Consider the following 71,177-nt stretch of genomic DNA (forward strand, 5'->3'; position numbering starts at 1 on the left):
GGAAAAAGGTTCCCAAGAGCAGGCAAAAGAGTCATAGATACCCCTACTCCCATCTCACCATGGCACTTTGTGAACAGATGGATGTCATTACTGTAGGAGTGAGTCCTCTAATGAGGAGTATTCAGTCTTGTTTTTAGCTCACCCACTCTTAGGCAAACTTGCTTGCTCCTCCACCATGTTATAATGCAAAGGCCTCACCAGGTACTGGTGTTGTGTTCTTGGAAATAACTGCTCTCAGAATCATAAATTCAAAATGTCTTCTAATCATAATTACCTAGTCTCCAGGATTGTGCTTCAGTAGAAAACAGACTAAGACAGTCTCTGCATCCTGCAGCACAGAGTCTACAGGAGGAAGAGAGACATTGTCAGAGAGGGATAGCAAAACCGAAGAACAGAGAGATTCATGTGCTGTGAGACAGCCCAGAAGTGATGACCAGTCACAGTGATCAGAGGCTCCAGCTGCTCCTCTACCAGGCTGAAGCTTCTCTCTCCACCCAACTGCTGAGCCTCACTACCCATGTATCTCTTTCCCCTCTCACTCCTTCCTTTTCTTTCCCCCATCTGTGGCAGTCACAGGCTAGAGAGTGAAATTGGGACTGTGGAGAAATCACATCTGCCCTGGGGTTGGGGTATGTACAAACACACAGAGACTCACACAGTAACACACAACTCCACTCCTGTCACACAGGACACTAAGAACATACAGAGTAACTCCACAATGCAAGAATGTAATTGTGAGCCTTGCACACACCTTGAAAATCAACATTCAGGAAGCAGAAGCAGGAGGTTCTCTACGTTTTAGGCCAGACTATCCTATAGAAGGAGAAACAGAACAGCCACAGATACACAGAGACACTCTGTCTTAAAAAACCACCCAACACACAGACACGTGTCTACATGCAGATATATCCAAATGAAGCACATACATGCACATTCACATAAGAAGTGTCCTTCACATATGCAGCACACACACAGGTTTATCTGTTTATTCACAACAGACAAAACTGAACCGACATGTGCGCACCCGCCTCCAGAAATCAGAATGTGATACTCCCGACGCCCTCTGGTCCTGTGTATCTGTTTCATGGTGTCCTTGTCAACCCTTAGGGTACAGGTGAGAGAATAGGGAGTAAGAAGGTCACTCGCAGCCCAAGCAGGAAGTCTGGGTGCTCACACTCCTGAACAATGATTAAGTAGAGGTGGGAACAGGTGAAGTTGCATAACTGGGTGGAGACACGAGTTCATCATAAAAGATCCAGCTGGAGTGTGCAGTGCAGTCAACAGTGGTTAGAACAGGACAATGGAGCCCAGTGTCCTGCTTCTTTTCACTCTCTTTGTGGGCTTCTTGCTACTCTTAGTCAGGGGTCACCCAAAGACTCACGGCCACCTCCCACCAGGGCCTCGTCCCCTCCCCATCTTGGGGAACCTCTTACAGATGGACAGAGGCGGCCTCCTCTACTCCTTCATGCAGGTGAGACATGCACCAGGCCTGTGGGCTTAGCCCCGTGTTTGCTCGTGGAGTCACTGAGCAGGAAGAGCAAGGGACTCCTCCCAGGCTGTGGGTTCAGGTGGGAAGGTTGCTGAGTGGTGGTGAGATGCTGATGGCTGCTGCTCAGATGGCAGATGAGTCTTGTTCTGCTGGGATCCTGTGGAGTGCTGTGCTTGGAGCCTGAAAGGTGTAGAGGTGCTGAGCTGTAAGCGTGTAGAGTTTCACTCCTTGAAGCTTTTTTCCAGAAGAGAAAAAAATAGAAAGAAAAATGTCAGAGGTATCAACAATAGGTTTTGCTCCTGCCAACCAAAGAGATTAACCTGATGCATTCCAGGACAAGGGGGAGGAGACATCAGTCAGGAGGTGAGGTAGATAGATAAGAAGTACTTGTTACAAACACCATGCAGCATCCAAGCCAAGGACAGTGGCACTGTCTTTACCAGTCTCTGCATTGTTGCCGCACGGGTGGCATTCCATGTTGAATTACCAATTGTTTATTATGGCCTCCACTTCCCATTTAGAGAGCTGATACAGTGGCAACAATCTCAACTTCCTGCTACATTTTTGTTTTTAACAGATTACCTTCGTATATTCAGTGGTATATTCATTTATTTTATTTAGCTTTTGAGACAAGGTTGCCGTACTTTTCCCAGGCTAATCTTAAACTCATGATTCTCCTTCAAGTTTTATATACTATCATTTATCTAATCTTGGATCTTGTTTCATGGTTGCATAAGGTTTGATGGTGTGACCCCACCTAAAAACATAAATATGTCAACATCAAACATGTATAGAAAAAAATAAAATAAAAACCAAAAACATGAGCTTTTTCTTAGCATGATCCCCTGGGCACAGCATTGGGCACTGACCATATTCGTGGCCTTGAATTCCTATTAGATGTATTGAATCTAGACTCTGCAAAAAGTTGGGATGGGTTATTTGCAAACATTCAAGGGCTTTCAGCACTGGAGGGTTTTGATATCTCTGGGACAAATTCCCTCTAGATACCCAGAGACGGTTGTGCTGCGAGGTAGTTTTCCAATAGTTGGTACTGTAGTCATGATCACATCCAAGGACCAGCATCAGGGTCACTCTCCACCAACCCCAAGTAACCCCAGTGGGTGTGTCAAGTCCATTCTCTCTGAATGTGGTAGGAAGCAATGAACAGGTTGAAGCTGGGTCCCAGGAAGGATGGTTCTTGGATGAGATGACAAGAACAGATGCCAAGACTGCATGGTATGTACAAAGTTCTATATTTATATCTGTATCTAGATCTATACATAGATCTCTATTTAGATCTGTATCTATTTATTTTGTTTTCTGATAGGCCTTAGGTAGCCCAGACTAGCCTCCAATTGGATATATACTCCCCGAAGCTAGAATTATAATTATGTGTTTAGAGCCCTACCTCAACTCCACCATTGCTGTACTGATAAGAACTTCTAACCAACCAGTCCAGACCTGTTGGGTGGTAAACTAACCCTTCAACTCTTAGGACCTCAGAAGGGGAAGGGGGACCAGAGAAGAAGCTGCCTGTTTATTGCTCTGTATCTAAGTGTTTTAAAGTTTACCAACGAAGTTTGAGCTGACTAGCCACAACTCTGTGCTCTTATGGTTGGCAGCTTCGAGAAAAATATGGAGATGTGTTCACAGTGTACCTGGGACCAAGACCTGTGGTCATGTTGTGTGGGACAGAGGCCATTAGGGAAGCTCTGGTGGACCAAGCTGAGGCTTTCTCTGGCCGGGGGACAATCGCTGTGGTTGAGCCAATTGTACAGGGAAATGGTGAGACATGGTACAGGGTGGAGTGGTGCATGTGGTCCAGGAAGCTAAGTCTGAGGGGTGGAGACTGAGATGTGGGGAAGGATATAGGATTCTTTGAACTTCCAATGTAACCCATCAATACTTCCCCTACCTTCTTAGGTCTGATCTTTGCCAATGGGGAACGTTGGAAGACCCTTCGGCGATTCTCTCTAGCCACCATGAGGGACTTTGGGATGGGGAGGAGGAGTGTGGAGGAGCGGATAAAGGAGGAGGCCCAGTGTCTGGTGGAGGAACTGAGGAAAGCTCATGGTGAGTTTGGAGGATGGAAATAAAGGAAAACATGAGCATGCAGCCAAAAAAGGAGAAAGAGACACACAAGGGTAGGGAAAGAGAAAAGAGACAGAAGAGAGATTGGAGGTTCATGGGTAGGCATGAACAAAGATAGAGATACAGAAATACAGAAACAGAAAAAGAAAAGGGGATTATAATGTCCACAAATAACTCAGAGACATGGATTGCCCTTGGGGATAACTTGGGTACAGGAAAATCAATCTCAGAATTAATTTTATTTGTCAGTTGGGTATGTGGTGCACACTTGTCATCTCAGAACTCAGAAGGTGAGGCAAAATGGTATGAATTCAAGGTCAGTCCTGTCCACATTGTGAGTAGGTGAGTTATAGCGTGCTTCCATATAGAGTGGGCTTGAGGGTGTGTGGTTGTAATCTCAGCATCCAGAGGTGAAGGTGGGAGGCTGAGATTTTCAAGGTCACCTACTGCATATAGAGTTCAAGATCACTTAGATTAACCTTTCTCATGCCCTCTACACCCCACAATGGTCTTAGTCTAGTGATTCTCTCCACCCCACAATGGTCTTAGTCTAGTAATTCTCGACCTTCCTAATGCAAGGACCATTTATTGCAGTCTGTCATGTAGTAATGACGCTCAATCATAAAATTATTTTTGTTGCTACTTCATAACTGTGATTTTGTTCCTGTTATGAATTTTAATGTAAACATTTGTGTTTTGTTATGTTCTTAGGCAACTCCTGTGTTGTTTGTTATTTGGGGATGTTGCAACACAGAGGTTGAGAACCTCTGGTCTTAATCAAAGGCAAATGCAGAGCATAGGTAAATTAAGCAAAGGAAGCAGGAAGAACTGCAGGCTTGTTCTAAGCAGGGACTGTGGTTTCTCCCTTGCGCTTGCACTGGTGAGCAGCAGTGAGCACAGAGGTGGATGGGGAGTTTCACATTGGGAGAACTCAGAGGCACTTCTGGGTGCTTCAATATTCTTTATAACAAGGACATCTTGGTGACATGGATCTATGTTTACATCTCCATTTATTTACACAGGGTGTTTGCCATATCTTATTGACTCAGGAGATCTGAGATGTCAATGCAGAGGCAGGAGAGGAGGAAAGGTATAAAGACCAAGAAGAATGACAGGAAAATGGCATTATAGAGATGGAGGGGCCAGTGGAAGAGAAGCTTTAAGGCTAAGAGAAACTGACTAGCCTCAGGGAAGGATTTACAAAGCAATCGGAGTCTATAGACAAGCCAACCCGAGGAAGAGGTACAACAAGAGCCCAATACTCTTGGACTGATGCCAACCTTCCAACCACCAGGACTGAACCTGGCATACAAGGGTAGCAGGTGCTGATGGCTTCTGAGACACCACAGATCCAGAGAAGGGATAGAAGAAGAGTGGAAGATGGGAGTGGAGTGTGCAGGGCTTGTAAAGTCACACAGGCAAACCCTGAGCCCTTCTATGCTCCGTTCTTGCCAGTGGGAGGTAACTGTCAGCTCAGAGTCAGAATGGTGACCACAGGAGGGGAGGCTTCAAGTGTGCACACTGCCTTACACATGCTCTTTCTCAGCTCCCTAGGTCTGAATTCTGGCCCCAGTCATGAGTAGCCGTGATACCTTGGTGTAGTTAGCTATCATTTTTGTATGCTAACAGCACTGCATCTTATGTCCAATGTCGTGGAGAAATTAAATAAAAGGATGCATGGAGTGCTTAGAGGAGGGCTTGGTGCTACTGTGGTTAGCTGCTATTTCTGTTCTTTCAGCAGTGAGTGGTGGAAGCAGCCTCAAAAGATGGCAAAGAATTCAAATAATACACTGGATTCATATCTCCTATCTCCTGTCCTGCCTCCTTATCCTCCAGGAGCACCCTTGGATCCCACGTTTCTCTTCCAGTGCATCACAGCCAACATCATCTGCTCCATTGTCTTTGGAGAGCGCTTTGACTACAAAGACCGCCAGTTCCTGCGCCTGCTGGACCTGCTGTATCAGACCATTTCATTCATGAGCTCATTCTCCAGCCAGGTCACTGGGTGGGAAGACAGAAGAATCCAGGGCAGAGGAAACAAGCAGCTGCTTTGTGGGTGAAGAAGGCAGTACTTTACTGCTGGAAGAAAGGCCAAGACAACAGGGAGAGACAAGGGGGCTGAGACCTGGAGACAGGAGAGAGCATGGTTAACAGAGCAGAGAGACCTGAATGTAGAACTGCAAAACCATGCAGACAGGAAGAAAGTGATGACATGGGTGGTGCAGCTGTCGCTCAGAGGACAGATGACTTTGGTTTTGTGCATGAGGCCCTCAGATCCTCCCTAGCACTGTCTGTCCCCAGTGTGGCGGTATACAACACATGAAATTCCAGCACTTTCGTGGTAGAGGCTGGGTGATTAGAAATTCATAAGTAGGCACTACATTCGGCCACATACTGAGTTTGAGGTTAGTTTTGCATAAATGACACTCTGTGTCCAAAAAACCCCCCACAAATTAAAACAAACAATGACAAAACAGCAATAGGGGATTCGGAGAAAGAGCAGATGAAAAGAAAAAGGAGATACAAAGAATATAAGACAAAGGTTAGAGACAGATTTACAGACAGAGTTCCAAAATATTCATGTGTATAGTGTACATATATGAAGAGTCTCTCTCTCTCTCTCTCTCTCTCTCTCTCTCTCTCTCTCTGTGTGTGTGTGTGTGTGTGTGTGTGCGTGTTCAGGAAATCTGAATACCTAAGAGCAGTGCCCACTTCTGAGACCTGATAGCTCTAGTGACCCCCTGGGGTTTTCTTTCCTGCAGGTGTTTGAGCTCTTCTCTGGCTTCCTGAAGTACTTTCCTGGTGTCCACAGACAAATATCAAAAAACCTGCAGGAAATTGTCAGCTACATGGGCCACAGTGTGGAGAAACACAGGGCAACCTTGGATCCCAGTGCTCCACGAGACTTCATCGATACCTACCTTCTACGCATGGAGAAGGTAAGCCCTGAATGGCTGAAAGAAAGGATGGGGGAGAGTGAAGGATGGGAGTGTGATCAGAGGAAAGGAGGGAGGGGGAGACAAAGGATGGTGAGGAAAGACAGGAAAATGGAGTGAAGGAGATGCAGAAGCAAATGGAAGAAAAGAGAAAGGGAGGATAAATTGAAATAACAAAAGAGTGAAGGGTCATGGCTGGGGAATAAACACAGTTTCAGAAAAAGATAAAAAAACAGACAAGACCACAAAATCTGGTCTGCAGAGATGGCTCACAGTTTACAAACACTGTGTCTGCTATGGCAGAGACCTTAGTTACTGTCCCCAAACCTATGTTGGTCAGCTCATAACTACATGTAAATCCAGTTCCAGGGGCTCCTACATGGTCTCCTGGCTTTTCTGGCCAACACACACACACATATACCAGGCAGACACCCACACTCACATACTCATAAATAAATATAAATCTTTTTTTAAAGACCTGGGAATGACAAGAAACAAGAAGTGGGAAAGATTCTAAAGAGTCAGATGAAGATACAATAAAAAGAGCCTAAGAGGCAAAGAGGTAAATGGTGTGAAGTTTTGAGAAGAGAAATTCCAAGTGGTCAATATAGTGAGACAGAAAGACAGTGACCAGAAATGCATGTGCATCTCCCTGCAAGGACCCAGCCACTCCTGACCCTCCCTTCTCTCTCCATCTGGAACCAGGAGAAGTCCAACCAACACACAGAGTTCCACCTCCAGAACCTCGTCATCTCCCTGCTCTCTCTCTTCTTTGCTGGCACCGAGACCAGCAGCACCACACTCCGCTATGGCTTCCTGCTCATGCTCAAGTTCCCCCATGTAGCAGGTGAGCCACAGGTGGACAGTGGGGGATGGTCTATATCCCCTTTTGCTGCAGAGGTTTGTGTGGATGAGAGAGACATGGGCCTCTTAAATCTGAAACTTGGAAGGCTTTGATCTACTTCTAAACTAAGGTACTGCTGTGGTTGGCATGTGAATGAATACTGAGCCATTTTCTGTTGTTTCTCCTATCACTTAATGGTTGGTCCATCAACCTTTCACCAATCCATCCATCTATTCATTCATCTGTCCATCCATCTATCCATCCTTCCTTCTTTCCTTCTGTCTTTACATCTATCCATTCACTCATCTTTCTATCCATCCACTGGTTCATCCATTTACCCATTTTATTCATTTATCCACTCATCAATTATCCATCTGTTGTTTTGAAGAATAAAAATTCCAACTGTTTGATTTTTCCAATGAAGACTCAGGAGTTAGATGTTGGGGTGAAGACCTGCTATTACAGAGAGACAGAGAAATCACCTAGCTGACCTTCCTACTCAGCTCAAGTCCTGAAAAGAAGAAGCCAAAAAGCCAAAAGCCTAAAGCTTGCTAGCTTGCTCAGCTGATGGCCAGGAGGAAAAAGCCAAAGAGCTAAAGAGCTCTTTCTTCTCCACACTGTCCTAAATACTCATTAACTCAAACTCCCTCCTTCTTACTTAATCCCTGTCAGCTGGTTTCCTGCTCTGTCTCTTGACCTATGGTTAAATTTGTTAAATCCTGTGTACAGAAACTTCTTGTATTAGAGGTGTGCTAAGGCTGAGCCACACCATAATCATCTATTTACAATAAACAGGAACAGGAAGGTCTTGGAATAAAGGTGTTTGTTAGGGCTGAACCACACCAAACAAAAAATGGGTTCACAACCTCAGGATTCACAATGGGATCAAATATCCTGTTACATACATACATACATACATACATACATACATACATACATACATTTCTCCATTTTCTTCCACCCATCCATCAATATACCCACTCACCCACTCATATAGTCATCTGCACATCTTCTCTTTATCCATAGATTATTAATCCTTGATTCTTTTATCTCTGATTCATCCAAGGATATCTATTTTACTCATTCATTTGAAGTAATCAATTCATGAGTTTTACACCTTGATCAGGGATTGATGAGTAAGCTATTTGTCACTGATTCATGGCTTCACTCATATACAGATCTTTTCATTTCTTAATCCTTCCTATTGGCATTTGTCTTCATTCTTCATGTGTCCATCCATTCCTCCACATATCCAATTAATAAATGACTCATTTACCTGTGATTATTTATTACTCAATACAGTTATCTGTTAATTCCTATATTTACCCTTTTATTATTCACATATTCCTTCATTAAATTTAACATTCACTTGATTATAAATTAGTTGTGTTAATTGATTTGTGTAGGAACCATTTAGTGATATACTGATTGATGATTGTAACAAGTGATAAGTGTAATATATTCATCAAATTTTTGTTAGATCATTTCTATCACTCATTAATTCTTCCTTTCATTAACTAATTCATCCCTTTCATGGTTGACATATATACTCACATTTCAAAAACTTAAAAATGAGTTGATGTCATTGTGATGCCACAGTTCATGTGTAGAAATGAGAGGACAACTCTGTGCATTTGTTCTTTTCTTCCACCTGTGCATGGGTTCCGGGTTTCAGGAGGACAGGCTTGCAGGTCAAGTGCATTTAATGGTTGAGGCATTTCATCAGCCAATATATTCATATGCTCTATGAAGTTATATGTAGATTAATTTATTTCCCTTTTATTCTTAAAAGCATAGTCTCAGATTCATAGCCTGGATTTAAACTTTTTGTTTTAATTTAATGTGCATTGGTGTTTTGCTTGCATATATGACTGTGTGAGGGTGTCAGATCTACTGGCCTGGAGTTACAGTGTCATCTGCCATGTGGGTGCTAGGAAATGAATGTGGGTCCTCTGGAAGACAAGCCAGTGCTCTTAACCATTGAGCCATCTCTCCAGCCTCCTGGATTTTTAAATATAAATTCGATGCAAAATGTGTGTGTGTATGTGTGTGTAGACCTGTGCACGCAGGAATACAACTTATTACATTCTTGCCTTTTCTCTTTCCAGTCCTTGCTCCAGATTGACAAGTTGAATGGCCTTTGCTGTAAAACATACAGCAAACGTACTTGCTCTGTTTATAAGCAAGGTGGGAGCATGTTGAGAGAGACTCTATAGTGCTCTGAGTGCGGCTGGAGAGACGGGGCTGGAGAGGAGCACAGGTGTGCACAGCAGCTCGCACTGGTCTTTCTCGCAGTCTCCTTGCTCTACACTCATCCTGGGTCATTGCCTCCCAGAAAGCAGGCCCATTGTGCATTGCCCCAGGGAAAGGGACATTGTCCATTGTCTCCCTTTTCTGTGCAGAGAAAGTCCAAAAGGAGATCGATCAGGTGATCGGCTCACACCGCCTACCAACCCTTGATGACCGCATCAAAATGCCATACACCGAGGCAGTCATCCATGAGATTCAGAGATTTTCAGACATTATTCCACTTGGTCTGCCACACAAAGTCACCAAAGACACAGAGTTTCGAGGGTACCTGCTCCCCAAGGTGAGAGCAGCTGTGATTCCTCATCTCTACTTCATGAGTGTCCTCATTCCCTTCAATCCTAGAAACAGACTGTTTGTGGCTTCCCAGATTTCCCTCTGTCTTATTGATTGATTGACTGTTTGCATATGGGGGTCTGGGTATGTTATCTCTGAATTTTGTAACTCCCTCCTAGAACACTGAAGTGTACCCCATCCTGAGTTCAGCTCTCCGTGACCCACAGTACTTTGAACAGCCAGACACCTTCAATCCTGACCACTTCCTGGATGCCAATGGAGCACTGAAGAAAAATGAAGCTTTTCTGCCCTTCTCCACAGGTGAGACAGACGAGTGATTTCTTTCCCAGACACCAGAGGGTAGGCCCAGCCTCCGGGACACAAACAGAAATAGGTCTGTGTTTACTGAGTCTATTCCAGCTGCTTTCCGTGAACCATCCCATTTACCCTGCCAAAGCCCCATGAGGGGGCTCTGGAACTAAAGAATCATCCTGGTCAGGAGGACTTTAGGGCAGAATGTAAAAGCCTCTCAACTTGAGCAAAGTCATTTTCTTAAGAAACAACAGCTAACATCACCTATGAACACTGGGTAGGGTCTTGATGGCTGGGAAGGAATTAATCTGTGAGCACTGAGGAGATGGCACATGTCTTGACATGCTTGTTTATTTGCATTAAATACTCTTTGGATTGTTAAATTGCAAGTGAAATCAAGATTACTAGCATTATTTGAGCAAAGAAACCATTGATGCTGGATAATATCCTGAACCAGAGAAAATTCAGAGTTACAGCACACACTGGTGTTGGCAGGTGGTGTCTATAGACAAAAGAGGATATACACAGAGCTTAGTTGATGCCAGCTCCACCCTTGCCGTACTTGGCCTTGCTGGAGTAGTTGGCAACCTGAGATTGGTGCCCTGCTATGCTACTTGCCAGCACAAGAGTTACTTGTTGGTGCAATACAACCTCAACTCAGTTTTCAGTTCACTACTAACAAAGTGTGGTATGTTGTTGTTGTTGTTGTTGTATATATGGGCAGCTTCATGCCAAATTGAATTCATTTAACAAGGTCTAGCCATTTATTTATCTAGATAGATTTCTCGTCTTTGGGGAAAACGAAAAGTCCAAGAAAGAACTTCTTAGATCTTCTCATTCTAATGATTGAACTTTGCAAATGTTAGGCAGGGGCTGTACCACTGAGCCACACCCCAGCCCCTCACTGGGGATTCCAGGCAGGGGCTGTACTACTGAGCCACACCCCAGCCCCTCACTGGGGGATTCTAGGCAGGGGCTCCACCACTGAACACACCCAGCCCCTCACTGGGGGACTCTAGGCAGGAGCTCTACTGACGGAGCCCACTGGCAAAGTGGAACAGAACCTGAGTGGGGAATGAGTATTGAAAGAAACAAAGGAAGACACAAGGGATCAGCTCAAGAGGACCATCAGTGAATACTGCAGCCCTGAGTTTATTCAACAGCTTGTTTTTATAGGAAAAGCAAAACAAGGCACATCAATACAAGAAAAGAGTTCATGGAGCAGCCAAACTTGTTTCCTTAGACCACCTCTCTGTATAGCAGAAATGGTCCAAGGTCACACAAACAAGTTAAAGGAACTTAGCAAAACATCCTGCTTATCTCTGTTTCAAGGTAAAGGCCAGGCAAAAGCATGTTTTTTTGCTGAAAACTCAGTAACAAAGTGTCTTGCCAAGAAAGTAACTGTCCATACTCTACCATTGAGCTGTGTCCCCAGCCCCTCACTGGGGCATTTCAGGCAGAGGTTCTACCGCTGAGCTAGCTTCCAGCTCCTCTCTGGGGAATTCTAGTGAAAGGGTTAGGCTAACTTTGTAACCTATATGTCTTCTAAAGCCTATAGTTTTGAGTTTTAGGTCCAGGTTAAGCTAAAGCCTCTTAGTACCTTTCCAGAGAGTAAAGAAATGTGACCCTATCTGTGAGGACAAATATAAAAAAAGGGCAAGCAAGCAATGACCTTCACTCAGCAAAAGAAGGACCAGACCCTTGTCCTTGAGATAGCGTTTCTTAGCAACAAACCTAGACTTCTTCTGAGTAGCTTTTGACCTCCAGCCAAGAGTCCGCAGCCCCTAATCTTCAAGGATGAGCTAACCACCCCCACCTTAAGTTGCAGCTGCATCCACACTTGGCAGGACTGGCCAAGCTTGAGCATCTAAGCCTAACCAATTATCTTACTTTATAGCTTCCTCATCCAATCTTAAATTGCCAAAACTACAACTTCAAATCTCCCGCAATTTTTCTTTTAAAAACCTAAAGGCCTTTGTCTCCCGGTGCCACTCTTTGCTGACCAGCGGGGGTGACCCCATTGTACAATGGTAAATAAACCTCTTGCTTTTGCAACGAGTCTTGGTCTGGGGGAGTTTCTGGGAAGGGCGCGATTGAACTCCTGAGCTGTGAGACCCCAGGTCTTACACTAGCAGATGATCTACCAAGCCATATAGCTAGGAAAAACTGTCTAGAGTTGACTGTCACTAGTGACTCCAGTGATGCAGGATCAGCAACCTCTGACATAGCCTATATATTGTCTTTCTTCCTTCCTTAATCCTTATCCAGTGTGGGAACATGTAAAGAAATGGGATAAATGTGAATTTCTATATTCCATAGCTGTAGATGTGTAGGTGATAGAGAGGTAATGAAATTGAAACAGATCTCAACAGAAGTGCACAGTGAGACCAGGACAAGGTGTACTGTTCAGTGTTGAGTGTCAACATGACAATCTAGAATCATCTGAGAAGAGAGTTTCATTTGAGGAATTGCCTACATTAGCATAGTCTGTGGGCGTTTTTATTGATTGTTAATTGATATAGGAAGGCGCAGCCCTTTGTGGGTGGCATTATTCCTTGTCTGAGGCCTGACCTGTGTAAGAGATACAAGGTCTAAACTGAGCTCCAAGGAAGAGGCATGCTCTTGAGTGTGAATTTGTGACCAGCTGTCTGCAGCTCTTGTTTCTTTAACTTCTCTGGAATGACAGTCAGTAATCTTGAATCATAAGTCAGAGGGAAGCCCTTTCCGCCTTGCCTATGTTAATTTTGTCAGGATATTTGTCACAAAAACAGAACTGAAATCAGGACACAAGAAGTCCATGACAGGAAGAGGCATTTTAAAAGTGATACACAGTGAAAGAAGACACTAGAAGAAGGGGGAGGGAGAGGTGTAATAAGAAGGTGACAGTATAAGCACAGAAGAGAGGGGGGTACTGGAAAATGAAGAGGGGAGGAGAAGAATAAAAATAGATCAAAGGGACATAAAGAGGAAGATACTGAATGAACAAGTAACAAGGAAAGGATGGAGAGAGAGAGAAATAGAAAGTTCAGACAGAAATAGACAGGAAAGAAAATAATGTCTGGTGGGTAAAAAGATATAGGTAGGTTGACTGCCCTGGTCCACAAGAAAAAAAAAATGGCCCACAAGAAAAAAAATGGAGCCAAAAAGTGTTAGAGCCAAAGAGACATGGAAGGTGTCCAAATCACCAGCCCCAGGCATGGGGATGTAGTGTTGGAAGTGAGATAAGTCATTAAGCTGTTCTGGAAAAATCTGGGTCACAGAACCAGTTCTAGGAGAACTGTCTCAGAGAGCTGCTCCACAAATATCCAAGCTCATGTCACCTAAATTCTGGAAAGGAGAGGCCCAAAGGGATGGGGTGCTTTTCCTAATGACTCCCACACCAGCACCATTTCTCAACAACCTGGAGCACAGGTTTCAGGGACATCCCTCCTGCACCTGAGGCCCCAGGCAATCGGTTGCAGATAAAGAGTCACTTAGGTACTGGAGCAGGCAAGGGTGCCTCTGCCTGCACTTTCAGGCTCCCATTGCTTTGCAGTGCTCCATACCTGGGGTTATAAACCAGCAAGGGCTCCCCATACCTCTGAGAACCCAGTGGGTGCCATGGACACTTTGTCATATGCACCTGCCCATTCTCAATTGTATGAACCATTGTGATTGGGAACTTGTTCAAGTTCATTGGTCTAGGACTGAGATCAGAAAAGAGGGTAGTGAGAGGAGATCCAGGGGCCTCTTCTACACACCCACATAAGCAGACAACACATATAGGTGCCTTTCCTTCTTTCTATCTTTCTTTCTTTCTTTCTTTCTTTCTTTCTTTCTTTCTTTCTTTCTTTCTTTCTTTCTTTCTCTTTCTTCCCTCCCTCCCTCCCTCCCTCCCTCCCTCCCTCCCTTCTTTCTTTCTTTCTTTCTTTCTTTCTTTCTTTCTTTCTTTTTCTTCCTTCTTCCCCTCCTCTCTCACCCTGCCTTCTCTCCTCCTCCTCCTCCTCCTCCTCCTCCTCCTCCTCCCCTTCCTTTTCCTCCTGTTTTTGTTTTTAAAGATGGGGTCTTGCTATACAGCCCAGGGAGTTTTGAACTCATGGTTCATCTGCATCAACTTTTCCCCTCATGCTGGGATTACAGGCATGCGCCATCATGTCCGGCCCATATATAATTACTGATACCAGCTAGGTGTCAGCTTAAGATTCCTTACAAACATCTTTGTGCTCACAGTAGCCTTGTGAACTTTTGAGAGAAATTAAGACTACTAAAGATGTCATATTATAAATGTTCACACCCACTTACCCACCTGTCTACACTAAATTTCAAGTTGGTCCTTACTCCCTCTGGGGCAATGGATGCTTTGGAAATTCAACTCTGTCACAAGTAAATGCTGCCCATCCACCAAATATTTTACAAGTTTTTTTTTTTTTTTGAGGTTTTGGGGGGTTTCTTTATATGCTCTTAAAACTGTAGGTGAAGGGGCAAACTCACACTTACTCATTGCAATAGCCACAGCTGTCTGGTTTATACAGATACAGTATACAGGTTGTATATGGCCCTCAGACTCACATGACTTGTTCTCTGTGCCCACAGGAAAGCGCATGTGTCTTGGTGAAGGAATTGCCCGCAATGAATTGTTCCTTTTCTTTACCTCCATCCTCCAGAACTTCTCTGTGGCCAGCCCCGTGGATCCTAAGGACATTGTCCTCACTCCCATGGATGGTGGTGTAAGCAAAATACCCCCAACATACCAGATTCACTTCTTGTCCCGCTGAACTGGCTGAGAGAAGTCAGGGGGAGGGGTGGAATTTCAGTCCTCAAGAGTCCCTGTTTCTGTCTATCAAGGGAATTGTGCTCTGCGCTGTGAATGGAACTGGAAAAACCAGTCAAGCGTCTTTCTTGGTGTCTGGGCAGAGCTGGGGGCCACAGCTTGTCAGAGTCATAGTCCCTACTTAGGGGCAGTCTGTGCTCCCATGATCTGTGCTAATGGACTGGATATGGTCGCTCTTAAGTCTTCTCCATCATGGTCCCATGTATTGGGTCTTAGGAACATGACCCCCTTTACAGATGAGTAACAGGCCACGCCATGACATCACACTGCTAGTGAGTGGGGGAGCAGGATCACACTGTGAGTCTAGAGCGACCTCTTTGCTACAGACCTTCTCCTCCCTACTTGTGTTTAAATTGAGATGAAATTCATATAACAAAGCTGACTAATTATTTTGGGGGGGTTGTATTTTGAGATAGAGTCTTACATAGCTCAGGCCAGGCTCATGCTAGGATCTTTGGATCCTCTATGCATCCAAAGATGACTTGAACTCTGGATCTGTTTCCCGGTGCTGGCATTATAGGCACATGAACCTACATCCAGATGTTAAATTAGGATTTAGCCTTTATATTAAAATGTCTTTTAATTTATTCACAAGACTTGTACAACTACAGTATTTAATTCCAGGTGTTCTGCCACAGTTAACCACCACCCACAAGCCCCAATCTGTTAAGAAATCACTCCCTAGTCCCCTCTCTCATAGCCCCTGTGCACAGCCTGATTTCTGCATCAATCAACTTGCTTGACTGATGTGTATTATCTCGAGGCCGACAATGTGCCATCTTCTGTGCCAAGCGTCCTTCGTGTCACCTCACGTTTCAGGTTCCTGTGCTGTGCAGGCCACACTCACAGCTTCGCAGGCCTCCCCAGTCTCTTTCTCAGTGTCCCCTCTCTGCTTTTTTTTTCTAGACAAGGACCTCCTCAGTCCTCGGCCCCTGAGCTATGTGACCTACTTAGATTCTCTTACACTGTGCTTTAAGCCTTCCAAGGATCTTATAAATACACAAAGCCTTCTTCCCTATCAGAAGAGGCTCCCGGCTAGGTTTCTGTTTGGGTGTGGAGGTTGCTTGTTTGTTGAGACAGGATCTCACTATGCAGCTCTGGCTGGTCTTGAACTCACAAAAATCTATCTGCCTCAGCCTCCTGAGTACTGGGATTAAAAATTTGTGCCACCACACCCTGCTTAAACACTGCTGGTTTTTTGTTTTTCTGTATTTGTTTGTTTGTTTGTTTGGTGTGTGTATGTGTGTGTGTCGGTGTTTTGTCGGCATGGATGTGAGTGTCTGGTGCCCATGGAGGACAGAAGAGGACATCTGATTCCTTGGGATAGAGTTACTAATGGTTGTGAACCACCATGTGGGTGCTTGGCATTGAACCTGGGTCTTCTAGAAGAGCAGCCAGTGCTCTTAATCACTGAGCCATCTTTTCAGCCCTATTTTTGTATATATTACCAGATATTACCAGACACCTATGGGTTTTCTCAGAAGGTCTTTTGCTGAGAGCTTTTCCATCAAATTCATGCCAGGTTTGGGAATGTCCAGCCTATTGTCTTGTTCACTGCTGTATTGTGAGCACATGGACCAGCCGGTGGCTGATGCCAGATGTTCAAGGAAGGAAACAGTGTATGCAAAACCAACCACCCGACTCTCCCATTGTGTGGCCAGACCCATCACTACTCTATCTCACCTTCTTACAATGCCCACAATTAATCCCTGTCCCCAAAGGGTCTGGATTTGCCCCAGTTCGGCAATCCATCTGATCCTGATCCTTCTTGCTGTTTTGCCACTTCCTAAGGTAAGTGGTCCGGAGCCACAGTTTCATTGGCACCACCTGAAACTCGGCCTCCATACACCACACTGTTGGGACCCACACGCTCCCTCAAAGGAAGTGTTATTTATTTAATATCCACATATACGATGAGATTTCCAACCAGCCATTGGCCAATGGGGAGCTGGCTTTCAGCCTCGAATCTGAGATTCTACATTTCTGCCAGGGCACCCTGAAGCCCTTGGAAAGTAGCCAGGAGCTTTGCCAAGACAGATTCCTGGCACACCCGCCTGCACCAACCATAAAAATATAACAACAGAGAAGCCTGCCCTTCAAGAAAAACAGGGGAATGTAAGAGGAAGAGCAATAAAGCTCTGGCTTCTTTTAAAAACTGCTTCCTTTAATCTTTTGAGAATATGGTGTATTTACATAATTTCCCTTCCCTGTCCTCCATCCAAATGCTCCTATAGACTTCTGCCTATTCAGCTCTTCATAAATTGCTGTTATTTGCATTGATGTTCATGCAAACACATGTATATTTCTAAGTGCACATACACAAGCTGCTTGGTCTGTATAAGGTTACTTGTGTGTATGTGTCCAGGGGTAACCATTTGGCTTTGGATAACTTTGTGTGCTCTTTCCCCAAAACACTGTCTGTCTTGCTTTCAGCATTCCTAGGTTGCCTGTAGTTTTTTTCTCAGGTGAGATCCATTGCCTCTGACTCTTCCTATCTTTCAGATCTTTCTGGAGTGATGACCTCTGAGCCTCAGGGGTGTAACTCAGATGTCCCAGTTAGAGCTGAACATCCCACGGTTGCTTATCCTCAGCACCTTGGCCAGCTGTGGGTCCTGTCAATCATGGCCTACTGCAAAGACTAAGCATCTCTGTTTCCATAAGTTTATTTTTATTGTTGCTTTGTTGAGACAAGGTCTTCCTACATAGCCCTGGCTGCTCTGGAACTCACTGTATAGGCCAGGCTGGCCTCACAGAGATCTGCCTACCTCTGCCTCCTAAGTGCTGGGATTGAAGGCATGCACCACCACACGTGGCTAAGAATCTTCTCTGATGGTTGGTGTGAGACGCACTGATCCATGACAACACAAATAAATCTGCAGAAGTGGATTTAATACTATGTCCAGTTAGCAGGAACATAGTAAGTTGTCCCCTGGGACCTGTGATCTATGTGGCCATTTGTCCTTGGCCTCTTTACTGGTGCTACACATGACATTTATCTTACGAAGTAGACCCTAAAATCCAATCAGGAAGTGTTCCAAACCAGGCTGGCACTCCCATGTTAGTTATTCTATTGTGCAGTTGGCGTGTCTTTCCAGGCTAGTGTTTTCTGTCACTCACAGGGTTCACAGCTGGGTAAGGCCAATGGCTGAATTTCTGCCCCAGTAAAGCTCATAGCACCTTTTAGCACTGTGAACACTAGCCAATGGGGGTGAAGCCTCCTGGCCAGTCAGTACCAGTTTGATGTCTCTGTGTTCTATGAGTCAGGCATGTAATGTCTTCAGCAATAGGGTCTTACTGTCCATCAAATTCTGGAGGGTAGCCAAGAACCACGGCAACCACCTGTGCTGTCTGGAGATCTGTGGGACCCTCATGGCCGACGATGCTCAAGAGAGGCAGCCCAGTCTTATCACTTGGTGATGTGGTCAGTGCTCTGTCGCAGGGAAGAAACTCCATGACTGTGGAAACTCATAAAAGAAGGCATTTCATTGGACTTGCGTGCTGTCTCCGGGGCTTGGTCCGTTATCCTCATGGCATGGAGCATGTGGCACACGGCCACAGCTGGCAGAAGAGAGTTCTGCATCCAGATCTGAAGGCAGCAAGAAAAAAATCGACACTGGGCCTGGCATGGGCCTTTGAAACCTCAAAGCTCACCCCCAGTGGCAGGTCCTTCCAACTAGGCCACACCTACTCCCACAAGGCCACACACCTTCTAGTCTCTTCAAATAGAGACAAAGCATCCAAATGCATGAGCCCATGGCGACCATTCCTGTTCAAACCACCCCACTTGGCTTTTTATTTGATAGCCCGCGGTGTCTAATAAGGGCATTGCCTCCATTTAAGGTCATTGCCTCCATTTAAAGGCCTTAAACTGTGTACAGACTTCAGAAAGCTTCCCCTACAGTAGTCGGTTTACACATGGCTTTCCCAGAGGTCTTCCATATTATCTTCCCTCTTCCACCCTGTTACCCTCACATTCCTCACATCACTTCCTCCTCCTTGCTCCATCACCCACCCCCCCTCAATGCTGGCCACATGTGCTACCTATATGGTCATTTCTGGGCCAGCAGATGGCAGTGCTCCTTTATAAAATGCACAGTGAGGTCAGGTAGTAAGGCCTTGGGTCAGCTGGTGGTCTGAGATGACCCCATGAGGGGTGCTGCTCTTGGAGGCCCTTGGGAGGCCGGGGCTGGGGGTTGTGAGTGAACAGGGAAGAGAAACAGTGGAAGGTTTAGAGCTCTGCCCCAGACCTATTTTTAAAGAAGTGAGAGGAGAGGGATCTGCGGAGCCCTCCTAAAGTTGCATAAAGTCCCTTCACCATCCAGCCGATGGTAGCCCCCAGATTCCACCAGGCAGATGGCATGGTTGACCTAGCAGGAATCTTTAAGATCTCTGGGTTGAGAAATCCTTTAATAGACTTAGTGTTGGCTCCACCGTTAGCAGTTAGGGGTTAGAGAGGCAGCTTGGCAGAGAAGAGCCCAGGCTGCCCACGCAGGGGACTGGAATTTAGTTCCCTGTCCCAATAGGAGGCAGCTCCCAACTGCCAGTAACTACAGCTTGTAGGTGGTCCAGGGCCTCAACAAAGCAAAACAGAAAGAGAAGGGAAAAGAAGAGGGGAGGAGAAAAGAGTGCTGAGGAGGCTGGGCGAAGGTGGTGCTGGGTGTTAGCTACAGGCAGCCTTCCTCTGGGTTGCCTAGTGACCTGTGATGTCATCACGTGTGGTCCTCCAGGTGTGTGGCAGACGGTTCACCTGCACGCCAGCTATAAATGCACCTCTGCCACCTACTTCTCTCTCTTGCTCTCTCTCCTCTCTCTGTCAGGGAACCCTCTTCCCCCATCTCAGTCTCTCTGTCTCTCCTTCTCTCTGCCCTCATGGTCCACTTAGGCCCTAACTCTCTCCTGTTTCCCTTCTCCCACATAAACACTTTCATATAAGAGCTGTTGTGTGCTTTGGCATTTTTATGTAAATACTAACACTGGCGGTGCAAGCAAGAGGACTTGAGTTTGGATATCCAGTACCCACAGAAAAAAAAAGTGTGTGCACACACCACACACACACCACACACACACATACAACACACATCACAGACACATGCACAAACAATACACATGACACACAAATACATATATATATACACACACACATACACATACCACATGCACACATACACACCACATATACACAAACAATATTTAGTAAGAATTTAGAGAGTATTTTATAATTATAAAGAAATTCAACCTAGATTAATCTTGTAATTTAAAAAAAGAAAGGCTGTCACCTTTGTGCACCTGCCTTGCTGTTTTTAGATCACTCTACAACATAAAAATTTATAGAATATTTTGTGGTTTCTAAAGCGCTTGGAGGTTTACAAAAAAGCCCTTTAAAATGTGCGGTTGTGGACTGTACACAGGAGTGACCCCTTATAAATACCTTGAGCTTATAAAGTATCTTACCATGCACAGAGAAGTCTTGTTTGCAAAATCCCTTTGCCAGCATTCATTGTTATAAGTTGATTTTTCCACGTCACAAAGTAAATATTTTGTTAATTCCTGTGTAATGTTCACAAAGAAGTTTCCACAAATAAAGGACTTTATTTTGCCTGCAAAGCTCATTAAATGGGAAACCACTTGATGATAGCTTAAAATTTTTTGACGCCCTTGAAGGTGGGAAAATTTTCACTCTTTAACAGTGATATGACAAGTGTTTTCCTGGACGCCTACTAAGGTGCTAGCAAGATGCCAAGCACGGGATTTGGCAATTAAACCGTTTGTTTTGGTTCCATCTCTGTTGCCATGATAAAATACTCTGACAAACAGCAGCACAGGGGAGGAAGGGCTTATTCTGCTTATGATTCACGCTTAGGCCAACAGCGGAGGAGAAGTCAAGGCCAGAACTTAAAACAGGGTCATATCGTATTCATAATCAACAGCAGAGAGAAACAAAGACCTGCACCCTTGCTTGCTGGCTTGTGCTGAGCTATCTTTCTCTTCTCTTACATAGTCCAGGGCCCCAAACCAGCCACCTACAGGCTGGGTCTTACTGTATCAATTAACAGACATGCCCATAGGACAACCCAATGTGGAGTGTCCCTCACTGAGACTTTCTTCCCAACTGATACTGCCCAGGAAGACCCTGTCTCCAAACAAAACAAATCAAACGAACAAACCTATCACATCCTGAGTCCCTGGAAAATTCAGTATGGAGATGTAAATAGACCCCAGCTGTCCTCAAATGTTGTTACTGCCAAGTCACTCATGCAGTTCCACTATGGACAGCAAGGGGGAGCACCAGCCCCTGGAGAACCTTGGCACAGATCAGACTGTCAGTCTCAGCTTTTCACTCTACTCACACAGCTAACTCACACAGAGCCGGTTTGTTCTGGCTCACGGTGTGGGGGACCCACTGTAAGCAGGTGGACCCATTGCTGTGGTCCCTCTGAAGGGCATGCTGTGCAGCAGTGATGGGGAACATTTGGTGCAGGAAGTAACTCTTCCTTCAAGACTAGGGAAGCAAAAAGAAAAGGAAGAGACAGGGTCCCCAAAGCCTGTTTGCTGATACCTCAAGGACTAAGGACCTCTCACCAGGCTCCAGCTTTGAAAAGTTCGACCGGCTCCTAATAGAGTCACCCTGAGGACGACGTTAACATATGGGGAACACTCAACTTCCCCCTACCTAACTCTCACACAGGGAGTTGCTATTTCTCCTTCCCTTGGTCAGCTTGGGGAAGGCTTCAGAAGTTTGGGGAAAGTCAAACTGGGTTGGAGAGTGTCTCTCTGGGTAAGGGGTGTTGGCTGTACAAGCATGAGCATCTGAGTCCATGTGAAAATCTGGGTGTGGCCATGTGCAAATGGTGGGGGTGAGGGGGCAGAGACAGGAGCATTGCTTGGGCTTCTTGGCTGCCAGTCTAGATGAAACACGTTGAGGGGCTTCAGGTTCACTGACAGACCTGGCTTGAAGGGAATAAGGTGGAGAATGAAAGAGGATACCTGAAAACACGCATGAGCGGGCACACATAGAAACACACACAGACATATACCTTCACACACACAGAGGAGGGGTGGGCTGTTCAATAGTGTTTCCCTAACCCGTTGCTGCTGTCCTACTCTGCTTTTCCATGGAAACCTCAGTGGGTACATCTTTGTCCTTTGTGGTGCTGGGCATGGAATGAACCCAGAGCCATGAAATTGCTAGGAAAGTGCTCCACAAATGAACCACATTCCCAGCTCCTCACCGATGGATCCCAGGCAAGCGTTCTCTGGAACGACTCCATTTGCACTCTTGAAAATCACAATAAAAGCTGTGGCCTAAGCATGTACTGGCCCTGGGCACGCTGCCACAGTCTCTGTGAGCTCCTGTGTGCTTCTGCCCTGCTGTTTCTGGAAAATTCTGTTTCCTTTAAGTCACCTCCCTGACCTCTAGTTCTTACAGTCTTTGGATTAATATTGTGAAAATGGCCACAGTACCAAAGGCAATCTACACAGTCAACACAATTCCCATCAAAACTTCAATAAAATTATTCATGAAATTGAAAAAAGTAATCTTAAGCTTCATATGAAACCATCTTGTTAAACTTCACTCAGCTTTACCTTTTCTTTAACAGGTGATTATTTGATATTGCACACGGGAGGTGTGAAAGGATCTGGTATCAGCTTGGGACACCTCAAGACCAAGTTCTCAACACAAAAGCGATTATTTGCCCCAGAGGGACAAAGGGCAGGGAATAAGAGACAAAGGCAGGATAGAGAACGAGGGAGAAGGGGGAGAATGAAGGGAGAGGGGGAAGGGTGTCTGCCCCAGAGGGACAAAGGACTGCTTCTGGATAAAGAGGACACAGACGTGGTCCACAGGCAAATGAGAGTTTATAAAGGTAAAGGGAAAAACCCCGTGTTAAGACGAGGTGCTTAACTTAATTGGGTGCGAATTAGGTGAGCCAAAGGGGGCTTTGCTTGCTGGACTTCAATGCTTTGATAACTGAATCTTGGTAGTCAACCTCAGAAGGAGGAAGTGGACAAATAGGGACTAGACCTCAGTGGCCAGCTTTAGGAATGTGACCTAATGGTTTTCAGCAAGCAGGGGAAGTGGGGGAGAAGGGTGAGCCATGTTTGCCGTGCTCAGGCTGTCAGAGTCCCTCGAGGGATGTGGCATGCCTAGTTCTTTGTGAGGATATCACACACAGCTTATCAGCCAACGTTCAGTAAGCCCATACTGCGTAATAACACAGGATGGAAGAGTAAGAAAATCATGTAAACAACAGCAGATGGGACAGAAAACAGGCAGGTCAGAAGGTGAGCTCAGTTACTTACAAGTGAAGAAAGCTGAACAAGGACAAATACATACAGTCTGGTCTTTTGAGAATGAATAGTAAGAGAGCTTTGGGGAAGTTGAGCTCTAAAAGAGGGATGGGTGTGGGGAGAAAAACATTCCTTTTGTACAGGGAGCCACATGTGCAAAGGCCTTGAGATGAGATCAAGTTTGACAATTCCCAGGATCAACCGTAGTATTAGAAGTCTGACGGTGTCTCCTGAAAGAAATAGAAGGTTCATGAGGGCAGAAGTTCCCCCACCACCCATTTGTGTGTGTGTGTGTGTGTGTGTGTGTGTGTGTGTGTTTACAGCACATGCCTGTGAGGCCTGAGCAGGACACGGATTGTCTCCCTCTATTGTTGTCTGCCTTGAGAGGGTCTTGCACTTTTTCTGGCTAGGCTGCCTGGCCTACAAGTTTTTTGTTTCTAGATGCTGAGCTGGCAGGAAGGACACAGCTACATGTGAGCCCTGGGGATTTGAAGTGAGGTCCTCATGCTTTTCCAGCAAACATTCCTGCCAGTGGGCATCTCCCAAACTTCACACTTTGTCTTTTTGAGATAGGATTGCTCGCACGGCACTGGGCGTTGCTGGCTAAGCCAGGCTGGTGGCCAGCAAACCCCAGGAACCTCCCTGCCTCTGCCTCCCTCAGATCTTCGAGGAGGAGATTGTGCCAGCACTCCTAGCTTTTTCTCAATATGGGTTCTGGGGGTTGAGTTCAGGTCTTTATAATTTTATAATATGGGTCCTGGGGGCTGAGTTCAGGTCTTTATAATTTTATAATATGGGTTCTGGGGCTGAGTTCAGGTCTTTATAATTTTATAATATGGGTCCTGGGGGCTGAGTTCAGGTCTTTATAATTTTATAATATGGGTCCTGGGGGCTGAGTTCAGGTCTTTATAATTTTATAATATGGGTTCTGGGGCTGAGTTCAGGTCTTTATAATTTTATAATATGGGTCCTGGGGGCTGAGTTCAGGTCTTTAAAATTTTATAATATGGGTCCTGGGGCTGAGTTCAGGTCTTTATAATTTTTTTGCCATGTATGATACAGCCTGAACTATCTTCCCAGCCCAGGACACGATTATTTCTTTATCATTTGTTTGTTTATTTTTATTTTTACAGGGAAGTCCAGGTTGGTCTTGAAACTAGACCTGAATGCTCGTGTTACAGAAGTGTGCCTTGCTCAGTTCACTAACTTCTTATTGTCCACATTTTCTTGTTTACTTATATAGACCCCTCACTGTCTAGAACAGTGCCAGCACATCGCGGAGCTCACCGCAGATAGCCATGAAGTAAACAGCCCTCTGCTATATAGTCAGACACAGTTTCTCCCGGTGAACACATGTCTCTGGAGTTCATAGATTTCCCTGGAGGAGCTTTGGAGTCTAGGCCAGCTCCCACGTCCCCAGCCTTCTCAGCACAGCAGTCATGCTGACAGTGCCTGCTCACACTTCCTCAGCCACCCTTGAGGTGTGATTTATCTGCACCACTACAGTGTTTGTACATTTGCAAAGTGGTGGAGGCAACAGGGTTTACTTACATAAAAGAGCTGCTGACGGGATTAGTTTCAGTATGTGCAAATGCTTGCACGTGTCTGGGCTCTAGCCAGTGCCCCGAAGACCTGGCTGTCCTTGTCAGTGTTGAAGCCTGTTGCTGGAGTTCAGTGAGATTTGGTTTGCAGAGGCCTGGAACAAAAGGAGCCAGAGAATCAACTGTGCTGGCTGCTCCCAAGGCTTTGGAGGCCAAGCTGGGACAGAGCTTGCTCCTCTGATTGGACTCTACCCTCTCCCTGCTGCCACCCTGTTTCTGCCCAATTGCATTCTTCCTGCTTTCCCTGGTCTTCATCTTTCTCCCTGGCCTTCTAGCTTACACTCTATTCTTCTGACTCTGATCCTTGAATCTCGATTTTTTTTTTCCTTGTCCAGGTCTTTCCATGGCTCCAAGTCTGTCTTTAGCTGTGTCTCTTTCCCTGTCTCTGTCATTCTTTCCATCTGCATGTGTTCTCTGTGCTTTGTGTCTTCCTTCCTCAGTTCCTTCATTCATTCCTTCATTCCTTTCTTCCTTCCATTACCATTATCATTACCACTGTTTCTGTCTTGTTCAATGCAGGTGGGAAAAGACTGCCTCAGAGCAAACTTCCTGGCATTCCAGCTCTCTCCCCCACCCCCAAACAGAGTTTCTGTGTGTAGCCCTGGCTGTCCTAAACTTGCTTTGTAGGCCAGGCTGGCCTCGAACTCACAGAGATCCACCTGCCTCTGCCTCCCTGAGTGCTGGGATTGGAAGCACATGCCACCATAGCTGGCCCATATTCCAGCTCTTAGTGTTCTTTGCATCAGAACGATTCTCAATAGAAAAGGCCATATATATACATGATGAGGACAGAAGAAGGCCTCAGATCTTCATGGAATCGTGGCTCCAGGCTTTTGTGAGTTGCCCGATGGGGATGTTGAAAACTATTAGCTTTCTTGTTAGGGTCTAGAATTCACTGAAGGATAGACCCAGACTCAAGTCATATGTAAAAGCAAAGAGCGTTCATTCTGCAGAGAAGGCCAGCATGCTGGTGTCACCACCTTCACGAAATGGCAGTGACCCTGAGGGGAGCTTGAAGGCCCCCTTTAAAGCCAGAAAGGGAGTCCTACTGTGGCTACATGACTTGGATTGGAACTGGCTGGTGCTCATGGAGGACAGTGACTCTGACTGGACTGGCTGGCTCTTTGAAATTAAGTCCTCTCACTCTGAAGAAGAGTATGTACTCTTAACCTCTGGCCATCACTACAGATTTACGTAATTTGGTTTAAATCTTCAAACAGGTCAATGAATGCTTACTTTTGTAGTCTGACCCGACATTAAGAAATGGGACATAATAAACACAGCTATTGATATGAACCATAGCAGTCACTCAGTCCAAGGCCACAGTGATCATTACCTTTTCATAGATGATGCAAGGCAGCCATCACAGAACAGAAGGTTATTTATTACTGTTGTTAGCACAAATGAAGAAACCAAGCCCTAGGGAGGTAAAGTGACTTGACTTAAGGTGGCATCATTAGTGGAAGGTAGGCCCATGATGTGAACCTTGCAAAATACAGTATGTAAACCTCTAAGGTCCCTCTCCTAAATTTTCTGGCATAGAATAAGGTATAAATTCTATAACTAAGACAAAACAGAAAGCACACACACAACAAAATGCAGCCTTTTCTCAGAGTTGGTAACGCAGAGATTAACCCATAAGAAGAAAGATGTTTTATCAGGGATACCTGGAACATCCATTCTTGGCGACCTGGCATGCTTTCCTTCAGGTACTTGATAACACTCTACCTCCAGGACTTGGAAAAAATCACGCAGAAATCTTTCCTCTTTGCTCACTGATGTGATTCCAAAAGTTGAAAAAGTCTTCGAGGTCTCCTTTTAGAGTCCAAATCTTGTGTTTGACTTGGCTGCGTCTTTCTGGGCATGGGCAACCAGAAGCCTCAGGAGGCTTTTTTCCATGTCTTTGCTCTCCTCCTGCACCTCTGATACAGAATCAGGGGAGGGCGCAGGAGAATGTCTCTGCCCTGTATGGACAGCCTATGTACCCTACTTGCAGCAAAAAGGCCAGAAGCACCAGAAGCCTTTTCCTCATGGTTCTCATGGTTAGACGTGGAGAGAGAACATCAAACTAGTGAGTGCATTGGGCACTGGAAGACCCCCGGGGACAGGAGTGTGAGCATTTCAGAAGTTGTTTCCTAGGAAAGCCTGGGAAGGGTGTGGACGTACCTCAAGGAGTATTGGTGATTCCCAACAGTACATCACTGCAGCACTCCACCCATCACAGGTGATCCCTCATTGCTGTGTGACGCCTTTCCTGGGGAAATGCCAAGAACTGTCCACTTATCTACATAGAGAATTGATGAAAAATGAAGGTAAGAAAACATCAAAGCCCAACTTGGTGAACCAATGAATTTATTAGAGTCACATATAGGAGTACAGGTGACAAGTTGTTACAGAGGATGACTCAAAGGGACTACATCATTGAAAGCACACCCTGCCATGGATCACCTGTATAAAGTGGAACCCTGGAGCTTTCTGTATGACCTCCATCCAGCTCCACCGATTGAAGACTTATTTCTAGGCATCTGGGTTGGTCTCTTTATCCTCAACAGTCCTTACAGCTTCTATAAACCTAGAGGGGAAAAAGGGCTTTGTGTACCTGTTCAGTCCAGGAACTTCCTGGGAGTTCTAATTCATTTACTTCCTGAGTCTTAACCAGTTTCTTTTTAAAACTTTCTGAGTCTTAATGAGTTTCTTTCCAGGACAGGATACTTTAGTTCAGAGGAAATTGCTATATAGCACTCATGGGAGATATACTGTGGATTCCTGCTTTCAGTTCAATTCTCATTGACTCTTTGTATTATTTTTCCTTTCCAGTTCATTAATTTCTGACCTGGTCCTAGTAATTTCTCCCCATTTACTCCTTGGTTTGGTGTTGTTTTTTTTTTTAATTTTAATTATTACAAAGCTTTAAAGTGCATCATTAAGTTATTTCTTGCGTTTTCTTTAATTTTTATTATCTGAGTACTCTTCTTTTTTTTTTTTAAAATGCCAGCACTTAGATCAGTAATCTTTTTGTTAGGATTGCTTTTCTTGTATCCGTAGATTTTGATAAGTAGTGTTTCATTTTGATTCAACTCTAGAAGCTTTTAAAACTTTTTTCCATGATTTCTTCTTATAGTTTCTTATATAGTTCTTATATAGACTTCTATAGTTTCTTTTACTGCAGATTTCTAGTTTTTTAATCCATTATGGTCAGGTAGAATGCAAGAAGTGCTTTCAATTTTTTCTGTGCATGTGAAGATATGTTTTGTGTCTCAATATGTGGTCTATTTTAGAGAAAGCTTTATAGACTGCTGAGAAGAATGCTTCTTCTATAGATTGTAAGTAGAATATTCTATTGATGTCAACTCTAAGGCTAACTTCATTGCTTTTCCACTTATTTTTTTGTCCAGATGACATGTCCTTTGGTGACCATGGGGTACTGAAATGACCTTCTACCTCTATGTCAGGATTAATCTTTAATTCCATCTAATAGTATTTTTCATGAAATTGTATGCACCCAAATTTGATGTGTGCATGTTTAGAATCAAAGTTTCTTGATGGGTTGTTCTTCTGGTCAGTGAAAAATGACCTTATTATTTTTTTCTCATTAGTTATGGTTTGAAGTCTATTTTTTCAGATATTAAAATAGTGATGTGTGCTTGATTTCTGGTTTGATTTACTTGGAATGCTGGTTTCCATTCTTTCACCCTAATGTAGTGTCTATCTTTAACAATGAGGTATGTTTCTTGTAGACAGTAAATATGGAAAGATGGATCCAGTTTACCATGGAACTTGCTAGCCCATGACTTTTGGTTTGAAAATGGAGACCACTAATATTCAGCTGCTATTGAAAGGCATGCATTAACTCTTATCATTTTGTTCACTTCATAGTGTTTGGTGCTTTCTTAGTCATTGTTTGCTTAACAACTCTACTAGCACCACTTGTTTTTATGTTGGTTTTGGTTTGGTTTGGTTTGGTTTTGCTCTAGCCACTCTTAGCTCTCCATCTGTGCCCATCCTCTCTTCTCTCCTTTCTGCTCATCTCAAGACAAGTTATCATACCGTGCAGGCTTACCTGCAACTTTCTGTAGCACAGATGGATTGCACATTTGATCTTCCTTGCCTTCTGTCTTACTAGTGCTGAAATACAGGTATCCCTCATGTCCTACCTCCACAGGCAGTACCTTTCCTTTTATTCTGTCTGCTCTTTTTATTTATTATTCTGGGCATGGAACCCAATGGCTTTGTACATGTCAGACAGATTCACTATTGCTGATCTCTCAAATTATCTCCTCAAATAGCCTTTGTTCATGTAGGTGAAGGCTATTAGATGCTGGAATTGAAAATTCTTAAAAAGTATTTGCTGATTTATTTGAAGATAGCAGCAGTAATGAAAGAATTGCATAGTTACATAAAGATATCTCAGCATCTGTATGAATATTTTTTATCTTTTACAGGGAGAGGAAGAGGGGCATGGGGTGAGGGTAAAGGAGTCAGGGGGTATGGGTGTAGGGTAAGGGCTGGTAGGGACTATACTTGGGTAAAGTTCTAACTTGTTTGAGGATATAAAAGAGGAAAATAAAAGATTAAACTTGGAGAACGACTCTTGCTTAGCTTTAATTATAGCTTCTGAGTTTGGATAGAAACTGAGAAATGTTGAAACGTTGACAGAGTCCATTCAGATTTGATGTTCTTAATCATTAACTATTTGGTCCATGTTAGAAAGTTATTATTTACATTTCATGTAGTTTGCACAAACATCAAAGATTCTGTTCCTCACCAAAATAACATCCCATGTTTTGTGTTGAGTTTCTTCACAATCTTCACTAGATGTTGTTTCTCAGATATGCTTGATTCTGATTAGCATCCAATTCTTAGACCTTTACCTTCCCAATTTGAAACTAAATTAAATAAATAAAAGCTTTTTTTTTCACTTAAAATTACTTTTGTAGTTTCTGAGAAGGGATCTGGAGAAAGCGGAATCGCATATTGGCTTTTTCAAAATATAATATTATACTAACATAATTAGACAAGATTGAAAATTTGCATAGGAAGATGGGCCAGATGAAATTTAAGTCAGGCCTTCCCTAATTCCAACTGCTATAAGTAAAAGTTTTCTGTGGGTAAAAGCATGTTGAAGTTGTTCATTTTATGGAGAGCCCTTGATGTTTTGTCAATGTTCTGTCCAAAAAACGAATGTTGTCATCAAAATGAACATGTTGTTGTCCAGCAGCTCTGCTAAATTTTCCTGTATTATCACACACACAAAAAACCCCAAACCTGTTAGTGTTATGCCTAATACCAGGCCAGATTAGCATAAAACTGTCGTGTATCATTTCAAGTACTATATGAAATGTTTAGTTGGCCATAGCTTGTCTTCTTCAGTCTGAACCTAGCATCTTCTAAAGCTGTGTATCAGAACTACTACATAGTGTAACATTTTTATTATTTGAGAATTTCATATAATTTTTTTAATCAAGTACACTCCCATTCCTTTCCCTCCAATTTTTCCCACTATTACCTCCCCATTTTATGTACTTTTTAAAAAATCCACTGAGTCCTACTGCTAGTGCTACTAGTATGTGCATAGACACTGAGCCTACTGGATTGTGAGTAGTCTCTCAGGGGCTAGTCTTATGGACTTTTCCTTTCCCAGCAGGCCTCAGTTGCCAATAGCTCCTCAGATGGAGTGTTCCTTTGTGGCTAGCTCTTACGTCCATGTCAGGTTTTTGTCTGGATTGATCCTTCATGGGTCTTGTGCATGCTGTCGTAACTATTGTGAGTTCATATGTGCAACTCTCCTGTTATGTCCAGAAAACAGTCTCACTGAAGTCATTCACTGCCGCTAGCTCTTACAATCTTTCTACCCCATCTTCCACAATGATACCCTAAGACTTGAGAGGAACATATATTATGCATATATAAATGAACTTTTAGAGCTGAATGTGAAACAATAGACCTCACAAAACTAAAATGCTTTTTACAGCAAAGAAAAATCATCATTTGGGTAAAGACATAGCCCACACAGTGGGAAAAATCTTTACCAATATATAGATGACAGTGGTTTAGTGTCTAAAATATACAAAGAGCTCAACACCTAAACACCAAGAAAACAAATAGGCCAATTAAAAATTGGAATATTAAAAGATGTTGGGAGCCGCGTGATAGTCTCGCCGGCAGAAACGCACGCGGACACAGGAATCCTCCCGCAACAGAACCTTTATTACAGTCACGCAATGGAAAGAGGAGAGGAGAGGGAGAGCCCCGATGTGGCGCTGTTTATATAAGCCCGGGTCGCACCTGAGTGACGTGTGAATACCCTGATTGGCTGCTCACGTTTACCCCGCCTGATGACTTAGGCCCAGCATGCTTAACGTGCTTGTGACGTGTCAATACCCTGATTGGCTGCTCACTCTTACCCCGCCTGATGACTCGGGCATGACGTTTAGCGTGCTTACGCAATTCTTAGCGTGCTTACGCAATCCGCGCATGTGTACTGGAGGTTTACAGTTTTGAGGGTGGGATGTCAGCGCCACCTAGTGGCGTCTGAGTCTCGGCTCTCCACATCCCCCTTTTGTTTTAAATAAATGAAAACTGCCTTAAAGCCTATATAAGCACGGTACAAGAGGGCCCTAAGCTCGATCAAGCGAACTCCTTCTTTGGGGAGTAAGCGATCAAGAGCTTTAGATTACTCCCTTACCCCACCAGGTGTAATGGAAACAGGTCCTCTGGGTGCAGGGGCTAAGGGAGAAGATTAAAGAAGGAGGTGACACTCATTCCCGTGCAATGGAATAAAATTCCAGGGAGTGCAAGGGCTGTCATTCTCCTATTTAGGTACCATAGCCGCTTAGGCAAAGGCAAACATTGAGACTTGGATCACTCATCGACTCAGTGCAATGGGTAAAACCCCTGAGGTACATCGACTGAGTGTCACAGTCTGTTTTAATTTTTTAACATCGATAACCAAATTTTTGGGAGATGATCCTTGTTACAAGGCGGCTAGTACTTGCACGATTGCGACCTAGTTACGTTTGTTTTGGGTATTGAGTTTGCAGAACAACCAGAGTAAAAACACTAAGCCACAACATAACGCTGCACCAAACATTCCAACCCCCACCCAATCTTAAAGTAAGAAAAAGCAGAAGAAACCCAGGGTAAAGCCAGTCTGTGGGCAATGAATCCACTTGAGTAGAATTAGTGGTCCTCCTCACCGTCCTTGGCTCTTTAAGCAGTAGCAGGTGTATCTGTTGAAAGATCATCTTCAGCTGTCACGAGCTTTCGCGTGAGGGGCTCCGGTACCCAGAATGGATTGTTTTCTTCCTGTGGGAAAACACAGACAGCTCCCCTGGATCTTATTAAAATAGGATCCGGGCCTTTCCACTGACCGGTTAAGACATCCTTCCATGTAATCATTTCCTTGGGCCTATTAGGCCCTGAGCAGTGGCGATCAGCAGCCGAATGGCCTTGACTGTCCAAATTTAAAAAATTTAGAGTGAAGAGTGCCAATGAAACGGTCACTCGTGGCACTGAGGTCAGAGCCTCCTGGACTCCTCCCTTTTGTTTTATTAAGTAGGATTTTAGGGTGCGGTGAGCACGTTCAATAATACCCTGACTTTGAGGGTTATATGGGAGACCGGTTAGATGGGTTATTTTCATCTGATGACAAAACTGTCTAAATTTTTGAGAAGTATAGGCTGGCCCATTGTCAGGTTTTAGAATTTTGGGCTTTCCCCAGGCACTCCATGCCTCTAGGCAATGTTGAATAACATGGGCTGCCTTTTCTCCAGTCAGGGGAGAAGCAAACATAACTCCAGAGCAAGTATCAACAGAAACATGCAAATATTGAAGTTTACCAAAAAATGAAATGTGGGTAACATCCATCTGCCACACTTGTAGTGGACGGATTCCTCTGGGATTAATCCCAACATGAGGCATAGGTAAGAACTGACAGCAATTTTGACATTGGGTAACAATATCTCTAGCTTCTTTTCTAGTAATGTCAAATCGATTACGCAATGTCTCAGCTGTAACATGAAATCTTTTATGAAACTCCTTAGCCAATTCTAAATTTGAAAGGAGGGCAAATGCAATCATCTTTGTGGCTCGATCTGCCAGGTCGTTTCCATGGGACATGGGCCCCAGTAGACCGGAATGAGCCCTAATATGTGTAATAAAAACAGGGGATCTTCTGGTAATTAAGGCAAACTGAATCCTTTGAAAAATTTTTGCAAGCTTGCTAGACGCTTTAATTAATCCAGCAGCCTCTAAGATTTTGGTTGCATTTACCACATAACTAGAATCAGAAACAATATTTAAAGGACCTGGAAATTTTTTCAAAACTTTTAGCACTACTAAACATTCCACAATTTGAGGCGAGGTCTCATGATATTGCTTAGAAATAACTTTATTATTAACCACATAAGCTCCTATTCCTGTTTTTGACCCATCTGTATAAACTACCAATCCATCCCGAAGTGTTTTTTTGGGACGTTACATGCGGGAAGACTACCTCCTGAATTAAAGCAAATTGCAAAATAGGATGTTTTGGGTAATGATTATCAATTGAACCACTAAAAGAGGTAACTAGCAGCGCCCAAGCATCAGAGGTAGCAGTTAGTACTTGAACTTGGTGAGCCGTATAAGGCACTATTAAAGACTTTGGCTCCTTCCCAAAGTATGTAATGGCTGTTTTTAACCCACGAAGTGCGAGTTGAGCGACTGCATCCGGATACCATTCAATAATTTTTGTAGGAGAGGCATTGGGATGAACCCACACTAAGGGTCCATCTTGCCATAATACAGCAGTTGGTAAATGTTTAGTTTTAATGACACACAGGTCAAAGGTCTTAGTTTCATCTACACGTTTTAATTGGGCATCCTGTAAAGCGTTTTCTACCACTCGCAGGGCGTGGCTTGCAGCCGGTGTTAAGGCTCTGGGTGAAGAAATATGAACATCCCCTTCCAAAATATCAAATAGGGGCTTTAATTCAGCAGAAGGAATCTTTAAAAACGGCCTAAGCCAATTTATATCACCTAATAATTTTTGAAAATCATTTAAGGTATATAAATGATCCCTGCGAATTTCTATTTTTTGAGGAACTATTTGTTCCGGATAAATAACAGTCCCTAGAAAGGAGCCCACTTCTGAAATTTGGACCTTTTCAGTGGCAATATGCAATCCCCATTGTTGCAGGGTTTTTTGCAACAAAGGATATGACATTAAAATTGAACAGTACCTGAATAACATGGTGGCAAACTCATAGCTCCACCCTCTTTATCTCTGGACCAGTATGGCGGCTGGCCACATGCAACTGAACTCAGCTGGAAACCCTAAACAAACATGGCAGCCAAACTACAGCTTTATGTGCCTTTTATTGCTGAACCATCATGGTGGCAGGCCATTTGTTAGCATTAGCAGGCTGCGACTGACAACAGCAAGTACAGCCACTAGGTGATATAGTAAACACTGTGGAGCATCTATAATCCCCCACAACCAAAGTTTTTTGTGATTAAACAAGCTTTAAAATTAACTGCTTAACAGAACAATTTTAAACTGTAAAAATTATTTTAGCCATACCAAACCTATTAGCTAGAATTTTTTTCTTAAAAGAGCATAAAAAACATTTTGTAACGAACAATCACCAGTCCTTTAAATGAATTATGTGGAGAGCACATGGGAGGCAGGGCCTCCTTGTCCGAACTAAAGATGGCGCCGGCCACATGGAAACCACTGATATACCCGAGGTCCCGCCCATTTTTCCCAAAGCCAAGATGGCTGCGCCCAGGCATTTAGCGGGAATTTTAATCTTATTGGATAAAGAGGCCTTTTTATTGGGTTTTTTCCTTTTACCTTTTTTTTACCAGGGCGTCCTTTCCCTGACCTCTCTTCCGTGGCTTTAACGTCCACAGAAGGGTCTTTTTTCTTAGAGACATCTCTATTTCTATCCATTGGGGCCCCTAATCTCTTCTTACGTCCTGATTCTGGCATGTCGTCTCGCATCTCCCCTACCCTTAACCTTTTGCTAACCCTTTTCCTTCCGAGGCAGCCCTCAAGTTTGCACGAAACCAAAAAAAGGAGAGCTATGGCAGCTATCACAGCAGGGAAGGCCATAAGGGCTTCTGCTAGCCGAAATGAGAAATGGGATAAGTCAAGATCGAACATGTCTTTCAGGACAAACCTTAATGTTGCGGTTCTGAATTCCTCCCCGCTAACGGGGCTCTCCTTACCCAGCACTGGCGGTAGCAGGCTCCCTGCTCCCAGGTTTCGGCACCAGATGTTGGGAGCCGCGTGATCATCTCGCTGGCAGAAACGCACGCGAACACAGGAATCCTCCTGCAACAGAACCTTTATTACAGTCACGCAACGGAAAGAGGAGAGGAGAGGGAGAGCCCCGATGTGGCGCTGTTTATATAAGCCCGGGTCGCACCTGAGTGACGTATGAATACCCTGATTGGCTGCTCACTCTTACCCCGCCTGATGACTCAGGCCCAGCATGCTTAGCGTGCTTACGCAATCCGCGCATGTGTACTGGAGGTTTACAGTTTTGAGGGTGGGATGTCAGCGCCACCTAGTGGCGTCTGAGTCTCGGCTCTCCACAAAAAGAAATGCAATATGGGACTAGATGGAGAATTCCCAAAAGAATTACAAATGACTAAGATACATTTTAATTTTTCAGTAGTTCTCCAATGATGGAATACAATGTGGACTTATAAGTCAAATAAACCCTTTTCTCTCCAACTTGCTTTTAGTCATGGTGTTTTTCACAATAGTAAAAACCCTAACTAAGACAGATATGAAGTTGTAAATATTTTCTATGATTTTTTTCATGTTGTTATTAAGCTTTCTTGAATCTTTTCTTTGCTGAGAAAAAAAAGTGTAAGTATTGTTAGATATGATCTCATTTCTCCATTTTTGAATTCTCTTGTTTGTGATTTGGGGCTTATAGTCAACTAAGCATTGCTCAGATCAATGTTGTGAGGGATTTTCTTTGGGTAGTCCTAAAGTTTAAGTTTTTTTTTTTAATTCATGCTGAGTTATTTGCAACCAGTAAAAGATAAAGGTCTGGTTTCTTTCTCCAAGATGCAGGCATCTAGCTCCTTCGGTACCATTTGGTAAAATGTTATAGTTAGTGAGAGGACCAAACCTACTCCATTTTGAATCAGGCCTCCCATGTTAAGCCTTAGGTTTTGGTTTCCCAGGAAGGGACAGTGGGCTTCCCAGAGACCACAGAAGTGGACAACCAATCAATGACCGCCCAGTATCTAACCAGAAACTAAGTCAGCCAATCAAAAAAAATTCTCTATGAGGTAATCCTCTCTCTCTCTCCAAAGTGAGAGCCAGTCCTTATAAAAGTCATGTGGCCACAGTAGAATTTCCCCTAAGGCTTTTAAAAGAGCTTGCAAACTCACTTCAGGGTTGTCATTTTGTACGAATGGTTGACCCCTGCATGCTGGCTGTTTCTGCAGAATAAACGCTCTTTGCTTTTACATACTATTTGAATCTGGGGTCTTCTTTCAGCAATTCTCAAACCCATACATTTTGAAGAATAAGTTCTGGTAGTCTTTAAACAGTAAAGTGACCATGATTAACAATAATTCATCATATATCTTAAAACAGACAGAAAAGAGGGTTTTGAGTTTACTTATCTTTTAAAAAATGGAAGATTATGGTGATAGAGATGCAAGACTTACTTGGCCATCACCTAGTATATACAAGAAAGAACACTGCCTTTTACCCATACATGCATGTGCAGAAATGATGTGCCCATAAACACTGAGAGACCAAAGAATTAAAAATTAGGTGTTTTGGGGTATTGGTTTAAAGTTTAAAGCACAAGCCTGAACAAAGGCCAGACAGGTGGAGACATGTCCAGTCACCTGCAGGGAAGAACTAGCCTTACTGCATTCCTTTCCTGCCCACTAGAGATAGAGTTGCTAGGAAACCAGCCCAGATTGCCCCTTTCCCTAGGACAGCCAAACAAGGGAAGCCTGACCATTAATGGTTTGGGGACCTTCCTATAGCCAATCAATTCAAAATGCAACATCCCCTTTTATGTTTCAACCAATAGATACTTGCCAAGCAGGAATTCCCCTGCTTTGCATGGGCTCTTTAAATTAACCACCTAACCTGAGCACGAGGCTCTTTGCTCTCAACAGCTCTGGCAATGAGGGTATGAGCCCAAGCTAGCGTGTAATAAAAAGATCCTCATGTGTTTTGCAATTGACTTGACTCCTGGCACAACAACATAAACTAAAACATTGTTATTATGTGAAAGGCTCAAAGGGGAGGCTTACTTTCATTTGACCTTCATGAATGTCTCTTTGCAAGCAGAAAAGGACACAGCACTCATGTCCCAACTGAACATGGTTCTCATCAGCTTTACACAATAAGCACGTTCACCTGCTGAGTCATCTCACTGCTGAGTCATCTCACTGCTGAGTCATCTCACTGCTGAGTCATCTCACTGTGAGTCATCTCACTGCTGAGTCATCTCACCAGTATCTTTTTCATCTCCATTTCTAACTTTTCATTTAGGTTTCTCCCCATCAGTGACATAATTTTCTTTCTCTCTCTCTTTTTATTTCTTTCTTTCTTTTTTCTTTTCTTTTTTTTTTTGAGACAGGGTTTCTCTGTATAGCCTTGGCTATCATGGACTTGCTTTGTAGACCTGGCTGGCCATGAATTCACAGAGATCTGCCTGTCTCTGCCTCCTGAGTGCTGGGATTACAGACATGTGCCACTGAAAGGGTCAGGCTAACTTTGTAACCTATATGTCTTCTAAAGCCTATAGTTTTGAGTTTTAGGTCCAGGTTAAGCTAAAGCCTCTTAGTACCTTTCCAGAGATCAAAGAAATGTGACCCTATCTGTGAGGACAAATATAAAAAAAGGGGCAAGCAAGCAATGACCTTCACTCAGCAAAAGAAGGACCAGACCCTTGTCTTTGAGATAGCGTTTCTTAGCAACAAACCTAGACTTCTTCTGAGTAGCTTTTGACCTCCAGCCAAGAGCCCGCAGCCCTAATCTTCAAAGATGAGCTAGCCACCCCCACCTTCAATTGCAGCTGCATCCATACTTGGCTGGATGCAAGGACTGGCCAAGCTTGAGCACCTAAGACTAACCAATTATCTTACTTTATAGCTTCCTCATCCAATCTTAAATTGCCAAAACTAGAACTTCAAATCTCCCGCAATTTTTCTTTTAAAAACCTAAAGGCCTTTGTCTCTGGGTGCCACTCTTTGCTGACTGGCAGGGATGACCCCATTGTCCAATGGTTAATAAACATCTTGCTTTTGCAACGAGTCTTGATCTGGGGGAGTTTCTGGGAAGGGCGCGATTGAACTCCTGAGCTATGAGACCCCAGGTCTTACACCACCAGGCCCAGCGAGATCTCTTTCTTAATCTCTGTCTCACTGAGACATTTTTACCCAATTCTAACTCTACTCTCTGTTTTTTGTTTTGATTTTCTTTTGGCCTTTGTCCTGTTTGGCATTTATTCCTGACTCCTAGAAAATCTCAGCTCAAATTTATGTCACTCTGATTTTTGTTAATTGTGCCTCTTTCCTCTTGGTTTCTTTGTGTGTTGTTCTCTATCTCCCTCATAGGATGGCTTCCATAACTTCCCTTCCTATGTGCCTCTCTGTTTTTAGGTTGCTCTAATTTCCTTTTGTGTTTCTGTGAGGGAGGACTTTGTTTTTGCCTTACACTTCCAGGACATACTCCAACACTGAAGAAACTCTGAAGAGGAACTAAAGCAAATAAGAAAGCTGCTTATTGGCTTGCTGCCTCTGACTTGTGCTTATTAAGTTTCCTTATACAAATCAGAACCACCTGCCCAGGGTTGGCACTGCCCATAGTGAACTGGGCCCTGTTACATCAATTAGCAAGCAAGACAATAGACATGACAACAGACCCATCTAACAGAGGCAATCCCCCAAATTCCCACACACCTACAGAAAACTCTGAGCTGTGTCAAGTTGACAGTTGAAGCTAACTAAGAAGCAGGCATTCTTCAATTATTACTTCTCTTTAATTTGCTTTTAGATGTGAGTTCAAGTTTTCCATCTACTTCCTAATATCAATCTAAAGGGGAGTTGTGTGAAGGATGTTTTCTCTGGGTCCATTCTTGTCTAATTGAGTAGACACAGCTAACATTGTGCATGCCCACTCACACTTCATCATCAAAACCACAGAATTAAGAGACTATACCTGTGTGCTTGTGTGTGTGTGTGTGTGTCTGTGTGTCTGTGTGTTGGGGGAATGCAATGAGAAAGAAGCAAAACAAACTAAGAGTTAAGAAAGGGAGCCTAGTGTTGTATGAAAGGAGAAAAGGTTAACACTCTCCTTGACAAGGATGGAAGAGGAGCTTGGGCCTAACAACATACATACATTTAAGGCATTGCCACCTACTTTATTGCATCTAACCATTGTTTTTAAACTGACTGCCTACAGATAGGGAAAGGATCTTCACAAACCCTATATCTCACAGAGGGCTAATATCCAGAATATGTAAAGAACTCAAGAAGTTAAACAGCAACAAACCAAGTAATCCAATTAAAAACTGGGGTACAGAGCTAAACAGAATTCTCAATAGTAAACATCAAATGGCCAAGAGACACTTAAAGAAATGCTCACCATCCTTAGCCATCCGGGAAATGCAAATCAAAACAACACTGAGATTTCACCTTACACCCATCAGAATGGCTAAGATTAAAATCTCAAGTGACAACACATGCTGGAGAGGATGTGAAGAAATGGAAACCCTCCTCCACTGCTGGTAGAAATGAAAACTTGTACAACCACTTTGGAAATCAATCTGCTTATTTCCCAGATAATTAGGAATACTGCTTCCTCAAGATCCAGCTATACCACTCCTAGGCATATATCCAAAAGATGCTCAAGTATACAACAAGGACATTTGCTCAACCATGTTTGAAGCAGCTTTATTTGTAATAGCCAGAAACTGGAAACAATGAAGATGTCCCTCAACTGTGGAATGGATACAAAAATTGTGGTACATTTCCATAATGGAATACTACTCAGCAATTAAAAACAAGGAAATCATGAAATTTGCAAGCAAATAGTGGGATCTAGAAAAGATCATCCTAAGTGAGGTATCCCAGAAACAGAAAGACACACAGGGTATATACTCACTCATAAGTGGATATTAGACATATAATGTAGGGTAAACATACTAATCTGTACACGTAAAGAAGCTAGGCAAGAAGGAGAACCCCGGTAAGATGCTCAATCCTCATTCAGAAACGTAAAGATGGACATCAGCAGAGGGAGAAAACAGGGAACAGGACAGGTTCCTACCACAGAGGGCCTCTGAAAGGCTTTACCTTGCAGAGTATCAATGCAGATGCTGAGACCTATAGCCAAACTTTGGGCGGAGTGTAGGGAATCTTATGAAAGAAGTGGGAAATAATAAGACCTGGAGAGGACAGAAGTTCCACAAGAAGAGCAACAGAACCAAAAAATCTCGGCAGAGGGGTCTTTTCTGAGACTGATACCCCAACCAAAGATCTTTCATTACATAGAGAAAGTGATCAAAAGCTGTGAATTTGTCTGTTGAGTTGGCCTCCTCTCAAAGCTGTGAGGTTCTTGGGCTCCTGTGACTCAGGGTACTCTTAGGTCTCTGTCCCACCTCAGAGCTGGGATACCTTCCCAGTCCTAGTATCCGTGACTCAGAATCATGGGTTTCTGGACACGCTTCCATCCAAGTACCAGAAGGCAGGCCAACCACAACAAAAAACAATAACACTTAGTATTTATAAGTCATGAACACAGTGTTGTAGGGAGTGGGGGAAGCTCTGTGTGAGGGAAATTCTGACTGAATGTGCACTGTTGATGTGGGCACAGCCATGACAAGAATGAAGGCTTTGGACCCATGAAAAGTTGGCAAAGCCTCGCCACACATGGCTCGAGCTTGAAATCAGTCATTTCCCCCTTTGGTCAAAGTATAGTATTTATGGAGGACTGATTAGCATGTATACAAGATGGTGATAGCTGCTTCTTCCTTCTGGTTGGATATAGTCCAAGACAGCTCACCCACATAGAGACCTCCTACAGAGAGCAGCTAACCCCTTTCCCTGTGAGGTACATAAGAATCATGCTAAGGCTCTGGGTTGCAGCCACAGAAGATGCATCCATCCCAGCATGCATACCCCACCTTAGCCCAACTTTCTGTATGCATGTTTGTAAGTCTGTCCATTCTTTATTCCTTTGCCTCCCCTAATTGGGGTTGAAGACCCAAGTTAAATGGGTCAATAATGTCACAATGTCTTCAGTAATTAGGCCTTACAGTTAGGCTTAGGAGGATAACTAAGAGCAATGACAACAGACAATAGTAATGTTTGGGACACTACTAACAAGAACTCCAAAGACGTAACTTATACCTGGCACTGTCTTTATGTTTTCTTTTGATAGCCTGTGGTATCTGGGGGAGGCATTGTCCCTTTGATGTAGGGTTACTCCCTCTATATCTCCTTTATATATTCATATGTGTCTATCTTAGGAAGCATCTACATTAGATTTCAACACAGTGTTTTCAACCATCTTTAGCTTACTTTCCTTGCGACCTTAAACTTTCAACCGTTTGACTTCTGTCTTTCTCTCCCCCCTCCCTCCCTCCATTTCTTTCTTCACCTAAACTAAAGGATGAACAGAACACTTAGGCCAGTGGTTCAAGACATTGAAAACCAGCAGTATTCCTACTTGACAGAGCGTGAAATTGTAGCACCTGACTATATGGCTTCCCAGTGAAGGAAAATGGCTAAAACTAGAACCCAGATTGTCTCTAAATTTTGAAATCAATAACTAATGTAAGATTGAGTCTCAACCCTCTAGTGATCAGTGCCAAGAAATTAAAGTTGAATTTTAGATTGCCACTCCAGAGTCTAGCTGGGCTCTCTGAACCTTTAAACTGGAACAGAGAAGAAATGACAAACACACAAAGTAGTCCACATCATTTTCCAGAGAGGTGTTGGGGGGCGGGTATCAGGGCTGAATGAGGGATGTTTGCATAATGTCCTTCAATGTGCTATACTGTGTAAGGAAATGTCTTGCCCCTGGCATTCCTTGGGTGGGTAGAGGCACTCCTCCTAGGGCAAAAAGAAAGGTCTAAGGGAGGAGAGTTCACACAGCAGGATAATGTAAAAACAAAAACAAAAGTCTATATAAAGATTCCCTGTAAACAGATAGCTTCTCAGATGCCACAAAGACTATGAAGCCAAGGTAAAGGTGAAGAACTTGAAATAGGAAGAAAAGAGGTAGCCCATTGTAGCGTTTTCCTCATGGATTCAATATACCTTTGTGCAGGTGAAAGATTACAAATTACATAACTACACACCCATTAATTTATCTGTATTCTGATGGCATAATACCTGGCTTATTTGATTTCCATGGGGTCAGATTTCAGCAAAAGCTGATCTCCTAGAAGCTATTTAGGCAAGATCTGGGACCAAGGACACAAGCCGTTGACTTAGCACCATGACACTGGGAGTAGCCTTCAGCATTTTTTTGGCACTCTTGTTGTCTTACCTGCTCATCTTGATCTCCTGGAAGCTAACTAGTAAAGGAGGAAAGCTGCCCCCTGGACCCACACCAATACCGTTTTTGGGGAACCTGTTACAAGTCCACATTGGTGGCCCACTTCAGTCCTTCCTGAAGGTTAGTGTGTCCGTTTCTTCTTATAGTGATGAGGATAACAATACGTCATAGCTGAGTACACACAGAAACTCAGAATTTCTGAACACCGACTCAGAAACAAACTTTAGGAAACAGGATTCTGAAATCACAGTCTTAAAATCAAGGGGGAAATATTATAAACAGATTCTAAGTGCACTAGACAGAGTCCCTTCTTCTTGGGGCTCTGGCTCACTGTCTAAGGATTTGAGGAATCTCATTTCTTTAAGTACAATGTTCATACTCAAATTGTCTTAGATTTTTAAGATGCTAGAAACCTAAAGTTTCAAAAAGAGAGGCTCTGGATCTCAGAGTTTAGCTATTCCAATTCCATTATTTCACACATAGAACGAACACATACAAAATTAGGCATATTTTCTGCCCAAGGTATCAGGAATCATTCTCATGTTTTCTCTCCAATAGCCCTTCCAAGCCCAAGACCTTCCTCTATTTTACCTTTGCATCCTCCTGGAATCTCTGCCCTCTGCATTCCTTGACAGATCTCTGTTGTGCTCCAATTTAGTCTTTCATTCAGTATCTTCCTTCACTCCCAGCTCCAGAAAAAATATGGCTCTGTGTTCACTGTGTACTTTGGTCCGAGGCCAGTGGTTATCTTATGTGGACATGAGGCAGTGAAGGAAGCCCTAGTAGACCAGGCAGATGACTTCAGTGGCCGTGGTGAAATGCCTACAATAGAGAAGAATTTCCAAGGTCATGGTAAGTAGCAGCAATAACAACAGGAATTATTTCAGTGTAGACTGTTCTGAAGGATCTCTGATAAGTGATTCATGGGAATCACCTACCTTGCCTCCCTTGAGAAGGTATGGCCACTCTGCTAACATTGAAGTGCAAATGCTGATGGTGTGAAAGGTCAGGTGGTAACACACAGTATGTCTGGGAGCTACTTTGTTTTCAAGCTCCAGAAACTGGACTATAAAGTGCTTGTAGTTTTATTTTCATTCTTACATTTAATGAGTTACTGCATGACATTATTTGTGTATCTCCCCAAAGCACCTTCACAGCCAAGCTCAGTTCCTATCTGCCCATATCCATATGGATATACAATAAAGGACTCTTCTTGGGTAGTGTTATCCACATATCCACTTCTACATTTGTGCATTCTTCAAATGCAGGAACATTCACCTCCCTCTTTTCCAATACATAGTTTCTCAATTCTGTCCATTGTTTCATGAATTCACCAAAATATCTTTATTATCTTTTGTTTGCAAACATCTTTCCATCCTATTATTCAGATATCATTCAATGTTCTATTTATCCATGAAAACCAACTTTATATCATTCACACAACTATTAATCTTTCCATCCACCCACTCTTCTATCCATCCATCTATCCATTCTTAGACCTTTTCTTCCAGCCACTATCTGTTCATCTTACTGTCTCTATCCACTAACACTTCACTCAGCCATTGAGCCTTCCAGTCAGCCAGCCAGACAGACAGACACCTGTTCAGCACACCATGGTTATTTCAGTCCAGAGCACTGGTCTCTCATCCAGGGAGCCTGAGTGTGATTCCCAGAATTCATCTGGGGCTCACAGCCATCTATAACTCCAGTTTCAGGGGATGTGAGGCTCCCATCTTGCCTCCACCACCCCCACTCCTCCTTTCACTTATCAATATATTTTAACATGGTCTTATCAAATTTCCAAGAAGTTCACCAATCAACACATCAGGTGATTTCTACTGTAGTCTTCATGCAAAGTAACTCTTTTGTACGGGTACATTGATGCACAGTTGTGAGTGTCTGTACACACACATACATGTTTTAAAAATCCAACTGGAACCCAGAAAATAGAATTAGTATTTCCACTTAAGGAAGGCTCTGTGTGACATTCCATCCTTACCTCAGGTGCTTCCCTAGGCATTAAGCAGGAAACATACTCAGCTTGCTCTCCTCTAAGAAGATTTTCCTGCTCACACTGATTCTTCCTAGCCTTATTTCCTTTTCCCTCAGTCTGGACTATTTTGGAGGGAATCTTGATTTCCCATTGAGTCTGGAAGGATGAGCCTTTATAATCTTGTCTACCACAGACTTGAACATAAAAAGGTGAAAGGGGACAGGAACCTGACCACTGACATCCTGGCAGGTTTAGTTATGTCCAATGGAGAACGATGGAAGATTCTCCGGCGTTTTTCCCTGACTGTTCTTCGAAACTTTGGGATGGGGAAGCGGAGCATTGAGGAAAGGATCCAGGAGGAAGCTGGCTACCTACTGGAGGAATTCCATAAAACCAAGGGTATGGAGACCACATTGGGTGACTGGGTGTTTACAGAGAGTTTAGTTGTGGGTGGCAGTGGCTTTGGTGAGAGAAAGACCTGAAATAGGAAAAGATGAAAACCATTATGGGTTCATAGAAATTCCCAGTGAAGTTCCATGTTAAAAATCAACATGGAAGATTCTGAGAGATGGTTTGGCCAAAAACACTCATCAGTGGATCTCAGGGGTCTGAAACTCAAGAAACCATACAGGATTCCAGTGTTGGGTGAGCTTGCAACTTTTTTCTAGAAAAAGGATCAAGTGCTGCTATGTTATACATGCTTTCTTGTGATGAAGGAAACAGCATAAAACTTCAACTCATCACTATTTGTAAGGGTAGGCATAATTTGCTAGGCTGGAGAGGTGGCTCTTAAGAGCACTGGCTGCTCATCCAGGGGACTTGAGTTTGTTTCCTAGTACCCACACGAGGCTCGTGACCATCTATAATTCCAGTTTCATAAGTTCAAAGCCCTTTTGGCTTTCATAGGTAAAGGCATGCATAAACATACATGTTGGCAAAACATCTATATACATATAAACATTCAATCAAAATAAAACTTTTAAAAGAGGATAGTCAGTGGTAGGCCTATTCACATCACTGTGAAACAAATGCATACTAATTTCTCAGTTTAAGCTTGATGCGGTGTCATATTCCTGTAACCCCAGCACTCAGGGGGGCAAAGGCAGGCAGATCTCTGTGAGTTTGAGTCCAGGACAGCCAGGGTTACACAGAGAAACCCTGTCTTGAAAAAAACAAAAACATAAACAAAAGAAATTTCTCAACATAAGGGATCTTTAATCCCACCATTCCTGAGGGGGTCTATGTTTGGCGGGAGGGCACATGCATGTGTAGAGAGACGGGAGGGTGATATGCAACCAGGCTGGCTTTGAGCATGTTTCAGTTAAAACCACTCTCTCTCTCTCTCTCTCTCTCTCTCTCTCTCTCTCTCTCACACACACACACACACACACACACACCACATATACATTTTCTTCAGGAAACTACTCTCCTGGGTGTTTTACTACATTGATTTGTTTTACAAAATTACAATATATTTATATCGTATTCTTCCCTCCCAGATCATTCCTACCTTTAGTCCCACCCATCTTCTTTCTCTTAAAATAAAATAAACAACAAAAATCAAAACAAACACCCCTAACCAAAAAGCTATTTGAGACCTGCTGGTAAGGGAAAATCAGGCTTCCTCAGTGTATTGTCAATGGACGTGTCAATGGACACTCCAGAGAGGCCACACACAGGCCAGGAGTAGTTGGCCAACACAAAACAGACTCTGGTTTCCGTTTGTTTGTTTGTTTATGTGATTTTTGTTTTATTATAGTTTTTAAAGGTGCCTAGTACCCAATGTAAACTAAGATATGGATCCAATAAAGTCTAAAGAGAAAAGATAAAAATTGAGAAATACAGAAACAAGTAGATAAGAGGAACATATATATATATATATATATATATATATATATATATATATATATATGTTTGTTTGTGTGTGTGTGTGTGTTTAAACCCTTGTCTGGAAATATATAGAAAAATGGACAAGCCAGGCATGGTGTTGTACGTCTATAATCCCAGCACTCAGAGGCAGGTGGATCACTGTGAGTTGGAGTCCAGCCTGGTCTACAAAGTGAGTCCAGGACAGCTAAGGCTACACAGAGAAACCCTGTCTCAAAAAAAAGTAGACAAAATTTTGTGGACAAAATCCACTCACGGCGTTGTACAGCCTTGTGTCTCCAGGACGGATCTGTTGTCTACATTGCGAATGTGTGCATGGTTCTGGAGAAACCAGCCTCCATACCGTTTACTTGACCAGCATCCCATTTTACAGGTAAAGCCTACACCTGAGAACTGGTGAAATAGGTTATTTTTTCATGTATTTATGTTTGCTGTACGCATGTGTGTACGCATGTTTGCATGTACGGGTACACATTGATGCCTGTGTACTTGCACATGAGTGTGTGGAGGCCAGAGGACAACATCAGAAGGCTTGCTCACTGCATCTCACCTTTCTTTTCTGAGTTATTCAGGGATTATTGAGGAACCCAGAGCTCATTGGTACCCCAAGTCTAGGTAGCCAGCTTTTCCCAGAGAACTCCTGCCTCCACCTCTCAAGTGCTAAATCAGAAACTGGTTGCTACACTTTTTAAAACAGCTCACCTTTTTATTTGGGTGCTCAGAATTCTAACTTCAAGTTTATGTGGCAAATGATTTGACTCCTGAGCCTTCTCTCCAGCCCCAGGAAGGATTTCTTAATAAGGTAAATGGATTCTTATGGTAAACCTCAACAGGATCCAGCTGTACTTCGTAAAATTGTGTTATCATCATTTATTTGTACAGATGTTTTGCTTGCATGTTTGTCTGCGCACCATGTGCATGCCTGATGTTTCCAGAAGCCAGAAGATTCTTCAAACTGGAGTTACAGATGGTTCTGAGCTGCCATGTGGGTGCTGGGAACTGAACCCAGGTCCTTTGCAAGACCAGCCAGCGCTCTTAACCACTGATCTGTCTAGAGTCCCTCAGGTGTTTTTTGTTTGTTTGTTTTGTTGTTGTTTCAGATGTGTCCTCTGTTACCATCTATCTACCACAAATACATTTAGGTAACATCGACAAAAGATCACTCTGAACTCGTCTACCATTTCTGCAGTGTCTATTCCAAGCCTGACGCCATGCCAGGCATTTGGCAAGCACCATCACATTGAACACTCATGGGTCAATTAGGAGATTTCCAAACCAGATTGCAGTTTGGGAAAACTAGACTCAGACCTGAAAATGAGGCACTCACACATGCCCTAAGCGGCAGACCCTGAGCTCTGTGCCAATGCTGTGACATTTCTCACCCTACCTCTCCCACCCCTAGGTGCTCCCATAGACCCCACCTTGTACCTGAGCCGCACTGTATCCAATGTCATCTGTTCCGTTGTCTTTGGGAAACGCTTCGACTATGAGGACAAGCTTTTCCAGAGCCTAATGAAGATGATCAACGAGAGCTTTGTGGAGATGAGCATGCCCTGGGCACAGGTGCACACTGGCCACTAGTCAACTCCCTGCCCATCCTTTATACTCAAGCAAGCATTGTCCTGGACTCCACCTAATCCTTCTCCCTTCATCCCTCAAAGACACTCATCAGTTTGTCCACCTGTTCAAGAAGTAAACAGATACAACCAAATCTCAGACCCAACAGTAGATTATTTAGTGAGACAAAGTGTCTTTGTATACTTCAGGTTGGCCTTGAACTGCTGGTCCCTCCTCCTCAGTCTCCTTAGGGCTGGGATTAACAGTGCACACTATCTCCAGTCACAGACTTTGAGTCCAACTCTATGACTTTAGAACTCTGCTCATATGCTCTCTGGTGCCCATGACTTATACATCCCCCTTTGCCTCTGCCCCGCAGTTATATGACATGTACGGGAGAGTCCTGCAGTATTTTCCAGGAAGACACAACCACCTCTATAACTTGATAGAAAACCTTAAGGACTTCATTGCATCCAGGGTCAAGATCAATGAAGCATCCTTCGACCCCTCAGACCCTAGGGACTTCATTGACTGCTTTCTCATCAAGATATATGAGGTACCTCTTCCTCTTACACCAGTCTTTCTGTCTTCTGAAACCTTTATTCTTGCCATAGAAAACCCATCTTGCAACTGTGAAGGTGAAACGTGAGAAAGTATTATTTTCTATCACTTGCCTTGACCACTAGATAAAATGTAGAAACTATAGAAATGTAAGGCTGTCACACCGTTAAAATAAACTCCCTTAAAATTTATGAAATCAGACTTATTTTAGCATTTGCTTTGTATTAGTCGGGATTCTCTAGACCAGTGGCTCTCAGCCTTCTTAATGATGGAAGCCTTTAATACAGTTCCTCATGTTGTGGTGACTCCAACCATAAGATTATTTCTTTGGAACGTCATAACGTAATTTTGCTACTGTTATGAATCATGATGTGAATATCCGATCTGTGACACCCGTGAAGCATAGAATTACTGCTCTAAAGGAACAGAACTGGGTGTTGGGGGGGTTATCAGAATGGCTTACAGGCTGTGGTTCAGCTAGTCAGCCATGGCTATCTACCAGTGGAAGGTTCAAGAATCCAGCAGTTATTCAGCCCATGAGCCTGCTGTCTTGTCTGGTCCTGGAGAAGCAGGCTCTGATGCCAGTGAAGAGTGGACTTGCCAGAATGATAGCAAGCAGGCAAAGAGAGAGCCAGCTTTCTTCTGCCGCATCCTTTACATAGGCTGCCAGCAGGTGTGGCCCAGAATAAAGCGGGTCATTCCCACCTCAGAAGATCTGGAGTCAAGGGGGGTCTTCCCACACCAAAAATCCAGATTAAAAGTAGGTCTTCCTACTGTTAATCAAATGAGTAAGCTAAGAAAAGACTCCCTCACAGGCGTGCCCAGCCGTTTCTCTTTAGTTAGTTCCAGATGTAGTCAAGTTGGCAAGTAAGAATGGCGCTCACACAGTGCCCGCTTCTTCATGGGCTTCCTTTACGCCTACAGCATGAGCTGGTCAAAACCCCTGCCCTTCATCTTTGTGATCACGGTCTCCTTTCAAGCAAATGTTTCCTAGCTTTCGTGCGGTGATTGTCTCTCTGCCTGGCTGGTTTCAAGTAAGCTAATTCTCCCTCATTTTTCATGACACCACAGAATGTATACCCTATTTTTCTAATACACACTTCGAATCTTCAAAGTTTAGCATAAAGAAACTTAAAGTCTTACATTTTAAGACCATCAATACAAGAGACATTTTACTGAAAACCAGAATGTGCATTCAGAGTCTCTAATTGAGAAACTCAGAAGCTGGCTCTTTTAATTTGAGTTTACACTTCAAAATCACTAGCCTAATGTCTTTGAGAGGCAGGAGTGCACATAGTAAGCATGCCCATGTGCTGACCATTAGACTCTAGGGAAAACGTGATGAAACCCAAGTATTTGGCGGTTGAAAGCTGTGTGCTTTAATGGCCCCGAACTTTCAAACCATGCAAAGATTCTGTTTCCTTTTCCCATACTTTTTGCCTACCACAAGCACGCTGGCCATCTCTTGTCTTTCCTCTTAAACACCAAACATGCTCTGCACCTTTGCTTACCTTGTTCTTCCAGGCTTAATTGACTCATCTTTCCTCCTTCCACAAACGCACCCCCTCTACACGGAGGATCGGGGAAGATAAAGGGCATAAATCTGTTAACAGCCCCCTTCCCTTTCAGGATAAAAGCAACCCCCACTCAGAATTCAACCTCAAGAACTTGGTCCTCACCACCCTTAACCTCTTCTTTGCTGGCACGGAAACGGTGAGCTCCACATTGCGCTACGGATTCTTGCTGCTGATGAAGTATCCCGAGGTGGAGGGTAAGTTCCAATCTGAGGGGCTCAACTGGCACCTCCGGTGCCTCCTTGGCAGGGCAGCTATCTTGAAACTGTACAGTCCCATGGCATTAGCTTCCATTCCCTTGATGACCTCAGAACACAGGGCCTTCACCTCTCTGATCAGTCCTTGCATTTGTCCTCTGTGGCTGTTGAGACTTAGTAGCCTGTATTTTTTATCTGACCCTCATAGTCATGACTTCTCAGAGCAGCTGAAGTCAAGGAAAACAGCCAGTCTCTCTCTCCCCTCCTCTCTCTCTCTCTCTCTCTCTCTCTCTCTCTCTCTCTCTCTCTTTCTCTTGCTTTACCTTTCCAGTTTCCCAATCTCCTCTTTGGGACTGTTGCTCCCCTCCATGCTTTCTCGTTTTGTTTTGTTTTATTTTGCTTTGTTTGGGGTTTTGTTGTAGGTGTCAATTAATATTTCCTATTGATACATCTTCTGGCAATTCTGCTGTTAGTCCTAAACAGCTGTATAACCAAATCACCACACAGAGACTGGGTTTATTTCGTTAAACTAGAATACAATGCTGGGCAATATTTACTCCCTCCTAAACCTCCAAGCCCTCATAGTTTCCTGACATTTAGATTTTACCCATTATACTTGCTTTCTGTGAAATATTATGTCCAGTCCATCTCCACGTAGTTCCAAGATCTGTCCTCCAGCTCTGCTCTCCTTATTCTCTCCCAAGCTCTCCTCCCTAGTTCTCTCTCCTCCCACTCTTTTCCTGCCCTCTGGCTCCTCCCCTCTTTCCTGTCCTCTGGGTCCTCTCATTGGTCAAAATTGTGGCTAGTTGCTTTATTTTGGCCTGTTTACACACAGTTGAGACAGGATGCTTAGAATAAGTATCACAATGCAATATCCGGATTGAAACCAGAGTGTGTGAATGGGGGGAGAAATCAGCATTTGAATGAACAAGGGTAAGGTATATACATTTGAAAAGAATATTATACCAACAAGGTTTTTTTCTTTATTTTTTTAAGACAGAGTTTTTGTGTATAGCCTTGGCTATCCTGGATTCATTTTATAGACCAGGCTCACTTCGAACTCATAGTCATCCACCTGCCTCTGCTTCCCTGAGTGCTGGGGTTAAAGGCATGCACCACCACACCCAGCTGGTTTCTTGCTATTTTTAAGACAAAATTCCCATGTGGCGTTCAAGGATCTAGGCTGTGCAGCTCCTGGTGTCTGATGAGTGTTCAGCCATTAAGTATAAAGAAGTAATCCAAACACATGTGATTCTCCTGTAAGGCTCACTGGTCTTCCTGGATCTAGGCACAACATGTCAAGATCCTTGACTTAATGACATCTGCAAACCTCAGAATAGGACTTGCCCCAGCCTCTCAGCGCACACATTTCTTGGCCAGACATGTGGCTCACACTGGTAATCCAGCACATATGAGGGGGAAAGACCATTGGAAACCTACACAATCTAGAGTGTAAGTCTAGTCCAACACGAGCTACCTAGTGAGACCCTTCTGACAATCAAACAAGCACATGCTACCCCTAAACACAAATGGCAGCAAAGGCAGCAAGCATCAGTGTCACCTCTTCTGGTTTACTTTCTGCTGTCTTACAGCCAAGATTCTCGAGGAGATTAACCAGGTGATCGGAATGCACCGTGCTCCAAAACTGGATGACCGGGCTAAGATGCCGTACACTGATGCCGTCATCCATGAGATACAGAGGATGACAGATGTTGTGCCCCTGGGTGTCCCCCATAATGTCACACGGGACACTCATTTCCGAGGCTACTTTCTGCCCAAGGTGAGGCCGCACCCTACTGTTGTCTGTCGCTCTTTCTTGACTTCTCTCTCATCCTGTTTTTGTGTCTCTGATTCTGTAGTCCAACACAGAATTCTAAGGGCCTCTGTCTGTCTCCCAGGGTACGGATGTGTATCCACTGATTGGCTCGGTCCTCAGAGATCCCAAGTACTTCCGATACCCGGATGCTTTTTATCCTCAGCATTTTCTGGATGAGCAGGGACACTTCAAGAAGAATGACGCCTTTGTGGTCTTTTCCTCTGGTTTGTAATTATGCCTAGATTTCCCCAGACACATACTAGAACACTCCTTCCAAGGTCAATGCTATAGAATAATTTTAAAAAATCCTAAAATCCCAGATCAGGGAATATTAGAACCATTCACGTTAATGATTAGAGAAAAAGCTAGGGTGAGAAGGTGGTCTATGGCTGTAATCTCAGGTTCACAGAGCATGACGTGAGCGATTATGACAGCATGTGATTTTCAATGGCAGTCATGGGAAGCCTGGAGCCTCAACCATGAGACAGAGCCTTAAACACAATTCTCAGCTTTTTTTTTTTTTTAAATCTCCCTAGTATTTGATACCTAAGGCATTTGAAATACCTTTGAGGAGTTGACATGAACCTAATTTTGATTTTTTCCCCTAATCTGGGGATGGAATTCACACACTTTGAGCAAAGACTTTATCATGGAGTCACACACCCCATCTGGGGATCCAGTCAATGCTCTGCTGTTGAGTCACACCTCAGCCCTTGTGGATCCTTTAGAACCAGTCTATCTGGTTCTAACCCAGGAAGCTGGGGTCAGCAGAGAAGAAGCCACCACCTGTCCAGCCCCTCTAGGTGGCAGGCAGCAGTGGTTTGTTGACCCCACATAGCAAACACAGCTGTGAGGAGTCAGCCGAGGCTGCGTGGGGTAGTCATGGCAGGTGCACGGCACATGCCTCTCTGTCACTTTTGTGTCCCCAGGAAAGCGCAGATGCGTGGGGGAGGCGCTGGCCAACATGGAGCTTTTCATCTACTTCACCTCCATCCTTCAGAAGTTCTCCTTATGATCCCTAGTGCCTCCTGCTGAGATTGACATCGCTCACAGGATCTCCGGCTTTGGCAACATCGCCCCCATCTACAAGCTCTGCCTGGTGGCCCGCTGAGGGCACTGCCAGGCCAGCGAAGAGCCCCCTTAGCTGAGCACTGCTGGAGTTCACATACACCCATTCTTCCCATCTCTCTCCCACTCTCCCTGCTCTCTCTCAATCCTCCCTTCACTTTCAAGAAAAGTCACTCTTACTACTGTGCTGAGACCATGGGTCAGGAGAGGTGTCTGGAAAAACAGGCTGGATGGATAAAACAGGGCTCTAGCCACAGTTTGGGGAAAAGCTTAAAGATTTAATTAAATTCACTGATTTGTTTTTCAACCTTGGTCTCAGTCCGAACCAAACTCTTACAGACTCTGTGTGTTTTCATGGTCCTTTGGGTCTTTGCCCTGGTAGTGACCAGAATGTACTTCATGGTTGCTTTTCTTTCTCCTCCCCAATAAAGAACTCAAGACTGTTGACCCTAACAAGTTTCCTGTGTATCTGTTGTCTCGGGAAATAACCAAGGGATGAGACACCTAAGCAGGGTGCCAGGAAGTAGCTTATTGTTGTGAACAACAGGCCCCCTAATATCCCCTCCACATAGCAACCCAGAGTGACATGTACTTTGGTTGGCCGTATTAAGCTTGTGGAACATAATATAATAAAACTGCCCCTGCCAAAACAGAAGTTAATCATGAGCAGAAGTTTTTCAGTGCAGAAGGGAGGGTGGAGGTTAGTTTCAGAGGAGATACAGTGAGCACCCACAGGGTGCTGACCTGGTCTTTTCTTCCTTTAGCTTCAGAGAGTGTCTTCTACCTCAAGGTGAAGTGTAAAAGAGTAGTTGAAATGGGCTTTCTGACTCAGCAATTTCCTGTTTCAGGGCGAGATCCTGGCTGGCATCGGGCATCTTGCTGGCTTCCTGCCTATCCTCACTGTCACCTCTCCTGCTAGCAGCTCTTACCTCAACTCCCAGCTCTATACATCTGCATTCTGTTTTGAATATACCTCAGTTTTTCATGGCTTCTGTCTCCACAGTTCTATCAGCATGTTCAAAGTTGGTGAAACACCCTCTCTTATTTCACTAAGTCAGTCGATACTTATCAAATGTATAGTGTGTGTCAGTATCCATCGGTGAATAAAACAAGCAAAAACTCTCTGTGTAGAGCAGATGTTTTGGTTCCATGGAAATTGCTGCACAATGCCATGCCTTTATCTGACTGGGGAGATTTAAATGGCTGTGATCATGTTATGAGTTACAAAGAATGACTGAGGAACATGTAAGAGCAGAAAACCCGTGTTAGAGGAGTGTGAACTGTTATGAGAGAGAGCATGGTGGTGGCACATGCCTTTAATCCCAGCCCTTGGGAAGCAGAGGCAGGTGGATCTCTCAGTTCAAGGCCAGTATGGTCTACAGAGTGAGTTTCAGGACAGCCAGGACTACACAGAGAAACCCTGTCTCAAAAAATAAAAAATGTTAAGAGAGAATTTTAAAGACCCTTGATATCAAAACATAACTTAAATTAATAGTTTTATGCATACAAAACTAGATAGGCCTTATATAAACAACAGAAAAATAATAGTGAGGTATAAAATCTATCTGGAGAGCTCGCCACACTGGAATACAAGCTGAAAAACAAATACATATTTTAAAATATTTTTACTTCTCTTCAATAATTTCATATACACATACAATGCACTTTAATGATATGTGCCTCATTCCTCTCAACTAGCTCCCTCTCCCTGTCTCTAGAATGTTTTATCTTCCTGATACCCTTCTAGACCCCTCTTTCTCATGCCTTAAAGAAACCCACTCGGCTTAAGTAGGGTTCCTTGCATGGGCACAATTTTAGAGTTATTTACTGTATAACTAGGATTGGCTACCCCCCCGAGGGCTCTTAGCTAGGAGAGGCCTTGTATGCCCCATCCCTGTCTATGCTAAAATGCTGGCAAGCTCCATCTTGTGCAGGTGACCATATACACAGCAAGTTTGTGAGCGATTGGCATTGCCATGTCCAGAAGATGGCATTACACAGCTCTGGCTCTCACACTGGGACCACCCCTCATCCACAACATTCCATGAGCCTTGGCATGGAGGGAGACAGATGTCCCACCAAGTTGAGCACTCACTAGTAATTTATTATCAACATTTGGACAAATTCCAAGTCCTGCATCAACTTGTAACTACTGCAGAAAGAAAGTTGTCTGGCTGAGACGGACAACAGTGCTGAACTAGTGGCATGAACACAAACACTCACAAGGTAGTTTGATTCCACTTGCATTTAGCAAACCAACAAAACATCCTCCCCTGGATCCCATTGTCATCCTCAACATGGGGAGGGTTGGCCAGGTTTATAGCACCAGCTGTAAATTCCCTCAAATTGAATCAAAAGTGGTAGTCACTACCGTAGTATGTATGCCACTGTTGTTCCAATGGGTTCACCTTGCCTGGCAGGTAATTTTTGTAGAAAGCAGAGTCCACGGCAGTAAGATCCTGATAACTTGTCTACTGCAGAGGCATCCTCCCACATGGTGAAAGCTACCCAGCAGGAAGGAAACACATAACTCTGTTCCAAAGTGATTTTTCTATGCATCACAATAAAAACATGAGGTGTCTTCAGCAACAGAGTCTTACCATTTAGTTCTGGTGGAGAGCAGAGGACAAGGGCAATAGCTAGATTGTTTGGGGTCTCCTGGGACCTCCGTGACCAACAGCCCAAAGAGGGAAGTATTCTTTGCCCGTGATTTCATTTGCCAACCCAAGGCTTACAGAAACGCGGTCATCCACGCATGCAGGGTACCTTCATTCAGACTCTCTTTTTCTTTTAAATTGTATTTTTTTAACTTATGAGATGATAGTTTCTATATGGCCTTTTTTAAAATATAAATTCTTAGTTTTTGTTGGCCCTCCCCCACCTTTCCCTAACTCTTCACTGCACCCTGTTTAAGCCTTTCCATGCCCAGTGTCCACTCGTCTCTCCCGTCACATTCTTTTATTATTCCCCTCATGATCACATCTTTGCCCACAGCTCATGGATCTTCTCTTGATTCCTGCCATCTTCCTGTCAGTCCTGAAACTCATGTATCTGAAATTTTAAACCGGCTATATATGAGAGAAAATAGGCTGCTTGGGTTACTCCACTTATAATTCTTTCTCGTTCCATCCAGATTCCTGCAAAGTTCCTGTTCGTGTTTTTCCTAGCATCCAGATTCCTGCAAAGTTCCTGTTTGTGTTTTTCCTGGCATCCAGATTCCTGCAAAGTTCCTGTTTGTGTTTTTCCTGGCACTGAATAAAATACGACTGTGCATGTGTACCCCATTTTCCTTGCCCACGCATCAGCTGGTGCGCACCAAGGCTGGCATTTCTCCGCTCTTGGGGACAGGACAGGGATGGACACAGACGCACCAGTTTTCTGTTATGTGATTTGGAGTCCTTCGGGTCTATGCCCAGGACTGACTAGCTGGGTCATATAAAACTCCTTTTAATTTTTTATAAAGTTTACACTGATTTCTAGAGTAAATTACCACTTTTATCACTGCCCTGTGCAATGAATTTCAACACTTGGGTTTTAGAGGGGCACGTGCAAACTGTTGTGAATTGTTTAATTTGCCCCTTTTTTGTTTGGAATGGCCTCGCCATGGAACTCCCTATCCTTCTTCCTCGGCCTCCTGCGTGCTAGGATTACAGGTGTGTGTAATGGTGCCCCACGCCTTTTTGGCATCTTTAGCTCTGTTCTATGTTGTTGATTATTTTGGTTTACAGATAAGGACATTGGTCTTTACTGGTCTCTTTTTGTAAAGGGTGGGACACTGGAACAGGTTCACATGTAGTTCAAGCTGGCCTCAAGCTCCCTGTGGAGTTCCTCCTAGCTCCACTTCCACAGATCTGGGATTACAAGTATGCACCATGGCACCTGGGTTTCTCACGAATCTTAAAATTGTGTGTATGTGTCTGTGTTTACTGGGACTTAAACCCATAGCATCAAGTGCCATAGTAAAGGATTCTACTAATGAGCTACAAACCCAGCTAAATTCATATTCTCTCTCTTTTTCTCTCTCTCATCCCTTTCTCTCTCTCTCTCTCTCTCTCTCTCTCTCTCTCTCTCTCACACACACACACACACACACACACCTATGTATGCTTGACAATGTGAGGATATCCAGAGGCTGGAGTAGGATACAGGGCATCTTCATCTATGGCTCTCCACCTTACTGCTTTGACACAAGGTTTCTCACCGGACTGGAAGATCACCATTTCAGCCAGGCTTGTTAGCCAAGAAGGAAGCTCCTGGGATCAGCTTGCCTCTACCATGCAGTGCGCATGCAGCCATGCCTGGCTTTGATGTGATTGATGGGGATTCCGACTCAAAGGCCATCATGCCTATAAAGCAGATGCCCTTTTCCCAGCCACCAGATTCTTTAATGCTTAACTTTCTCCCAACTTTCCAAAACATGGAAGTTTTCTCCACACCTCGAGCCTTCTCTGACCTCTGCATCTTTCTCTTCATGTTCTTTGACTTAGCAGAAAAAGGTGTAAAGACAGAGAAAGATAAAACTTCTTACTAATCCCTGCATTACAGGGAGTACCAGTTACACTGTGTGCATTTTCCCAAGGCCATGCTCTCTAACTTGTCTTTGAACAAAGCCAGCTCAGGGTTGAAACTGTGGCCCAGGACTGACTCACTGAAACTACGGATTAGGAATTGTTGAAGTCTCAAATCAGGTGAAAATCCAGTGATGCCAGAAGCAGGCCCAAACTCCCTGAGAAAGTCTGAAGCCATCTGGCCCTTAAAAGTTGGTGTGCAATTTACTTAATGATTAAGATGAAGTGGGTTTATCTTTTCAAACTGAGCATTGTGTGAACTGATTTTCCTCAAGCCTGTTCTTGCTCCTTTGTATTTCCAGCTTGATGCTAAATGTAGTGACTGAAGCACCTCGTGTTGCAAACAGAGAGACCCAGACTCTAACACTGGCTGTGAGTTCTCTGAGTTGATGACTTCAGTTTCTTTGCTTATAAATGATAATTTCATACCTCAAAAGGATGTCAAAATTAAATCAAGGACCACAGAGACAACTAAGTGATTTAAAAGCACTGGTTGCTCTTCCAAAGGACCCAGATGCCATTCCCAGAACATACGCAGTGGCTCACAAGCATCTGTAACTCTAATTCCAGGATCTCATCCCCTCTTCCGGCCTCCACGGGTGTCAGTCATGCATGTAGTGCACAGCCATACACGCAGACCAAACACTTAGAAAATAAAATTAAAAGGCACTTGTGCTCCACTTCAAACACTGTTTAACGACTCCGGTGCATCATAGCAGGGTACCCCTAAGATTGTAGGCTTAAATAATAACCTCTAACAGCTAAATCCCATCATCAAATTCCTCGTGGAGTTGGTCTCCATCAGCTATCATTTCTTTTGAGGATGGGTCATACTTCCTCACATCTTCATACACCAGCCAAGTTTGGATACTAGAAATGATGCCTGGTAGAGACTCCTGATTCTATTGCTAGTTCTGTTGAAGAATATTGTTTCTGTTGAAGAATACTGTTTTGCTTTGCTTTTTGTCTTTTAGAAAACAGTTAACATGGCTAAAATGAAACACTTAGCACTGAAACACAGCCTCGGTGTTGAATCTTAACATAAAAAAATGAGGCAAATATCATTTTAAAAACATAAGACATCAGGAGTCTTGACATCAGGGGTCCCTTCTGATCCTACTTCAAGAAGTGGGTGGGCTCTAGGAAGGTGCCCACTGAGAGACTACAAGACATAGTTTCAGCTCCCAGAGAAGGTGCTGACCACAGTGACAAAGTCGACGAACAGCCTCAAGTAGTGATATGTGCATATAACGTATATAAACATACATGCATGTAAAAATGACTAATGAAAAAGAACTCGGATTTGAAACAGAGGAAGAGCTGTGTATTGGCATGTTTGGATGGAGGAGAGGGATTGGGAAGAAATGGCACAATTACAATCTCAAAAAGAAAAGAAAAATGGGCGTGGAGGGAGACCTGCCTGCAGACAATGCCATAAGAACCAACAGAAGCAAAGACTGCCAGGGGAGGGGAAGCTCCGCCTCCAGGGGATGGAGAACAGTGACACTGTGCTCTGCTGAACAGTGCTCAGGTTTAGCAGCAAGCTCAAAACAAGAAGAAAACAGGCGACGAACAGAGTAAACGAGAATTCTGACCTCACAGAACCAAACAACAGCCGCCGCCTTCTTTCCTTTGACAGCGATGAGATCTGTTTCCCAGTGAGTAACAATTTCCCAGTATGCTGCAGTTCCCTTGCAGGAGACTGAGACTGTGCAAGAAACAAAGTCACGAAATAAGACCCCCCACCCCATGCACGCTGACCCTCTGCCTGGAAGTGCTGGGCACAGACAGGAGTCAACCGTTTGCTATCTCCCACACCTGTGCATGTGTAAAGCTGGGATTGTTGAGTAAACAAATAAAAACCCACGCTTCTTCCAGGGTGCTTCAGTCCTGTGCATTTATCGGGCCTGTCTGCCCAGGCTTTCTGTTACATGCCCTGCTGTTTGGCTGGTGGGAGCGTTCCCAGAGGAGGGGGAGTTTTCAGACAGAAAGGAATGTCCCTCCTCTGGCTTTCCCTTTCACACTGTTCAGGCCAACACTCCCCAAACTCTTCCCTAATCCTTCCCTAACAATGAACTCTGATACACAAATATTTTCCTTCTCTGACCACAGTTTTTTGTTTGCCAGGCTCACTCACCACCTCCCTACCAGGCCTGGGGGTGTGGAGGATGGTGTGTCCTGGTTGGTCAGATCATGACTGACTAATGAGCCAAAGAATGCAAAGGTGATACAAGTTCAAATATCTCGATTATTGAGCTACACTTTACTTGTTCTTGTCTAACTCTAGAGTTTTTGTTTGGGGTTTATGGTAATGGGGTATAAATCATAAGGACAATTTTCTAATGCTTCATAATAAACAAAAACAACAAACCGACAACAAAAGCAAACCTCAGGCAGCAGACAGGGTTACCACAGACATGGAACTTAGGGACACATCAGCTGGTTCCATGAAAAACTCTCATTGGTGTGGACCCCAAAGCAAGCTGCCTCTGCCTTAGGTTACTTAAGCTTTTCTTTGGGAAATGATATTTGATAGAGGTGGTGTGAAACACTGTGAGTGTGCTAAATGCTACTAAACTTTTCTCTACAGATGTTTAGTTCCTATGTCATTTCATCTCAATCTAAAATAAAGGGAGGGAAGCTGAGGAGACAGCCCAATGGCTAAAGCGCATGTTGTGCAAGCATGGGCGCCCTGCGCCCACATCGGAAGCAAGGCCCAGTGGCACACACCTGCAATCTCTTTCATTCTATTGGCCTCGGAGTTCCGGGGTGGGCACAGATGGATACCTGAGCCTTATTAAGTACACAGGCTAGCCAAATGGGTGAGCTCTGGGTTTGGCAAGAGCCCCTGTCTTTAAAAATAAGGGGGAAAGTTATTGAATAAGATGCCACTCCTCACCCTAGGTGGTAAATTATTACAAGTAATAAAAAAGAATACTAGAACCGTTGGAGAGTCTTTTTTTCTGTGTTTGCTCTGCTTCTGGGTCTGAGGGATCCCCAGTAGTGGCTTGACATGGTTTTCTTGGGCTGTCCAAAGCTAAACATATCACTATCTGCCTCAAATCTGCTCCTGATCTGGGCCTTCAAAGCAGTAAATGACATTCCCGTATATCACCCACATAGCTAGCAGGAAACCAAGTAGCAATTAGTTGTTCCTTCTCTGTCTTTCTTCAGCCAGCCTCTATCCCTAACCTCACAGACCCTTCCATTTTCATCCGGATGTCTGCAGCAGGCACTTCCGTGCTTCTCAGCCTCCACTATTTTTTTTTATAACTTATATATTTTTATTTTCATGTGCATTGGTGTCTTGCTCCCATGTATGCCAGTGTGAGGGTGTCGGTTCCCTTGGAACTAGAGTCACAGTTGTGAGCAGATGTGTGGGTGCTGAGACTTGAACCTGTGTCTTCTGGAAGAGCAGCCAGTGCTCTTAATCCCTGAGCCATCTCTTCTGCCCCCTCAGCCTCCACTATTATCCCATCCAAAAAATGAAGAATCTTTCTCAGACACAAATGTGATCATCTTGTTACCCTGTTTAGGCCTCTTCTGCGGCTCCCTGTTGCTTCAAGATGAATTCCAGGCTCCTCACCAGAGCTCCATGTACTCTGGCTCTCATCAGTGGCCAGGCCTTGCACAAGAACACAACCTCACACCTCCAGATCACTTGGCCAGGTGTGCATGCTCTTACTTCAATCTGGAACACTATCTCCCAACTTTCTCTGCCCTCCCATAAGACATCCTTCCTACTTCATGTCATGGCATATTGTAAACATACAAGATTGAGTCTGTTGCCAATTCTGGCTTCCTCTGGACCTTTTCCTCTCGGCTCACCCCAATGCCTGTGGCTTCCCTCCGTGTCACTCTCTGTTCTAAACTATCACTGTGCTGTCTTCTGGATCCCTAGTCAAAAGCCTTCAGTGAGGCCTTGCCCAGTGCCCACTGATTACCTCCATATGCCCAGCACAGAAGTGGCACAGTTCAGTGAAAACTAGTTGAATGACACTGTTGAAAATATTGACTGGCAGCCAGGCATGGTGGCACATGCCTTTAATCCCAGTATTCTGGGAGGCAGAGGCAATTGGATCTCTGTGTGTTTGAAGCCAGCCTGGGCTACAAAGTAAGTATAGAACAGACAAGGCTACACAGAGAAACCATATCATGAAAAAGAAAGAAAGAAATGGAGAAAAAAGAAAGAAAGAAAGGAAGAAAGAAAGAAAGAAAGGAAGAAAGAAAGAAAGAAGGAAAGAAAGAAAGAAAGAAAGAAAATGTTGATTGGCATAAATGTTGGAGGCAATATCCTAGGAAAGAATCTTTGAGAAAAATATTTGAATATATGCAGTGGAAGTAAGGAGTCTTGGAATGTTCTGGTACAGACCTGTCCCATAGAAGCATTTCTTTTTTTTTTTTTTTAAGTCATTAGTACTTTTGTTTTCATCTAGAAAAATGGGAAACCAAACAAAAATGTACAGAAATTATCCCTTGCAGAATCTTACACATACTTTATATTCATTGACAACTGAAATATTTCACTTCTTGCCATAGAAGCATTTCAACTATTGACAATCAAAGAAGGTAAACACAATAAAATTTTGTAGGTGTCATTTGTTTATTAAAGAATAGAAATGAAATGGATCCAAGGACATGTTTAAGTCTAAACACAGGCAAGCATGTATAAGTACCAAATCTTCATCTTTACATGATATGGCTTCATGTGCCTGCAAACATACACCATAATAGATACAAAAATACCCACTTAGTTGTAAGCAGTCACCTACTTGAACATTTATCTATAAAAAATGTCAAGCACCACACTGAACACAACATTCAAATGATGGCCATGCCATAGTGGGCACATGTGAAAGTGTGCCTGTTCTTAGGATGTTTACATGCAGAGACCAATGGGCATCCTCACACAGATGTGAGTATGTAGACACAAACTGATTATCCACCCCAGACTAATCCAACTAAGTCTTGTAGAGACCCAAGTTAGTCAATGAGCACGGGCATTGTAGTAGTTGGAATGAGAGCTGTCCTCCATAGTCCCGGGCAGGTGAATGCTTAGCCTCTGCTTGGTGGCACTGTTTCAAGATATTTATGTGGTCCAGCCTCGCTAGAGGAAGTATGTGAGATTAAAAGACCTCACACCTCTTAAACTTTGTTCTCTCTGCTTTGTGCCCATTCCAGAGCAAGAGCCCAGCTTCCCGCTTACCATGTTCCCCACCACAACAGACTATTATTCCCGGGACAGTAAACCAGATAAACTCTTCTCTATGCTCTCTTGGCCTTGGTGCTTTATCAAAGTAAAAGAAAAGTAAATAACACAGACATGTGGCAACATGCATTTCCACAGAGAAATCAAACGTGTACCCAGAGTGACACATGCAGAAGGATGTCCAAATGAAGCTAAGATAGACAGAAGTAGCTGTCATAACTGGCTAACCAAAATGAAGCAACATGAAGACACCCATAAATACAAAGGACTCTTGGGGACAACAGTGACTCTCTGGGAAGGAAAAAGAAAACTATGAGTAGAGAGTCTAAGATGAGGGACTATAGACAGCAAGGCAAAGTCCTGTGCAGACTTCAGCTCCAACATCTAATGCAAATCCGTGCTTCCTCAGGGATTGCCCAAGAGAGCACCAGGCCCTTGGCTAACCTCCCTATTCACAGCTATGAGGGTGGAAAAGCACTAATGCTTAGCTCTGCTAAAGAAGCATGGGGGAGAGAAGTTTCTCAGATACCTTCTTCTTTGGGGCGATCCTGGAGGCGCTCCCAATGAGACAGGCCATTGCAATGGCCATTACTCTTCACCATAACTAGATGGTTAGGACCCTACTGCTGAAGACCTTACCAGCTTCTCCTGCAGGACATAGAGAGACCAATCTTGAACTGACCAGGAAGTTGTCTCCTTACTGAGTAGCCTTTGTAGTGCTGGAAGGTGCACGGAGAACACACCTCTCTGGTCTTACCTCGTGCTGGACCCTCTTTGCTACAGTGAAAACCAGAGGATGCAAAAGGCAGATTGAAGTTTAGGTACTATCAACACATCTCCTTTTTTCTTATAGAAGAATGAGATGTGATAACAGCAAATGAATAAAATAGTTGATATTTATTGGCTTTATGCATTAACTCACACATCACTACCAAGAGGTAGATGCAGTCAGTCCTTGGCTCCTTGAGACTCTGTTTGTCGATGAGGTCAGCTCCTTGAGGGCAGCCAACATTATGGCTCTCAGGGAGACTGAAAGAATTGCCCCCGGATTGGAGTTTGCCCAACTTAGGGTTACATTCTATGTCTTGCCCTTGTTCTTAGTCACTCAGCCAAGAGGGGAAACAGAAGCTATCAAACAGAGTTTCTGAGTCCCCCACTAACTCACTCTGGAAGCCTGTCCTGAGACACTGCCCTTACACATGTGTCTTCCAGGTGACTGTGAGCACTTCTCCCTGTGTCTCTCCCACGTGACTTCAGTTTCTGCCCTGTCATTCATGTACCTGCAGAAATCAATAAGGACAAGTACATTTGATCTCTTTTGACCTCTCCAAGCTCTGTTCTCTTTCTGACACTCCCACTCTCATCCCCTGTACAGATCATGAGAGCCTGCCTGAGCACTCAGGGTCCTCCTTAGTGCCAACTTCACTGAGAAAAAGTCTCCAAATAACTCTTGTTCCATGGAAACAAGGGGAGAGGAGAAGTGGGGTCCAGGGCTAGCACAGGTGCAGGTTGGAAATTAGAAGAGTTGCTACCTGCCAAACCCAGGCTAATCCCATTTCCTGCCTCTTCCTCCTCCAAAATCAACAAACAAAGTGTCTTTCTGCTTCTTTCTCTGCCTGTTGTTTCCTGCCCAGCAGGTCTCCAAATCCACCATAGAAAGAGATGAGCAAAATGCCAGTCATGGGTGTTCCTAGCTTACTCATCGTACCACCATGAAAGGTCCATCCATCAAAGCTTGCCAGTGTCCACCTACCGCCCCTCCAAGGATCTAGCTGAGACCAACTTCAGCGAGCACCTAGTGTTCATGTCAGAATCTGCTGGAACCAAATCCACAGGCAAATCCAAGAACCATCTGTTTCCACTCTCAAGGTCCCTCTTACCGGAAGTAATGAGTCTACTAATATCCTCCCAGTGGCAAGTTCCATGCTAACTTCTTTCTCACCTTAGTGCGTGCCTAGGGGCAATCTCAGTGCTAACTTCTTTCTCCTCCCTCCCGAGTGTAATTGATACTGACCCCAATCTCAACCCCAAGATGGTTCCCACAATGATCTGAGCCAGGCTATGAAGAGGAAAGAGAGTGAAATCCTGGCTCCTTTATAACTGTGGTAAGCTCAGTGAGGGCAATGATGTGCCTACTCCATACTTACTGAAATTACACAGATGATATAAAGGTAACCTTCCTGGGACACAGGTTCATCAAAAGGCACCTGTCCTGGTTGTTAAGGAAGAATTTCAATGTGGGAGAACACTAGGCTCACTCTTCCCTTCTCCATGCCCACCCGTAGCATCCCAATGTTAACTGTGCTGAAAGTGTACCTAAATCTCTTCACCTCAATTTGCTAATCCTGCAATCCAGGCATCAGCTCACTGACCATGCCCTCAAATATGACCTTTATTTTCCTCAGTGCTCTCTTTCCTCTGGTGGGGAAAGAAGTCTAGAGAGGGAAAGCTGAAAGGGTTGAATGTGATAGCTTCTGGCTTGTAGGATTTTCACATATGTGGCCCCACGCCACTCTCTGTGTGCCATTTTCAGGGAGTTCATATGTAAATAGGAGACATTTGTCAGTAACAACAGCAATGAAGCCAGGGATCCTGTGGGCCTTTCCACAGATCTGGAAAGGAATACAGTGGGACTTGGGTAAATTAGAACTTTTCTACCTATTGGAGTTGTCATCATTTCTCAAGACCTAGACATGCCCTCCATCCTAGACTTCTCCACGGGTTCTGAGCATCAGGAGATAGCACGGGCCAAAGCCAAGGCATATCCACACCTGGGGACAGGTGCTGACTCCAAGACCCTGCTGGGATTTCAGTGGCTTCTCCCGGGTCCTGCCCAGTCATTCTTGCCCCAAGAGCCACCACCGACTGCCCTTGGGGTCTCTTATTCCCAGTTTCTTAGGTTGAGGACCCTTTTCACTGAAAGACTCCTAGGGTCTGGGGTAGTGGTGCAGGCCTCAGGAGGCAGAGACAGGTGGATCTCCATGGTCTACATCCTGAGCTCCAGGCCAGCCAGGACTACAAAGTTAGAGCTTATCTCAAACAAGAAAGAAAAATGGACCTACAACTTCATAGCAGTTCAGCTGTTCATCCTGCTTCAAGCCAATGAATCACAGGATTCTTCTCTTAAAGGATCCCACACCCAAGGCTCAGATGGGTCGGGAATATAAATGTTATGGAGGATTCTGACCTGGCTTCTTTCTACTGTCCTCTGTAACAAATAGCCCTGTAGCCCTTCCTCCTCAAACATGACAAATTCAGTCTACTCCCTGCTAATCTCTCACAGGTCCTCCTCCACTTTGATTGTTGGCTACATCCCAACCTAGGTGCATGATGGGAGGTGAGGGGGGCAGTCTGGGGGTGAAATGAGACAATTGCATAATCAGCACCAAAGGCCAGCCTTCTAACTCAGGATGAATAAAAGCAAGCTAGTTCAGCTACCACTGCCTGTCTGTCGCCCTCATCGCCACCATGCTGGCCTCTGGACTGCTCCTGGTGACTGTGGTGGCCTTCCTCAGCATCATGGTCTTGATATCTGTCTGGAAGCAGAGGAAGCTGGCAGGGAAGCTGCCTCCGGGACCCACGCCATTGCCCTTCATCGGAAACTACCTTCAGCTGAACACTGAGCAGATGTACGACTCCCTCATGAAGGTGCTGCACTGGGCATGCAGAGGGGTATAATGTACGCAGGCATTGGAGGGACGCCCAATTTTGATTGCAGCTTTGTGATAGGGTATTGACCAGGAGGGAGTGTAATTTTAGGCCAGGGGAATTGTAAAGAATCAACCAGTTCCAGACATGTGGCATCACATCTTGGGACACTGGGTCTGATAGTTGTTTGCACTCTAGAGGAATGAATCCCAGGCAGCATCAAGGTTTTGGCCACCCCCTCTAACCCTCTCACCTACCTCCATCAGATCAGCGAACGCTATGGTCCTGTGTTCACCATCCACCTGGGGCCTCGCAGAATCGTGGTGCTCTGTGGGCAGGAGGCAGTCAAGGAGGCTCTGGTGGACCAAGCTGAGGAATTCAGTGGCCGTGGCGATCAGGCCACCTTTGACTGGCTCTTCAAAGGCTATGGTGAGGGGACCCAGATGGGAACTGCAGCAGGGGACATTTGCGGGAATCCATTTCCCAGCCTTCTCTCTTCCACCTCCTCTAGGCTGTCTTCTCCAGGTCATCACTGCCTCCTGCTGGGTCATGTCTGAGGCTTGTCTCCCTGCCTGTTCCCAATTCCCACAGCGACCCCCAGACTTCCTCTTGCACCTTGGGATTCCTCTGTCTGAATCCTGGTCCTGTAACCTGAGCCAAAGCTACCCTGGAACCTAGCCTGGTCATTCTCAGCTACTGTGAACAGGCAGGATGCTTTCTGTCCTCTCAGTGCTTTCTGCTTCCACTGCCAGTAATCACAGAACATGTATTCCCACATCCTGTCTCCAGGCAACATCCTCTCCTCTCCCCAGACTCTCTTTGGGTCTCTCTCCTTATTTCCCTCCCTCTTCTAGCTCTGTCATGCATCTTTCACAACTTTCACATCTTCCACCCCCAGGTCTCCACAGTCTCCAGCCTTTTTCCTGTTTCCCTGGTGTCTCTCTCTTTCATCTGTCTTCCCTCTTCTTACTGTCCCAAAACATAGTTTCGAAGTGCTTTCTTGTGTTCTGCATGCGCATTTCCAGCAATCCCTGTGCATCTTGCTCCCTCTGGCTCTCCTGTTGGGATCCAGTGCTAGGGTGGTCAGTGGACAGCCACGCCTCTCTTCTCTGATGTCTCCTGGTTCCCTTCTCACCTGCCTAGGAGTAGTCTTCAGCAATGGGGAGCGAGCCAAGCAGCTGAGACGCTTCTCTATCACTATCCTGCGGGACTTTGGTGTGGGCAAACGTGGCATCGAGGAGCGCATCCAAGAGGAGGCAGGCTTTCTCCTCGAGGCATTCCGGAAGACAAACGGTAAGCTGAGCACCGCAAGTTCTAACCAAGGGGAAGACACCCTCAGGAAAGCGGCATCATGACCCAGGAAGGGAACCAGGCTGGGGAAGAAATGTCCTGGACCCCTGCTGTGGTGTGGGGTCTGGGTTTTGGCTCAGCACTGCAGTCAGTACCCTTTTTGAATTCTGTGTTCAAAGCATCAGATGCTATCACACGGTGATGTTTGTGCCCCCCCCCCATTTTCCAATGTCTCCCTCTCCTTCCTTGCCCTCACCTGCAGGTGCTACCATTGACCCCACCTTCTATCTGAGCAGAACAGTCTCCAATGTCATTAGCTCCATTGTCTTTGGGGACCGATTCGACTATGAGGACAAAGAGTTCTTGTCACTGCTGCGGATGATGTTGGGAAGCTTCCAGTTCACGGCCACCTCCAAGGGACAGGTACCCTGCCTCAGCAGTGCCCTAACTTGCCCCGCTAGTACTGCTGCCAGCTCACTCCCAAACTACCAACCTGCTCAAGCAGTACCTTCAAGCTGTCCTGGCAGCTAATGGCAGAACAGATGTCAATGCAGAGTCAACCGCTGCACCTGAAATCAGCTGGTGGCAGTCTGTTTGTCTACCTGTATGCCTGTCTGTGTGCTTCTCTCTGTGTCTCTCTGTAGCTAAGTGAGTGTATCTCTCTGTCTCTCTCTGTGTGTCTGTCTCTCTGTCCCTCTCTCTCTCTCTCTCTCTCTCACACACACACACACAGGACACTCAGCTCTCGACTCACTGGACTATGTAGATGAGTGAAACTCAGCCACGGAAATACCCAAACACCTGCACCTCTAACCAAAATGTTTACATAGCATGCCGCCCCCCCCAAATACACAAGAAAGGGTCTTCCAACCCAGCTCATTCACACACCTAAGTATGGCCATCTGTGAAGCTGGTTGAGTAACAAAAGAGCTAACCCCGTGAATATCAGCACTACTTAAAATAGCATATTTATTTTAATACCTTAGACAAGCACATATTGTGCAGTATTGAGCCTATTCACACCATACCTCCTATCTTCCTTTTTCTCTTGCCCGCTCTGCCTGTTAGTCATGTTTGTCCCCGAGACAGTTTTAATTCTACTTCCAATTGACACATGCATGTATACATACATACACATGTGATTTAACACCTCAGCACCACAGATGAAAGAATGTATGTGTGAGTTCTTTCTCTGAGCTGGTTAAATTTGCTAAATATGGTGCTCTCCAGTTGTACCCATTTCTCTGAAAATGCTGTAACTTTGTTTTTAAGGGTTGAAAAACAATTCAGTATATATATATATATATATATATATATATATATATATGAATATATATGACACCCTGTTTCTGGACACCTAGTTGAATTGCATAATCTAGCTGTTGTGACTACCCAGCACTGTCTTAATGTAGGAAAGCCTCTTACAACTCACCAGTCCAAAGTCCATTAATAATGAACAGCTGTCTCCAGCTGACATCACCCAAAAGCTGAAACATCTACAGATGTAACTCCAACCTAGATGTCAATCAGAAACCCCAAACCTGCATGTGTGCCCAAGTCCACGTCACTTCAAGTCTTCAAGAGCAAGCCCTCACACTTAATCTGTAAGAGAGCTATGTCTAAGCCCCTGGACAGCTGACACAAATGCCCTTTGCCTTATGACAGACACCACATCTGCTGGGTTATGTCCAGTGACAGCCTTCTTGGGTTCTGTTTTCCCTTCCTACCCTCAGCTCTACGAGATGTTTTCTTCAGTGATGAAGCACCTGCCGGGGCCACAGCATCAGGCCTTTAAGGAGCTGCAGGGGCTGGAGGACTTCATAACCAAGAAGGTGGAGCAGAATCAGCGCACCCTGGATCCCAATTCTCCCCGAAACTTCATTGACTCCTTCCTCATCCGCATGCTAGAGGTAAACCCAGGAGCTAGGGAACACGGGGAGAGGTGGAAAGCCAGGCAGGCTGGACTCGGGCTTGGGGGGCGGTACAGAGGACCACCCAACCCCCTCCATTACAATGCTCACATAACATTCAGCCTCACTGTTCTGTCTGCTCTGCCCTCATTCTCAGGAGGATAGACAAACTGGGGAACTAGGCAATATATGGGGCTGCTGTGTGCCAGGCACTGTATTAACAGCTCAGTGATACCCACTTATGGCTGCTGTTTTACAAATAAGGAGCTTTTACAAAACAAGCAGCCCAGCTGTAGCCCCCTCCTTCATCACCTCCCAATCCTACTCTCCCTCCCTCTTCTCCTCCTATGCCCCTCCCCCAGTCCACTGACAGGGGAGGTCCTCTTCCCTAGCCAATGAGGCCTCATCAAAACTGGCTGTATTGCTTCCTCTGTGGCCTGATAAGGCTTCCCCCCGCCAGGGGGGAGGTGATCAAAGAGCAGGCCACTGAGTTCATGTCAGAGACAGTCCCTGTTCCCATTACTAGGAAACCCACTTAGAGACTGAGCTGCCATGGGCCACATCTTTGCATGGATTCTAGGTTATCTCCATGCATGGTCCTTGGTTGGAGTATCAGTCTCAAAAAAGATCCCTGTGCCCAGATTTTTTGGTTCTGTTGCCTCCTTTTGGAGCTCCTGTGACCTCCAGGTCTTCCTATCTCCCCCTTCTTTCATAAGATTCCTTGCACTCTGTGCTGACCTTAAACTTGCTGTGTAGGCCAGGCTAATCTCAAGCCTATGGTGGTCTTCCTGAGTCTGCTTTTTGAAGGCTGAGACAGAACTTTACATAGTCTGACCTGCAAAGAATTGAGGGATAAGATTCCTCTAGGAAATATTAAGGTTTATAATTAAGAAATAGAATCCTGTTACCTGAAATTCATTGTCTACAGGCTGGAGAGATGGCTCACTAGTTAAGAGTACAGGACTGCTCTCCCGTATAGGAAGAGTATAGGGGTTCAATCCAAACACCCACGCAGCAGTTCAAAACAATGCAATTCTAGTCTCAGTAGATCTGACTCCCTCTTCTGGCTTCTGAAGCTACTGAACTACTGAACACACATAGCGCTCTGACATACATGCAGGCAAAACACTTACAGACATAAAAATAATTCTTAAAAAGCTGTGACTGTCTCAGAAAAACTCTTAGTTTTCACTGACTTCCTCTAGTATGATGTCTCTGTTGTTTCTAGAGCTTTTCTCCAGCCTTCCTTTCCTAAGTGTTTCTACCTTTTAAAAACTAGCAGAAAAGCTGGTCATTGAAGATGAGTCAACTGAATCATGAATGGCAGAAGGGTGTTTAGCTCATCCAAAGGTCTGGAACTGGACAGAACTTGACATAGCCAGGATTCACCTTCCTATCTTAGCTCTGG

At 44.3% G+C, this 71,177-nt stretch overlaps 3 protein-coding genes, 1 long non-coding RNA gene and 1 other non-coding gene across 6 annotated transcripts in view; 4 read left to right on the plus strand and 1 right to left on the minus strand.

Moving 5' to 3' along the window:
* Positions 1-1,300: 1,300 nt before the first annotated feature.
* Positions 1,301-15,189, plus strand: LOC110541208 (cytochrome P450 2B1). The gene is made up of 9 exons (XM_060366237.1): positions 1,301-1,471; positions 3,112-3,274; positions 3,413-3,562; positions 5,417-5,577; positions 6,343-6,519; positions 7,222-7,363; positions 9,763-9,950; positions 10,123-10,264; positions 14,828-15,189. The coding sequence occupies exons 1-9, from the start codon at positions 1,301-1,303 to the stop codon at positions 15,007-15,009; spliced, it is 1,476 nt and encodes a 491-aa protein (XP_060222220.1). The 3' UTR covers positions 15,010-15,189.
* Positions 15,190-17,933: 2,744 nt separating this feature from the next.
* Positions 17,934-27,528, minus strand: LOC132647098 (uncharacterized). Of its 2 annotated transcripts, XR_009585369.1 has the most exons (5): positions 27,404-27,528; positions 27,122-27,239; positions 24,906-25,050; positions 22,650-23,584; positions 17,934-18,651 (listed from the first exon to the last, which is right to left on the minus strand). It is a non-coding gene; the product is annotated as an uncharacterized LOC132647098 (long non-coding RNA). The 2 variants fall into 2 exon arrangements; XR_009585370.1 differs by lacking the exons at positions 27,122-27,239; positions 27,404-27,528 and adding an exon at positions 26,623-26,857.
* LOC132647097 (cytochrome P450 2G1) lies at positions 27,152-53,834 on the plus strand. Its single transcript, XM_060366461.1, has 9 exons — positions 27,152-27,267; positions 43,181-43,343; positions 44,734-44,883; positions 47,774-47,934; positions 48,308-48,484; positions 50,119-50,260; positions 51,853-52,040; positions 52,159-52,300; positions 53,006-53,834. The coding sequence occupies exons 1-9, from the start codon at positions 27,262-27,264 to the stop codon at positions 53,089-53,091; spliced, it is 1,215 nt and encodes a 404-aa protein (XP_060222444.1). The 5' UTR covers positions 27,152-27,261; the 3' UTR covers positions 53,092-53,834.
* On the plus strand, positions 39,248-39,373 carry LOC132647585 (U6atac minor spliceosomal RNA). Its single transcript, XR_009585933.1, has one exon. It is a non-coding gene; the product is annotated as a U6atac minor spliceosomal RNA (small nuclear RNA).
* Positions 53,835-66,348: 12,514 nt separating the features above from the next.
* The window catches only part of LOC110566204 (cytochrome P450 2A3), a 7,125-nt gene continuing 2,296 nt past the window's right edge, over positions 66,349-71,177 (plus strand). The window contains exons 1-5 of the mRNA XM_021664024.2: positions 66,349-66,569; positions 66,836-66,998; positions 67,713-67,862; positions 68,122-68,282; positions 69,593-69,769. Of these exons, the coding sequence (XP_021519699.1) occupies positions 66,390-66,569; positions 66,836-66,998; positions 67,713-67,862; positions 68,122-68,282; positions 69,593-69,769 (831 nt within the window). The 5' untranslated portion in view covers positions 66,349-66,389. The remainder of the gene's footprint in view (positions 66,570-66,835; positions 66,999-67,712; positions 67,863-68,121; positions 68,283-69,592; positions 69,770-71,177) is intronic.

Source organism: Meriones unguiculatus, chromosome 14, assembly GCF_030254825.1.
Source record: "Meriones unguiculatus strain TT.TT164.6M chromosome 14, Bangor_MerUng_6.1, whole genome shotgun sequence".
Classification (NCBI taxonomy): Eukaryota; Metazoa; Chordata; class Mammalia; order Rodentia; family Muridae; genus Meriones; species Meriones unguiculatus.

Coding starts and splice junctions, on each gene's coding strand:
- LOC110541208 (XM_060366237.1), top strand. CDS start 1,301: ATGGAGCCCAGTGTCCTGCTTCTTTTCACTCTCTTTGTGGGCTTCTTG. Junction 1,472..3,111: donor TCCTCTACTCCTTCATGCAG/GTGAGACATGCA, acceptor TATGGTTGGCAG/CTTCGAGAAAAATATGGAGA. Junction 10,265..14,827: donor TTTTCTGCCCTTCTCCACAG/GTGAGACAGACG, acceptor CTGTGCCCACAG/GAAAGCGCATGTGTCTTGGT.
- LOC132647097 (XM_060366461.1), top strand. Junction 44,884..47,773: donor GGAATTCCATAAAACCAAGG/GTATGGAGACCA, acceptor TCCCACCCCTAG/GTGCTCCCATAGACCCCACC. Junction 47,935..48,307: donor TGAGCATGCCCTGGGCACAG/GTGCACACTGGC, acceptor TCTGCCCCGCAG/TTATATGACATGTACGGGAG.